Source organism: Alnus glutinosa, chromosome 11, assembly GCF_958979055.1.
Source record: "Alnus glutinosa chromosome 11, dhAlnGlut1.1, whole genome shotgun sequence".
Classification (NCBI taxonomy): Eukaryota; Viridiplantae; Streptophyta; class Magnoliopsida; order Fagales; family Betulaceae; genus Alnus; species Alnus glutinosa.
Genome location: NC_084896.1, coordinates 2424498 through 2496586, shown reverse-complemented (window position 1 = coordinate 2496586; position 72089 = coordinate 2424498). Strand labels below are relative to the sequence as shown.

The window sequence follows — 72089 nt, the reverse complement described above, 5'->3', positions numbered from 1 at the left end:
AAAATACACCGCGTCTTGGTTGACACAGGAAGCTCGGCTGACATCCTTTACAGGTCAGCCTTCGAGCGAATGAAGATCGATCGAAGTAAGGTGATCCCGACGAGATATTCGCTTGTGGGATTCACAGGAGAGCAAGTGCTCCCACTCGGGTCCATTGAGCTTCCGGTCACAGCAGGAATGTACCCGAGGCAGAGGACGGTGATGGTTCGGTTCTTAATAATCAACCGACCATCGGCCTACAACGCCATCCTCGGGAGAACAGCTCTCAATGAATTTAGGGCTGTGACCTCAACCCCTCACCTGAGCATGAAATTCCCCACCGAAGATATAAAGCAAAGGCCGACCGGTTCCATAATCAGATTCTTGCTTTCACTCGAGTTCGAGATCGAACCTAGGTTAATGGATTTAGGTGGGGTTTTGTTTCCCTTAAAGAATTCGTGCTTAACCCTCCGACGCCTTCCCCAAATTTTGCCGGGTTGAATTATACCGACTTTATGGATGTTCCAGAGCAGGCTATCTTGGAGCTACGGGAAATTGGCCGAGACTTGATTCCTGATGTCCCGTACTGGGTTGGTGAAGATGTCGAAATAGCTGATGAGGTGACTGAGCCGGCAGACTTAGGTGCTTCGACTAAGGCCGCTGAAATTGAGGCTCCTGATAGCCAAGTTCCTGAGGAACCGAGTGCAGATAGAACTTAGCACGCCTTTTGTTTCGGTGTTTTCGTTGACCTTTGCTTTTCCATGTTAATAACATTCGGAAAACTTATTTGGAAAACGTATATTGGTGTTGTATATATTTTACTTTATTCTTCCGCATACTCATACTTTTACACTTAGCCAATTTTGGCTAAGTGTAAATTTTTGATTTGAGCCTAAGTTTATCAGGCTGTTTTATTTTATTCTTGAATTTTGATTCAGAATATTGAACTTCGAATTTGAAATCTTTAAATTTGATTTGGATCTAAGACCCTGACCGGTTTGAATCCCCTCAACGTGATTCAAAACTCAGAGCTTGACCGACTTGAATCCCCTCAACGTGATTCAAGCTTCGGCATTGGTCCGGTTTGAATCCCCTCAACGTGATTCAAAACTCGGAGCTTGACCGACTTGAATCCCCTCAACGTGATTCAAGCCTCGGCATTGGTCCGGTTTGAATCCCCTCAACGTGATTCAAAACTCGGAGCTTGACCGGTTTGAATCCCCTCAACGTGATTCAAAACTCGGAGCTTGACCGACTTGAATCCCCTCAACGTGATTCAAGCCTCGGCATTGGTCCGGTTTGAATCCCCTCAACGTGATTCAAAACTCGGAGCTTGACCGACTTGAATCCCCTTAACGTGATTCAAGCCTTGGCATTGGTCCGGTTTGAATCCCCTCAACGTGATTCAAAACTCGGAGCTTGACCGGTTTGAATCCCCTCAACGTGATTCAAAACTCGGAGCTTGACCGACTTGAATCCCCTCAACGTGATTCAAGCCTCAATCTTGCGAATGTTGTATTTGGATATAATATGCTGTCTGAATTTGCATTTTATTGATAAACATTAAGTCTAAAAATAAACAGATTACATATAATATAACCGGAATTACATATAATATTTCCGGAGATGCTCGGCATTCCATGGTCTTTGCAGCTTTTTCCCGTTTGTATCTTCAAGATGGTACGCTCCTTTTGGATTGCTTTTAATAACTCGGAATGGTCCTTCCCAGACCGGCCCCAGCTTCCCTTCTGTGGGGTCCTTGGCTGCCGCAGTAATCCTCCATAGCACCCAATCGCCAGCATTGAACGATCGGGGCTTTACCCTTTTGTTATAATTCTGAGCTGCCTTTTCTTGATAAGCGGCAGTTCTGACTTTCGCATCTGCTCGTTTTTCTTCCAGAAGATCTAGGTGTAGCTTTAATCCTATGTTGTTGAACCCGGGATTATAGTGCTGAATGCGGAAGCTTGGGGAACCAATTTCAACTGGTATCATCGCTTCGACCCCGAAGGCTAGTGAGTAAGGAGTTTCGGAAGTTGCCGAGCTGACTGTCGTCCAGTACGACCACATAACTTCCGGTAAGTACTCTACCCATCCTCCCTTACGCTTCGGGAGTTTTTTCTTCAATATTTTCACCAGAGTTTTGTTTGTCGCTTTGACCTGCCCATTTGACTGGGGATAATATACCGACGAGAAAAAATGTCGAATCTTGAGCTCATCGCACCACTCCTGGAATGGCTTGCAGTTGAATTGTGTTCCATTGTCAGTTATTAGGGCGTAAGGTATCCCAAATCTACATATGATTGCCTTCCAGAGGAAATTTTTAATTGCCCCGGTCGTGATAGTCATTAAAGGCTCTGCTTCTGCCCATTTGGTGAAGTAATCTACTGCAACCACTAGGAATCTGCAATTCCCCTTTCCGGTGGGCATGGGCTCTACAATGTCAACCCCCCATTGGGCAAACGGCCATGGTGAAGAAACCAAGCTAAGTTCTGCTGGTGGTTTGGTTTGTAACCTGGCGAACCTTTGGCACTTGTCACACCTTTGGACCATTTCCATTGACTCTTGATTCATCGTTGGCCAATAGTAGCCCGCTCGTACAGCCTTGTGTGCCAACATTCTACCCCCCGAGTGACTGCCACAGACTCCCTCATGAATTTCCTTTAACACGTACTTGGCCTCAGTCCCCGAGAGGCACTTTAATAATGAGAGTGAATAGCCTCGGCGATATAGAATGTTGTCGACAAGAGTGTATCGTGCTGACTGCATCCGAATTTTCCGAGCCTCCCTTTTGTCATTTGGCAGTTGTCCATTTTTGAGATATTCAATCATGTACCTTGCCCATTCAGGAATTACGTAGGCGTTATCGATCTGCATTACCGATCCGACATCCTCCACGGAAGGTTTGTTCAGAATGATAACCCGGTGTTTTGAAGCTGAAATTATTTCGTCCGTTGCTGATCCCAGCCGAGCTAATGCGTCGGCTCGTCCATTTTCGGCCCTCGAGATTTGCGTAACCACCACTTGCTCGAAGCGATCCCAAAAACCCAACACCTTGGCAAGGTACTTTATCATATTTTCACCTTTGGCCTAAGATCCTCCTTGGATGTGGCCGACAACAACCTGTGAGTCGCTTCGTACTTCGAGGTTTTTTGTTCCCAGATGTTCTGCCAGGCTAAGGCCTGCTATTACTGCTTCTTACTCCTCCTCGTTGTTTCCTGTTGGAAAGTCTAACTTCAATGCCACTGCGATTTCCTCCTTATCCGGTGTTATCAAGGCCACCCCAGCTCCGCTTCAGGATTTCGTGGATGATCCATCCACATAGGCTATCCAGGCTTCTTTCGTAAGCATTTCATGGCTTTCGGGGAGATTGCTGAATTCTGCTATAAAGTCTGCCAGAACTTGGGCTTTGATGGTGGTTCTCGGATAAAACTCCAGGTCAAATTCTCCGAGTTCCACGGCCCAATTTACTAACCTTCCTGAGAGGTCGGGCTTTTGCAATACTTTCTTCAAAGGATACTCTGTGAGTACCCTTATAGCATGTGCCTGGAAGTATGGTCGCAACCTTTGGGCGGAAGTAATAAGGGCAAAAGCTAACTTCTCAATCCGGGGATACCTTTCTTCGGCCCTGTGTAGCGCCCTACTTGTGAAGTATATTGGCTTTTGCAGTCCGGACTCCTCCCGAACCAAGACCGAGCTAACAGCGGATGATGACACTGCTAAGTATAGATAGAGAATTTCCCCCTCTTCTGGTGAGCTTAGGAGCGGTGGGTTGGCTAGGAATTCTTTCAAATGACCGAAAGCCACTTTGCACTCGTCGTTCCAAACAAACGCCTTCCGGAGTATCTTGAAAAAGGGTAAGCATTTATCTGTTGACCGAGAAATGAACCGGTTTAGGGCTGCAATTCTCCCGGTCAATTGCTGCAGTTGCTTTGTTGTACGAGGAGCTTGCATTTCAAGTACAGCTCGGACTTTTTCAGGGTTTGCCTCGATTCCTCTACTCGAGACCATGAATCCCAGAAACTTTCCGGATGAGACGCCGAAAGCACATTTCGCCGGGTTTAACTTCATTTGATATCTCATTAATGTGTCAAAGGTTTCTTCGAGATCGGTCAGATGGTTGGTCGCTTTTCGGCTTTTCACCAACATGTCATCCACATATACTTCTACATTCCTTCCGATTTGGTCACGGAACATTCTGTTGACTAGCCGTTGATAGGTTGCACCGGCATTCTTCAAGCCGAATGGCATCATATTATAGCAATACAACCCCCGGTCAGTGATGAAAGAGGTTTTTTCTTGATCGAGTTCGCTCATGTGTATCTGATTATACCCCGAGAAGGCATCCATAAAGCTTAGGAGCTCATGCCCCGAGGTGGAGTCGATTAGGACATCTATCCGGGGGAGAGGGAAACTATCTTTTGGGCATGCCTTGTTGAGATCGGTGAAGTCCACGCACATTCTCCATTTTCCGCTCGACTTTCTCACCAAGACAACGTTGGCCAACCACTGAGGGTAGTCCACCTCTCGGATAAAACCGGCTTTTAATAGCCTTTCCACTTCCTCATGTATGGCTTGGTTTCTTTCTGGAGCAAAGCATCTTCTTTTTTGCTTAACGGGTCGATGATTAGGATCGACATTTAGCCTATGCGAAATTACCGAAGGATCAATTCCTGGCATATCGTCATGGCACCAGGCCAACACGTCGGTATTATTCCGTAGGAAAGCTACCAAGGATTCTTCGACTTCCGGAGATAACAGGGATCCGACCCTAACTTTTTTCCCGTTACCTCCTATTTCAAATTCTTTCATCTCCTCGGTTGGTTCCCCCTACTGTGATTGCTATTGCTCGCCCTTCTCCCTACAACTCTTCTGTGAAGGGGTCCCTTTCAGTGTTATGTTGTAACACTGACATGCCACTCCTTGTTCTCCCCTTACTTCTCCAACACCTCTCTCGGTTGGGAATTTGATCTTCAAATGTGAAGTGGAAGTGACCGCCTTCAGATCATTAAGTGCTGTTCTTCCAATGATTGCGTTGTAGGCCGAGGGTTTATCGATCAACAAAAACTTAACCATAATAGTTTTTGTGGTCGGATAATCCCCAGCAGTCACGGGGAGTGATGAGTACCAAATATTGTGTATTTGGACCCCTTGATTTGCACTAGTTAGACCTTTAGCCTTGTTATCTTCTAATGTTTTGGTTAGTTTTAGTGTTTTTATGTTTTGTAGGACAATAAGAGAGAAATGATATAATTCAAGCAAAATACAAGGAAATTCGGATGCAGCAGACTACTAGATTTAGACTTATCATAACAGGACCAAACGGTATCCGTTTTGAGAGTTTCTTAGGTCTAAATTGAAGTTCAAGATGTCAGCTTTCCAACGCAACAAGTTTCAGCCAGTTTGGAGATGTATAGAAAAAGATATGGCTGTTTTAATTTTAGTCGTTGGATCATCCCGAAAATCCGGAACCATCTCTCTTAATTTCTTTGCTCCTTGTCTCCCAAATCTGCTGTACAACACGTGAAGAACAAAGCTGGGCAGCAACTTTTCCACTCAAGGGACAGCAGCTCATCATCTCCACCAGACAGCACATGTGATTTTCAAGGGCTGGACAGCAACATCTTCACTTTCTCTAAGGGCTGGACAGCAACATCTTCACTTTCTCTAAGGGCTGGACAGCAACATCTTCACTTTCTCTATGTGCTGGACAGCAGCAACTCAATCACTTGACAGCATGGACAGCAGCAACTCAAGCACTTGACAGCATGGACAGCAGCAACTCTTCTCCCCAAGCAGCAACTTCACTTTCTCTATGTGCTGGACAGCATCTCCATACTGTCCAAGCTGCTGGACAGCACGTGAAGGCAGCAACTCCTCTCCAAGACAGCAACCTGCAGCATGCTATTTCTATATAAAAGGCAGCACCATGCCATAGAGAAGGGAGGAGAATAGAGAGTGGAGAAAAATAGAGTGTGGTAGATTGTTGTAGAGAATAGAGTAGCAATTCTGTGGAAGTTTAATTTCGTGCTTCTTGTAGTTTAAATCAGTAGTTTATTTTCATATACTTTCTCTTTGTAAAGCTTTTTCTTTTATTTCCATGGTTGTTCATCATGTTCTTGTGGTGTTCTTAGTCATGGAAGGCTAGTAACCTCAACTAGGGTTGAGGATGAAACCTTTCCATTGATGACACTCACAATCTTGGTGTACCACTTGCTCATTTAATGATATATCATGTTAGTTGTTCAAGTTCCATTCATTTAAAGCTTTATCTTTTGGAATGAATTGGATTTTTGGTGGATAAAGGACATTTTATGTGTTTCAACCGACTAATACATTGTTTTATCGGTTTGAATGAAGATATCCATTGTGATTGAATGATACATTGGATGTTTGGATTTCAATTGGTACTCTTTGTGATTTGTCAATGTGTTGGATTCATTTAATGGTTCTTGGGGTTATGGTTAAGAGACTTGAATAACACCCTAAGCTTAATGTTCTTTGGATGTTCAAGTGGAAACCAAGAGTGTGAGTTGTAGGATTTGGTTTGGTGGATTCTTTAACCTTAGTTCCTTTTAAATTTGCATATTTCTTTACACTTCTTTTTATTAGTCTATTGTTCTTGAATCAAGCATCAAACCTTTGGAACTAGGTTAAAACAAGGTTAATTAAGCAAGACACTAATATTTGACCATTTCTCTGTGGGATCGACCTCGCACTTGCAATACGCTATATTGCATAACGATTCGTGCACTTGCGAGTATAATTTAAGACACATCAAGTTTTTGATTCTCCTCCCTTCTTTCAAATGACCGAAAGCCACTTTGCACTCGTCGTTCCAAACAAACGCCTTCCGGAGTATCTTGAAAAAGGGTAAGCATTTATCTGTTGACCGAGAAATGAACCGGTTTAGGGCTGCAATTCTCCCGGTCAATTGCTGCAGTTGCTTTGTTGTACGAGGAGCTTGCATTTCAAGTACAGCTCGGACTTTTTCAGGGTTTGCCTCGATTCCTCTACTCGAGACCATGAATCCCAGAAACTTTCCGGATGAGACGCCGAAAGCACATTTCGCCGGGTTTAACTTCATTTGATATCTCATTAATGTGTCAAAGGTTTCTTCGAGATCGGTCAGATGGTTGGTCGCTTTTCGGCTTTTCACCAACATGTCATCCACATATACTTCTACATTCCTTCCGATTTGGTCACGGAACATTCTGTTGACTAGCCGTTGATAGGTTGCACCGGCATTCTTCAAGCCGAATGGCATCATATTATAGCAATACAACCCCCGGTCAGTGATGAAAGAGGTTTTTTCTTGATCGAGTTCGCTCATGTGTATCTGATTATACCCCGAGAAGGCATCCATAAAGCTTAGGAGCTCATGCCCCGAGGTGGAGTCGATTAGGACATCTATCCGGGGGAGAGGGAAACTATCTTTTGGGCATGCCTTGTTGAGATCGGTGAAGTCCACGCACATTCTCCATTTTCCGCTCGACTTTCTCACCAAGACAACGTTGGCCAACCACTGAGGGTAGTCCACCTCTCGGATAAAACCGGCTTTTAATAGCCTTTCCACTTCCTCATGTATGGCTTGGTTTCTTTCTGGAGCAAAGCATCTTCTTTTTTGCTTAACGGGTCGATGATTAGGATCGACATTTAGCCTATGCGAAATTACCGAAGGATCAATTCCTGGCATATCGTCATGGCACCAGGCCAACACGTCGGTATTATTCCGTAGGAAAGCTACCAAGGATTCTTCGACTTCCGGAGATAACAGGGATCCGACCCTAACTTTTTTCCCGTTACCTCCTATTTCAAATTCTTTCATCTCCTCGGTTGGTTCCCCCTGCTGTGATTGCTATTGCTCGCCTTTCTCCCTACAACTCTTCTGTGAAGGGGTCCCTTTCAGTGTTATGTTGTAACACTGACATGCCACTCCTTGTTCTCCCCTTACTTCTCCAACACCTCTCTCGGTTGGGAATTTGATCTTCAAATGTGAAGTGGAAGTGACCGCCTTCAGATCATTAAGTGCTGTTCTTCCAATGATTGCGTTGTAGGCCGAGGGTTTATCGATCAACAAAAACTTAACCATAATAGTTTTTGTGGTCGGATAATCCCCAGCAGTCACGGGGAGTTTAATGGACCCGATCGGCAAGACCTGTTCCCCAGCAAATGCTACCAAAGGGCAGGTAGCCGGGATCACCTTTTCTGGACTGATCTCCATGTTTCGAAAGGCCGACCAATATAGGATATCAGCCGAGCTCCCATTATCGATGAACATTCAATGGATTCGGTGGTTAGCCACCTGCAGCGTGACCACGATCGCGTCGGTATGTGGAAGTGAAACTCCCGCGTAATCTTCATCTGAAAACCCCACCACCATAGATTCCCTCCGATAGGATTTGTGGGGTCTCTCTATAGCCATCACCTCCTGATGTTTCTGATACCGAGTGTATGCCTTCCTATCCGCACTTGTTTCTCCTTCTTCGCCAAAACCTCCGAATATAGTTCGGATGTCGGCGATGACCGGCCCATTCCGTGGTTCATGACCTTGTGCGCCTCTGCTTCTGCTTCTGCCTCGCTGAGGTTCCTCCCTTCTGTCTCAGTGATCCTCATTACGTCTTTGAGGAGAACGCCCTCTATGTCTCTGAGGAGAACGCTCTCTATGTCTCTGAGGAGAACGCTCTCTACGTCCTTGCTCTCGGTCTCTACGCTCTTGAGGCCTCTGATTCTGTCGAGGCAGACCCTTGTTGTCTGCTATAAAACGGAGTAATTTTCCGTTTTTGATAAACTTCTCGATCAGGATTCTGAGATTTCTGCATTCCTCGGTAACATGACCCCGAGCATCATGGTACGCGCAGAACTTGTGTCTGTTTTCTTCCCTTATCTGCTTGTTGTGAAGGGGAAAAGGCCTCTCGTATTGCGGATCCTTCTTGATTTCCATCAATACCTCGTTAATGGGAGCATTCAAGGGAGTCCATTCCTCTATGGAGAACTGGTAATACTTTGCTGCTTTGGTTTCTGTCCGCTTTTCTTCCTTCTGATTCTTTTTTTCCTTCTTTACGGAGTTGTTCGACTCCGCAACCTTCTGCCTCTGGGATTCCCTTAGCGCTGAGAGGGTTTCCTCTTGGTTTACATATTTCTCAATCACGTCTGTCAAGTAGGTCAAATTTTCAGGATGATTGAGAGCAATTTCCGACATCAAGGGCCCTTCCACCCGTAAGCCCTGGTATAGGGCAGCATAGACCATTTCTTCAGTTGGACTATCAACTGTGAGCTTCGCTTGATTGAATCAGGCCACATAGTCTTTCAGAGACTCGCCTTCCTTTTGGCGCATCGCCATCAGTTGCCCAGAGGGCTTCTTCCTCTTGCACCCAGCCAGGAATTGAGTTACGAATTTCCGCTCGAGATCATCAAAACATGTGATGGAATTCGGCGGGAGTTTTCGGAACCAATCCCGAGCTGAACCAGACAGGGTAAGTGGAAAAGCTCGGCATGCCATCTCCTGAGGGGTCCCATGTAGATCCATATGCATCTTATAGTTGTCGAGATGCTCAGTGGGATCTTCAATCCCGGTATAAGCTTGAATGGCCGAAATTTTAAATTTCTCGGGGAGCTGAATTGCCATGACGCCCTCGGTAAATGGGGAAGACCTGTTCAACAGGCTATCCACCCGAGAAGTCTTCCCTTTGTGGTTTTGCTGGATTTCGAGTTGCAGTCGGTTATACTTATCTTCATATTTCTCATCGAGTGTGGCGATGGCTTCGTTAAGTCTTCTTTCTTCATATTGATGATTCACCATACCTTCACCAGGAGGGGGGTTTGCGATTCCTTCAGTTGGCCGAGGTTGGTCTTCTTGTCGAGTTCTTTCTGTGATCCTTCTGCTCTCCCTGTCCGCTTCATTGTGGGTATTGCTTTCTTCTTCTTCATTTCCCTCGGCCACTTCAGGAATTCGTTCGTCCGCTAATCGCCTTAACAGACGAAGGTTCTTTTGAGTTAGGACCTCCATGTCCCTAGACATCTGGGCTATTCGTGCCTCCATCTCAGTTTCATTCTGGTGAGACCCACCTCCCGTCTCGTGGCGAGGGTTATTTGCTCCTGAGGTCGTGGCTCTTGTTCGTACCATTTCAGATAATTTTTGTTTTTGCGTAGTAAACGACGCAAACGTACTAGTCGTTTCCCACAGACGGCGCCAAACTGTTAGAACAGTTTCTGATATGGTAGTTGACGAACCAGAAGAGCCTATCTTCGTTATCCTGCAAATAAGACAAACTACGTCGGGGGGAATCCGACAATCCCACTCCGATGCCTTTGTCAGTTTTTATCTTAAGTGTATATCACCCTTGTATCACAATGAGCAATCTAAATTACCTGTTCAGTAGTGAGGTATTTATACATGTCATGTTGCGAGCGATCTGGTTCTTTCATTGGATCACGTGTCAGGTTTGGAGCACTTGTCAACCGCTCAAATTGTGGGATTAAGGCACACGCTTTACGATCGTGGCCAGGTTGGTCTTCAACCGTCTGGAGATCGTGGAGAGTAGTGCTTCATGACCACTTCTGGAATCAGTTCTCAACCGCCCTCACGATCGTGGCCAAGTCGGTCCTCAACTGCTCTTAGATCGTGGGGACGCCTTCCTAAGTAGTAGCGATCGTGTAGGTAGTGGGTTTTCTTCCCTGGTTGGTACGAGGTCGGTAATTTACCGTCATTGAAATTAACGTGGCACCGGTAAATTATCAACTTTAAGTACGCATTCTCGGAAGTTAGCCGAGAATGATTCTGATGGGCTGTAATTCTGGCCCATTGGGCAGGATCGGGATTATTTCCCAACAACCCCGCTCCGATGCTTAAGTAAGTGTATGGTTCTGAGAATAAATGTGCAGAATAATGCCAAAGAGACTGATTAGCATGTACCTTAGCATCTGAAGAGGTTCTTGTATTTATAGAGGTTGTGGAGCAGTTTCATTAGCTTCACGATTCGTGCACGAGGCGGTTGGAGGAGACGTGGCTCCGGATGAACGAATGTTCCGGGTTCCGTATACCTCGGTGGCATCATTGGGTTCCATGACGTTCATCGTGTCCCTTAGATTCCGGGTGCTGCCGAGATGCATGCACTCCATGACGTGCATCGTGTCCCTTAGATTCCGTGTACTGCCGAGATGCATGCAGATGCGGATACCAACTATCATTTGGGTCGCCAACTCAGGCCAGTTGCGACAGATTGGGCCCAAGTGGTCTCAATGGGCCCGGGTAGATTATGCTCTTTTTGATATTTGGGCCTGGTCGGGTGGACCAAAGTGGGCCTACTTCCCGGGTTGGGCCCAACGCCCGAGAAGGTCAATATTTGTCCCAACATTCACATTGGCATGCATTATTTTAAGCATACTTGTTTCAAACTTATTGAGGACATTGAGCCTTTTTGTTTAATGACCCTCGAGCATAGGATGTGGACAAGGATCTTGTCAATTTCAAATGAAATAGACATTATATATATTTCAAATGAAATATATTTTTCTCATTCATTTTTCAAGGCTTAACATTTTTCTATCGAATAAATCCCATTTGAAACATAAAATTAAGTGGGTTCTCTCCTTCGAATATGAAGATCGTTCTAATTGTCTAATGCTCATCTGAATTCATCAGAAAACCAATGATCGATATGTAGCCATAAAATGTATCTATATTGTTTGTACTGCATTATTATAAGGAATGGAACATATCTAATAACCCATATCTATGACATTATGCATGTAGATTTTTGGCAATGGGTCATACATACATTTAGCTTGAGGACAAATGGGTAATAACAATTTTGAATGGCTTTAATCCTTCCTTATCTCATAGGAGCCAATAACCTTTTTGTTATCACCTTTTTTCCCTCATAAACTACCAGGAATTGTTAATATGTCTCTATGAACTGACACCCCTCACTAGAAAAGAGCATCGAAGTACCAAAGCATCGGGTTGCATTTGGGGTGGTCCGCGGGCCATATACCTGATGCTCTGGTATATCAGGTTGCAACGGGTTACATATGGTACCCGATGCTCTGGTACTTCAATACTCTTTTCTGGTGAGGGTGCCAGTTTATGGGGGCATATTGATAATGCTTGGTAGTTCATGGGAGGAAAATGTAATTACCCCAATAACCTTTGAATGCATCCTACCACATATACAATGTGACAAGCATACATATGAAGTTGTGATGGCCCATGACATGACCATTCTCTTCAATGTCTAGTGTCCAAACCTCATCCACAAGGCTAGAAGCTCTTGTTTATTGGGCTTTCGCTTTCATTATCTAGTGTGGAACTAACTATCTATGGAGCGGCCGACCACTTCTAAATAATTTTATAGGTGATTGATCACTCCAAAATAGTTGATGGGGTTGATTGACTACCCTTAAAACTATTTTGACGAGGGTCAATCCCCTTCAAAATAGTAGATGGAGTGACTGGGTCAACCATAGTTGAAATTGTGAATAATTAAGGAGGATTAGACTACCCAAATTTTTTGAGTGGTCGGATGGATTGTGATGTGTCAATCATGGGAATAGGGTCTATGTTGTCACAAGAAGGACAACCCGTTGAGTTCTTCAGTGAGAAATTGAATGAAGCATGGTACAAGTGGACTACTTATGAGCTAGAATCCTATGTTGTTATTTGGGGTTTGAAGCATTGGGGACATTATTTGATCCAACGGGAGTTTGTTCTGTATAGCGACCATCAAGCTTTGAAATTTGTCAATACCCAAAGCCACTTGAACCAAATGCACGCTCGGTGGATAGCTTTTACGCAAAAGTGTACCTTTGTGCTCAAGCACAACTCGAGGCAATAGAACAACGTGGCAGACACTTTGAGTAGACAAGCAGCTTTACTCGTGACGTTACTGTCCGAGATCATAAGCTTTGAACACTTAAAGGATTTGTATGCCCAAGTCCATCAACTCGGACCGAGACATCAAGTTCCTCAGTCACTTCTAGATAACCTTGTGGTAGAGGTTTGACATGTCACTCTAGTACAATAGCACATGCCACCCGCAAACCGACAGTTAGACAAAAGTGACCAACCGGACCCTCGATAACATGCTATGATGTGTCTTAGGAGACAAGTTGAATGGTGGGATCTTAATCTTCCCCAGGTGGAGTTTGCATTCAATTATATGAGCAACATGTCTATGGGCAAATCACCATTCGAGGTTGTCCACACCAAACCTCCTAAGCATGGTTTGGACTTGGTTCCACTCCCGAGGCTCCCAGTTTTAAGCTTAGCAGCTAAGAATATGGCAGAACGAGTACAACAAATACAAGAAGATGTACGCCTAAATTTAGAACAAGCAAATAATAAGTATAAGGTAGTGGCATATAAAAAGCAGCGAGTGAAGACTTTCCAAGAAGGCGATTTAGTTGTGGCACATTTGTGGAAGAGCCGTTCCCCCACATGAACCTACGGCAAGTTGAAAAGTTGTAAGTATGGACCGTTTTGAATGACAAGGAAGATAAATGACAACGCCTATATTGTGGAACTCCCCAACGACATGTTAATTTCGAACACCTTCAACGCAGCTGACCTGTTCGAATACCATCTAGATGACCCGTTATATCGGTATAATAACTCATTGACGAGTTTTTCTGAAGTGGAGGAGACAGATGTAGGACTGTCTGTTGGGCCCAAGTAATCATTAGACCCCGACGGACCCAAAGTGCCGACCGCCCCAGGCAGAAATACCACTGGGTTTTTTTTTTTATGTGCTGGTTGCCAACATGTTTAATGACTGAGAAAGGAAAAAATAGACTATTGACAAATTGTGATTTGCAAGATATTATGCATAATAACCTGTCCTAAATTTCCTAATTTCTCTTCTAGAAGATTCAAATGTTTAAATTTCATTTGTTGTCAAGTATTACTTAGTTATTATATTTTTCCTAATATAATTTAAATCCAAGATAATTAATGACAATTTAAATTGCCACATTAAAAAAAAAATGCATTTAAAAGTTCAAGAGTAAGAATTAACTATTTCTTTATTTTCCGATTGCCAAGAAGGAACAAAAGAAACTTCCTGTTCATTCTTCTAGAATTTCTAATCTCTATTTCACATTTCTTTATATCTGATCAATATAATGGCTCTGTCGATTGGTTGCATGATTTGAATCCGTTTTGGAGTCAATTTGCCAACGGAAATTCTCCATAGGATTTGCTTTTTCTCGTAGTGGGGGAGAAGGGTGGGGTGACTATATTCAACACGACATGCACGTTATCTCCACTGGATTCTACAGACTTCGTTAATTAGTTTTGGTCTCTCCGCAAATTATCAAACAACTTTTTGAATTGCTTTAATCATTAGGTTCGTTTGACTAAATTTGTTCAAAAGTGTTTTCTTTTAAAAAAAAATGATCTATGATATGATATAAAAATAGACATAATTTTAAATATTTTATATTTTATTAAAACTTTTTTTTTGTTAAAAAAAAAAAAAAAAATTATCCTAAAAATCGTTGTCAAAATAGCATTTTCACTATGATGTTTTTAGGTTGCTTGAACAAGTGCTGATTGTGAAATTTAACCAAAATTTACCTGCTAAATCTTTTCCTATTTCCTTTTTTATTTATTCAAATAAGGGAAAATGGCAAAGAATTGCAAGGGTCGACATTGACTCATTGCCACTCTTATGAATAGAGAGTTAAGTAAATGGTAGTTTGTTGTTGTTGGGTGGTGAGAGTGTCAGTTCATGAGAATATATTGACAACGGCTGGCAGTTCATGAGAAAAAAGATAATTAAATTAACCATTTATTTTATTTTTTAACTTTTTAAAATTTTTAAATTGAAATTAAGTGTAAATTTGAAATTTTATAAAAGTTTCAAGGGTATAGAGGTCATTTCACCCTTTTTGCCGTTTGATTTAACACCAAACCCTAATGGAAGGGGGACATTGCAAAAATTTAGATATTCAATAGTTTAAATTTAGAGTTTTTGAACTTTGGGGGGTTGGTTAAAAACAAGTGGAAGTTCGGAGAGGTTTTATGAAGTTTTCCCTAATTTTTTTTTTTTTTTCAACAAGACAAAAATAGTAAATACTCCTATAAAGGAAGAACTATTTTTAAAAATAAAAAATAAAAAATTATTTTTATTTTTTTTCCTTTCAAAAATACTATTTTTTTAAAAAAAAGAAAAAAATTCCAACCATTGGTTTTTTCAATTTATAGTTTTATTTTTTTTAGAATTTTTTACGTTTATTTTATTAAGAGAATTTTTCGTTATTGGGGGGATTGTGATAATTTTTGGTGATTTGAAGGGGACGTTATTCTAATTAAAAGTTTCGAAGGAATACTATCAATTGAGTGGTAATTTAAGGGAGGTATGTAGACTTTCCTTTTCTTTTCCTTTTTTTCCTTTTTTCTTTTTTATTAATATTATTAAAAAAAAAAGCTTGTACTTCTCAAATGTTAAAAGGACATTTCTCAATTTTAAAGACTGGTTTGTGAGAATTTTCTTTTTGAGTAATGCTACGCACATTTCCATATTTTCACACCGATTTCGGCATTTTCACATCCCTTAGGTTGCTTTTAAAATAATGACCATTATATTTGAGATGGATCTTATTGTATTTAAATCTAATGGTGATTTTAAAAAGATATAAGGGAGTATGAAAATGGGTGTAAGGGGATGATTTTAAAACCACTACCATTAAATATGAGATTAATCTTTTTAGATCTTAGTTTGGTTGCATCTAGAGGACTGTAACCACAACACGTGCATATATATATATATGATAAACAAATTCACATTGGCATGCATTATTATAAGCATACTTGTTTCAAACTTAATGAGGACATTGAGCCTTTTTGCTTAATGACACTAGGGCATAGGTTGTGGACAAGGATCTTGTCAATTTCAAATGAAATAGACATTATATATATTTCAAATGAAATATATATTTTTCTCATTCATTTTTCAAGGCTTAACATTTTTCTATCGAATAAATCCCATTTGAAACATAAAATTAAGTGGGTTTTCTCCTTCGAATATGAAGATCGTTCTAATTGTCTAATGCTCATCTGAATTCATCAGAAAACCAAAGATCGATATGTAGCCATAAAATGTATCTATATCGTTTGTACTGCATTATTATAAGGAATGTAACATATCTAATAGAGAAATGCTACACAAGAGCCCTTTGTCCGTCTTTCATCAGCCCCTTTCCCACGTGGCAGTCCCATTTTATTTTATTTATTCAAAAAAAATTTGAAACCAAAATCACTGGTCGTCGAGAACAAAAACCATTTCCCCCCCTTTTTCTTTCCCACAAAAATCTCCGCCCATTTCGACTAGAAATCCGACGCCCTTGCCAACACCGACGCCGCTCGCTCTCCCTCGGAGTCTCTCGAAACCAGTAGTTTCGACACCCAGCTCTCGCTCTCTCTCTCGAACCCAGCACAGACCGGCCGCCCAGATATGACGCCGAAGTCGCTCTCTCTATCGAACCCAGCAGACCGGCCCACCGATCGGCGCCCAGATCGACTCCCAGCTCTCTCACAGACCGGCACCGGATCTCCGACGTTGCCCAGATCGACCGGGTTTCTCGACAACCCACTCGTCTAGCTCTCTCGAACCCAGCACAGACCGGCCGTCCCAGCTCTCACTCTCGAACCCAGCACAGAGCGTCGCCTACGAGCACTACGGATCTTGATCTTCAACTTGGTCCAACGAGGAGCGCCAGAGCGGACCACGAGCACCGCCGATCTCTGGTTAGTCTCTCTCTCTCTCTCTCTCTCTCTCTCTCCGACTCTCTCTCTCTTTCACTTGAATCCAGCAGACCAACGCAGATCTCCGACGAGGAGTGCCAGAGCCGGCCCTTTTCTGGACTGCAGATCTATGGTCAGTGCTATTCGATCCCCCTCCCTGTGCGGCGCCTCCTTCTCTCCCAGTGTCTACAAAATCTAAGGTTTTTCTTCTCAATCTCTCATCGTTTGATTTTTCTGGACTGGCTGGGTCTGAATCTGGCTTTGGGTTTTTGTATGCGTATACTGTCAAGTATTTGCTTTCTCTTAGGGTTTTGTGCAATGCTTGATTAGTTGAAATTCTTGTTGTTCTCTATGTTTTTTTTTTCTTGGCCTTGTTGCTTTGGTTGGAATATCACTCTTTTTTTCTTTTTTTTTTTTTCTTTTGTGATTACTATAAATAAATCGGTGGTCGGAAAAAAAAAAAGATTACTTCACATTAATCGGTTTGTTTAACTTTGATAAAATTCATGGCACTTTCAGCACCCTTTCGATGCTGAATATGAATTTTCCTACTTGGATTTATTGTCTGTACATATTTATTGATGTCTTTTCTTTTACCTGATTGTTTGAACCTAAGATCCATTATAATTACCCACTAAAAACTGCGATTGTGCTTTATGACATAGCATTCCTTGACTTTTATGATAAGCCTTCTTTATTGGTTATGTTGGTTAATGTTTCATTTTCGGGGAGTGATCATTACACTCACACTATACAACAATGGCACAACACCAAGGCACAATGGAGTGGGGTCCATGTGTGGGCTCTACTCCATTGTGCCTTGGTGTTGTGTCATTATTGTGTAGTATGAGTGTTTTAATCATTTCTCTCCATTTTCAATCTTACTTCTCACCTCGTTGCTTCTTTTATTTCACTATCTTAGAGTATACATATCACAATATCATGAATAATGCTTCAATTCCTCTTAGAAGTACTTGAAGAAAGATATCGTTGATTTGCTTGCGAATGGACTCGATATCAATGCTTATGGACGGGTAATCTAATAATCTTTGTATTTTTTGGATTTTCGTTTGGTTTCATTTAGTGGATTAGATCTTGAGTTGATTGTTTTTGTTGGAATCTTATTCGCTGTCATTTGTTTGGTTCTTCAAGATGCTCGCTGAGTGTTTGACAAAATGTCTGAAACAAATATGCATGCTTTGTCTTGGTCCATTTCGTCACTGTTGAGAATGGGTGTTTGGGGAGTGTCACTTTTGCTTTTTGATTTAGTGGGGTTCGCATTTTGATCAAGATTCTTATGCTCAGACATGACAAACTATTAAGATTAGGCTTGCGTTGTTCTCTCTAAACATAAACAACCATTTGGATTGAAAGAATAATTCTTCAAACTAGTATAGAGCAAACAAAAGGGGCTCAAATTACTATCAATCTGTTTCGTTGCTCTGCTGATGTAGCAAGTTAGAAGACACAACTTGAATTTTTCTGCAAAAACGTTAGGTTATTAAGGAGATCTTATTTACTTCTTGTAAGTGTTAGATTATTAAGCATTACTTGTAAAGTTGATATTCCCTTGTTTTTTATTGCTTAACGTGATCTTATATGTTTTATGTGATATTATTGCTTTATTGCTGACACTGGGTGCCTAAGTTGAATCTCCAAAATTGTCCAAGTGAGCGTATGGATTCTAGGCATCTCGCAAGCTTGCTTATATCTCTTTGGTAATCCATGGTGGCATAATCAAGGTTCAGAACCAGCAGGCATTGCAGCTTTTGAAGGAGGAGAAAACTGAAAACATGAAGTAAAAGGCCTGCATCGTCATTCATTTTATTCAGGTAAAATTTTCAATGGCAAAAGCGAAACATGAAGTGTGATGTCATGAATTACTTGAGGTTTCAAATATGACAGTTAATTTTTTTTATTATTATTATTTTTTGATTCAGTATCATGCTTACTTATTGATGCAACAAGGATGCAAGGAAGAGTTTGTTGAAGGAGAGAAAAGGACCTAGTTGTGACTGTGATGTCCGCAATGGGAGAGGAGCAGATTTGTGCTATGAAGGACATTGGCCTTAAGTAGTTTATTTATATAAATTATTGAAGGACTATTGTTGCAATTTTAGCTGAAGATTTATGTGAGCCTATATAGCTTGTTTTTCTTAAGACTGGGTATATTGGGTGGTTGATGTGGATTTGGAACAAAGTTCTATTACCTTTTTCTCTTATGGTATGTTTGATTTTTAAGGACTTTTGTGTTCATTATCTACACTGCTTTGATTTATTTCTGGATCGATGGTTGTATGTGAAAGAAAAAAGTTATGGAAAGTGCTTACTTGCCGAAAAATGTACACTGTAAGAGGTCTCATGAAATGTGTTGATATGCTCAATTTGAGGGATTTGAGAAAGTGGACTATCTCTTTACCTTTCTTTTCCACTTCTCTTCTCTAAAATGCAGCCATGAAAGTGAAATGTTGTCTTGAATGAAGCACCAGTGCTTAAAGTGTTCCCTTCATTGGGGCGTTTGAAAGATGTTAATCCATAATTTATAAAAATTTAGCTGATATGTCACAGGATAATCTGAAAGGGAATGTTTGGCATAAGTTTTTTGGAACCATTTAACTTGGACCATAATTGAATCAATTTTGTGGTTTACACTTTACAGCCCAAAAGCATTAAGCTCTTTTCAATTTCACAGTTTTGCCTCAAAGGAAAAAATCATCTCATCAAAAGAACATGACATAAAAGCTCTGGTCTTGATTGGCAACACATTTTAGTAAAGCATTAACATACAATTTCAAACATAAAATACTTACAAATTACTTTAACCTTTACGTCATAACACAATAAAAAGCGTAAGATAAACTCTAAAAAGTTTTACCAAAAAAATCCTCTATTTCTTCTACAAATTAGTGCACAAAGGTAAGAGACATTACACTACATATTTTCTTTACACTTTTACACAGGTAAAACACTAAAAGTCCAACTCCGTTACACATCCACTTCCATCACACAACAAATTAACTCTATTACTTGAGTATCAACTTTCAAGTATTACATAACTTCCAAAACAGAAAATCAACTTCAATGAAGGTACATATTTTGTTCTTTTGTCATCATCCTCAAAAGGTTACAATTCAAGATAATGCCACAGCAAACTTCAAATGTTTCTCCTTTGCTTTATATAATTTTTTAGTTCTCCAACTTATTCATTCTTCTCATAATCACTAGTAATAACTCTAATCCAGATGCCATGGCTATCCCATTGATTGAAGCACTCCACTAGCATCCTGCGCGCAAGCAACAGACATGCAATGAGACAATTTTTAAATTTTTAATAGCTTCTTAGATGAGTATAATATTACTATTGTTTGTTATACTCATCTTCGTGATATTAGACCAGGCCATTGCACGAATCAAAGAGAAAATGAGCTGCATATATCCTTTCTTTAGAACGAATTGCCCAATATTTTTTTGGGTTAGGTTATGAGTCCCAAAAGCAATTATGGTTCATGTTTAAAGGAATCAATAGATAATTAGCCTAATGGGTAAAAGAAGACGATAAAAAATTGATTGAGGGAACTTCAGAAAAAACTAAACTAAGATACAGAAAATAATTTTTACATCAAAGTCCCACCATTTCATTAATAGATGCCACAATTTGGATGATCAAATAACAGATGACCCCTTTAAACATATACATGAATCGATAAGTAAATTACCATCATCATCTTGTCCAACACAACCAAGCCATCAAATTTAGATTCAAAATATACCAAAAACAACACAAGCAACCGCAAACCCAAAATGAACCACCACGACAAGCTGAAAATGAACAAAAAAGACTTCACTTGATACTTTAATCCAATGTCAAGAGAGCTAATACATACCAAAACTGAAAAGAAAGCCAATAAAAGCCCAGAAACCCAATTGAGGATAGAACCGCTCAGGCACACCTCACATGCAAAGCGCATAAAGGGTAAAGAGACAAAGAACCAGAACCAAAGATTCAACCTTTAATTACGTCAAGACAAGCTAAAAATGAACCAAGAAGACCAAGTTTTCTTTGTAAGTTATATCAATTCAATGTCAAGAAAGCAAACATATACCAGAACTAAACAGAATACCCAATAGAAACCCAGAAATCCAATTGAGGACACAAATCCAAAAAAATCTCACGTACCCATGTACCAAAACACATAGACTTCCAATTAAAAAAATATTGCTCCGGAGAACACAAAAATCCAATGATTGTTTTGTCGAAAGCAAATATTTCACAGTATACGCATACAAAACCCAAAGTCAGATTTAGACCCAGCCAGTTGAGAACAATCAAACCCAGATTCCAGAAAAATCAAACTCTAAAGAATGAGATGAGAGATTGAGAAGCAAAAGTTGAGATTTTGTTGACAAAGAGAAGGAGGCTTCGCACAGGGAGGGGATCGAATAGCACTGACCGTAGATCTGTAGTCCAATAAAAGGCCGGCTTTGGCGTTCCTCATCGGAGATCTGCGGTGGTCTACTGGATCCGAGTGAAAGAGAGAGAGAGTCGGAGAGAGAGAGAGAGAGAGAGAGAGACCGGAGATCGGCAGTGCTCGTGGTCTGCTTTGGCGCTCCTCGTCGGACCTGGTCGGAGATCGAGAACCGCGGTGCTCGTGGGCGACGCTCAGTCTGCTGGGTCCAAGAGAGAAAGTAGGGCGATGGACGGTGTCGGTCGGTGGGCGCCGGTCATTGGGGGGCAGTCGGTCGGTGGGCAGGGGTCGATCAGTCGATGGGGGAGGGGACGCTGGAGAGGGGAAGATTTGGGAAATGGGGGGAAATTTTGGAAATGAATGTAAAATGACGCCCACCCGTGTTTTCAACTTTTTTTTTAAAAAAAAAAAAAGGAAAAAAAATGCCACGTGGGAAAGGGGTTGATGAAAGACGGACAAAGGACCCAACGAGGTATGGACACTGTTTTCATAGTAATTGACAGATTTTCCAAAATGGCACACTTCATCCCTTGCATGAAGGCCTTTGATGCATCCCATATAGCCCATTTCTTCTTTAGAGAAGTTTTCCAACTGCATGGCGAACCCAAGTCCATCAACTCGGACCGAGACATCAAGTTCCTCAGTCACTTCTGGATAACCTTATGGTAGAGGTTTGACATGTCACTCAAGTACAACAGCACATGCCGCCCGCAAACCGACAGTTAGACAAAAGTGACCAACCGGAACCTCGATAACATGCTATGATGTGTCTCAGGAGACAAGTTGAATGGTGGGATCTTAATCTTCCCCAGGTGGAGTTTGCATTCAATTGTATGAGCAACATGTCTACGGGCAAATCACCATTTGAAGTTGTCTACACCAAATCTCCTAAGCATGCTTTGGACTTGGTTCCGCTCCCGAAGCTCCCAAGTTTAAGCTTAGCAGCCGAGAATATGGCAGAATGAATGCAACAAATACAGGAAGATGTACGCTTGAATTTAGAACAAGCAAATGATAAGTACAAGGCAATGACAGTTAATTAAAAGCGGCGAGTGAAGACTTTCCAAGAAGGGGATTTAGTCATGGCACATTTGTGCAAGAACCATTTCCCCACCTGAACCTATGGCAAATTGAAGAGTCGTAAGTAAGGACCGTTTCGAATCACAAGGAAGATAAATGACAACGCCTATGTTGTGGAACTCCCCAACGACATGTTAATTTCTAACACCTTCAATGTAGTTGATATGTTTGAATACCATCCAGATGACCCGTTATATGGGGATAATAACTCGATGACGAGTTTTTCTGAAGTGGATGAGACTAATGTAGGACAGTCCGTTGGACCCAAGTAATCAACAGACCCCGATGGACCCAAAGTGCCGACGGCCCCTAGCAAAAATTATAATACCCCAAAAAAATTTAGAATATTTTTAGCATCGTTAATAGAATTTTTTTTAATACTGGGTATTTTTTTTATTCTTGTATGATTTTTTTTTTTTTTTAGATATATATATATATATATATATATATATATATATATATATATATATATATATATATATATATCTATATACACACAAATTTTTTAAATTCTCGTGGACGACATCGTTTATTTAAGGAAACACTTATTTTTTTTAGCCACTCACATGTCTTCCACCTTTCATTGCTCCCACGACAGATTTCATTTTTCACATAAACATTGCTAAAATGAACTGATTTCACCTTCTAAGCGTCTAAAGCTTTTTTATCCAAAACATGAGCGTTGCCACATTTCAATTCTTCTTCTACGCTTCAGAAGCCTCCCTGCCACATTACAAAGAAACATCGCCACGTTACAGTTTAGGCTCAACACGTTGAGCTCATGCCCAAGTCCTTCAGCCTTTACACCCCCCTTATTTCCCCTATTTAACCCAACGTCTCTCCATGTTTCATCACGCACGCCGATAAATTCTTCAGATTTTTCTCAGAAGGTTTCACTTAAGGTTAAGAGGTATTCACTTTAAGCTTTCCTTTTTCTTTCTGTACGTTTTTATTGGTCTTTTCCTTTTTTTTTTGAGATAAAAGGAGAATATCATTGATCAAGCAAAGGAATATTCTTTTTAAAGAGTACATTCCAGATCAGAGGTGGGCAAACCCCCATCCAAACTTCGTCTAAACACTGGGAACTTGCTAAATTTGCCAAGCAAATTGCTGCTTCATTAGTTTGTTTACTAACAAGGTGAATATCAGCTTTAGGCAGGCCTTGGATCCTAAGATTGGCATCCTCAATCAAATGCCCGAAACTGCTATCACACGGCCCGCTCCTCGTCAAGGCAGCCACCACCTCCCTCTTATCACCCTCCAGGTGCACGTGGGATGCACCCAAATCTCCACCCAGCTTGACAGCAAACCAAGCCCCCAAAGCAGGAGCCAGAGAAGGATTCAACAGGGAGGGAAAAAATTTTGTCTAAGCTGCAACAAACTCACCTCTGTCATTCCTGGACAGCACCCCAATGCCTGTCCTCTTTACTGCATGGTTAACAGAAGCTGCCCAGTTGATCTTAACAGAGCCAGGAGGAGGGGGCAGCCAAGACATTGGCTGGCCAGGGGGAGGAGCCAGAGTCCTGTCGGTATGGGAGACAGCGGAGGTGTACTCCCTCACCATTCTTTGGGCTTCAAAAACAAGGCTCTCTGGGGGGAAAACTCCCTCTCAAAAACGTAGGCATTCCTTCTCAACCATATCAGCCGGAGCACCACCAGAGCCAAAAGCAACTCCTCCCCATCAAGTTTTCTCAACAGATATTGAATCAGTCCCTTACCATCAACTTGCCCGAGGGTCATCTTCTGGATTTTCTTCCCACAGCCTTGCCACACTGCCATAGAAGAATTGCACTCCCAAAGGATGTGAAGAACATCCTCCATATCTTGCGCACAAATGGGACAGCCCGGCTCTGGAACTACCTTCTTAATGAAGAGGTTCAGTTTTGTTGGGAGGTCATTACCCACTTTCCACAAAAAAATTTTATTGGTCTTGTCCTTTTTCTTCCTATTACACACACAAAGGGTCATAAACCCATTTCCATATTTTTTATCTTCTTTCCTTTCTTTTTCTTCTTCCTTCTCTTTTATTCTTTTGTTCTATTCTTCTACCCATACGAGGAACCAGAGAGACTAGTGTTGAGTGAGAGACCAGAGGGAATGGGGAGACGCCCAGTCCGGTGGGCTAGACACGGCCGGGCCCAGAAGCCATGGCCCCGCGCCGGCGACGCCACCAGAGAGCACTTTTTCGGCAACTTCTGGGTCCCCAAAGAAGAGGAAAATCTGTCCCCTGTGAGTGTTAATTTCTTGGTTTTTTGATTTTCAGATTATGGGTTGAATGGGTCTTTGAGAAATCTTTGAGTCTTGATCTTGTTTCAGTTTGGGTTGATTTGTTATGAAAATTTTGCCTTTAAGAAGGATTTTTCGGTAGAGAAGAGAAAAGAAAATTGAAATTTCTGAACTTTTTCTAAAGAAAAACCTTAGGGGTGTAGAAGAAATCACTAGGTAGACTTTCGGGTAAGAGTTCTCTTGAGATTTAATTTTGGGGGTTATTTTTCTGGAGGATTTCTTTGTAGAAAACTGAATAGGTGTAAAATCTTTTGAGAATTGCTGGGTTGTTTTTCAGGTAGAGGAACCGAATGGGATTGAGAATTTCTGAGTTTTGTTGTGGGATGTTGTAGTTTTGATTGTGTTGTTGGGATGTTTTGATGTGATGAATTATCTAGTCAGTTTAGAGTGGTTTTGGGGGCTGTTTGGAGATAGCCAGTTTGTGTTTTATCTTGGGCATTCTTGTATTTTTTCTGATTAACCAAACAGGTACACTATGGATTGGGTTGAATTATTTAGAAATTTTTTTGCTGAATGCTAAAGGAATGCTGTGATTATTGGGCTGGTTTCTTGTTGTGGCCATATGAGTATCGATTATGTAATTTAATATATGATTTTTAATCTGGATTTTTGCTAAAATATTGAGACCTACTCTAAATCTCTTATTTGGTATATAAGATAGGTTGAATCTCTTTTATATGAATATTGGGTTGTTTTTGAACAAAGTATTGTTATTCGTGCATGTGTGAATTGAGGCTATGTCTTGCTGAGTTTCAGTATTTTTGTTAATTGAAATTCTTCTTGAAAGTTCCTGTGAATAAATTACTGTTAGAATTAGGCTTATATCCAAATTGCATCCATTTAAATTCTTTCGAGTAATTCTGTACAGAACCATTATTTCTGTTTTAGGGAATTGTAATTTGGCTACTGACTTAGGATATAAACACTGAAATTGTTATCCCTGTGCTGTCTAAATTAGGAACATGAACTAATCCTTTGGTTACCACAATCTAAGATAGATTTATGTGCACAATTTTCATGGATGTATTGCACTATGAAAACTGGAACATCTTGGAAAGATTCAGGTCATTCAAAGAGGCAATAATGGAGACTAGGAAATTTCCTTGTAAAATCACATGAGTTTCTGTTGAAATATTGTAGTTGCTAGAATTTTTTATTTACCTCTACTTGAATAAGTGATGACCCATATGATTATAGAAATTTTAAAATTACATTGCAGAAACATGTCTTTATTTTAAATATTTCTAATATATATATTATATATATCCTCTAAATCTATTTTTTTTTTTTTTTTGTGATCCAATTTAGGAAGGAGGTTCTAATTTCAAACAAAAAGCACAGGTAAGGGGGAAAACTCAACTTTAAAAACCCCAACCAATTTTTATTAAAAACATTTTTCAAAGAAAATGTCGGAGATTTTCAAAAGATTCTCACTTTCACTTTAGTATTATTTGCTCCTTTATAATGAATTCCTTATGAAATATGATTGAACACCTTTAAGATTAACTTTGTATATGATGAGATTATGATTCTTCTATTTTGATGTATATTTTGTGTTCACCACACAAGTTTTATCCCACGGCTTCAAGCCACGTTGGTAATCCGAATATTTTATGATGAGGTGGGTAGTGGGGTAACCACACCAAAAGTGTGGTGCTATTGGCCGAGGGGTCCTCACCTAGGGAGCTTCCCAACCCGGCGGCTCTCCCCTGTGACGACAGGATGAGCGTATGGGTCCTACGAGACCGGTCCTTTGAACGAGCCCAACATGCGCCGCTCATGGTTAAAATGCGGTGGTTAGACCAGTGGTTGATAAAACTTTCACACTGCAATAAATGAATGCTTATACACTTATTTGAATTGTTTCAATATATTGTCTATTTATAACCTAAAAATGTCAAACTGTGATTTTTTATGCTGCCATGAGCTATGTTGTGTCCCTTACTGAGTTGTCGCATTCACCCCCTTACCCCCAAAAATATTACAGATGGGTCTTCATATCATAGTGCTTCTAGGAGGAGTGCTCCTCGGGGTAATTACTTATGATGATCCTGAGTACTGGCCGGCAGGAGTGGACCAATGGGTTCACGAGAGTTTCGAGATATAGACACTAGTGGCCAGGAATCTCTTTTTGTGATGTAGATATGGTTAACTTAAAGACACTCAGGGCTGGACATCGTTAAAAGGAGGGAGAGGACCCCTAATGTTTCGAGCCATGTATCTAGCCACTTTTGTAACTATACTAGCGTCTCTATTCTGTATTCCTTGGCCCCCACTAATGTATTAACTATAGTATGAACTCTAATATATGAATGATATATATATATATATATATATATATATATATATATATATATATATATATATATATATATATATATATATATATATATATATATATATATTAATCTATGCCTTGTCTTCATTGCTATATTTAACTGTTTTGTGGATGATCTTTAATTATTGAGAAATGCTAGGTGTACCAACACTTTTACAAACTGATGTGGCATCATGCATAAGATGAAAATATCCTTCAGATTAAAAAAAAAACCTACAGCCACGAAAATGCCCATTGCCGGAAAAAAAAAAAATCCAGCTCGCCGGACAGCCGGTCCTCCAGCGACACCGGAAAACTCTCGACCCCGAAGTCCCCGACCACCAGCCGCCAGCACGCCCCAGAGCCCCGACGGAATTGGAAACTCCTGTCCAGCCAAAACCTTGACCCCCCGACGACCGGCGAGATCTGAATAGAGACGGAGATAGAGACCCCCTGACGGCCGGATTTGGATCTCTGTTTTCTCTTGCTCTCCGTCTTCGTGCATCATTTGAGAGATCCGACCGGATCTCTCAAACCCACGCCATTGTGCATGGGTTTCCGGCCGGGAACCTTGCCGGTGTACGTGGGTTTCTGGCAGGAAATTCTTGGGTTAGGGTGGGTCGGGGTGCGAGGGTTTCCGACTTCTTGGGAGCTCGCCGGCGTGTGGGACTGGGTTTATCTGGAGAAGGGTATTTTTGTCTTTTTGTTTTGAATAACTTTACCATTAAACTTACGTGGAGCCTCATATGAAATGTCACGTCAATTTGTAAAAGTTTTAGTACACCTAGCATTCCTCTTAATTATTTCTTGTCAATGAAATCTTTGTGTATTTTCTTAAGTTCGCGTTTCCCCTTATAACCCAAAACGGGAGCGTGACAAAAATACCGCCGGGTTATTTTTTGATGTGTTGATTGCTAACATGTTTAATGACCAAAAAATGAAAGAATAGACTATTGTCAGATTGTGATTTGAAAGATATTATACATAATAACCTGTCCTAAATTTCATGATTCCTCTTTCAGAAGATTCCAATGTTTAGATTTGCTTTGTCATCAAGTATTACTTTAGTTATTATATTTTTCTTAATATGGCTTAATTTCCTTTGGCACCAAGTATTTTCATATTTTGCTTCTTTGTTTTATTTCCATTCTTAGGAGGATCTTATTACCTTTCGTAGCCTTAGGGTTTTACTACAAGTTTAGAACAGTTGTATTGGAATAAACAGTTTATCTCATTAATATTATTATCAATTTTCTCTATCAACGTGTGTTGATTTTGTACGTGCATTGCGAACAATGTTTTTTTTTTTTTTTTTTTCACGTTTATCACTTCTTACTGCGTTAGAAAAGAAACGAATTGAAGTTTAGGTATATTTTGAATTTTCATTGCTTGAGTTTTCAGTGCAACGATATAATTGGCTCAAATTAGATAAGAGGTTTGAAGCTTGGTAAAAAATATTGGAGCTCTAGAAAAGAGACGAAACTTTATAGTATCTATCTATATCTACAATTGGTTGAAACCCGCTCAGAAACTTTTGTATGCTTTTTGCCTCTAATGGGGCAAAATACTTTGTGTTGCGAAAATTCTCCATAGTTCTGTTTGGTTAATAAGAAATTAAGTGCTGGAAAATTGGAATGTAAGTAGAAAATTTTCTAACAAAAATAAGGTTGTCGAGGGATAGGTGGGATTAGTTTGTGTTCTTCAACTTGCAAAATTGCCCGTCCTGCTTTTAGACCAGAAAGCATGAAGTTATGTTTAACATGTATGATATGTTGGTCTCTTTCAAGATGAACACTTGCCATTTCTTTTATATATATATATATATATATATATATATATATATATATATATATATGTTTAACGTTTATAATGGTATATTTTGGAAAACTGATTGACTTTATGAGGACCAATTTGCTGGAATTATTGGATTGTGCCATGTTGTATTTCAATTGGGTGTTTAGTCAGAGCTTTGATTAATAGTTGTGTAATTATTGAAAAAATTTATCGTTGATAATAGTAGAAATTTACATATATGATATAGTTGTGAATATACTTTTGTAGAAACTCACATCATTGCAGTTATGTATATCGCATAATTAGAGATATGGTTCAAAATCTTCAATAAGATTGGTTCTAAGATATGAGTGAACGAGGACAACATTTAGTGACATATAGGCTATGTAGCATATATATCAACGTGCATACAAATCAAACAAAAAGATTGGTTCTACAACATTTCTTTCCTTTGATATAGGAGACATTTCATCGGGCTTCCAGTGTTGAAATAGTTACGCTATTATTTGAGCAATTTCCTGCACTGTCAATTGTTGGATTTGTGTCCATCATGTTCCAGCCTGTGGTAAACGCTGGTTGCTTGGGTTTAGGTAGAGGTGCATGTTCATTTCTAATCATTGAGACTACATCAGGCATGGTAGGTCGATCAGTCGGGCTTTCTTGGACACAAAGAAGGCCAATGTTAATGAATCTCAACGGAAGAGAACTAGAAGAAGGATACCCAATTGTTGAATTTATCAACTCCAAACTCTGATCATCTACCCACAACTCCCAAGCCTAGTATCATTTCAAATAAATGTAAGTTTTACTAAAAACTAAGAGCATTTCAATTTATAAGACTAAGGTAAAACATAAAGAAATTGAGAGGATATAAAAGATACTCACATATCTAAGAAGATTGAGTGAACTACGGTTATAGAAGCTAGTATTCTTCTTGCCACTTATAATCTCTAGGAGCAGTACTCCAAAGCTAAACACATCAGACTTTATCGAGTATAAACCCTCTATAGCATATTCCGGAGACATGTATCCACTGGATTCCAAAATTTAGTACACTATTTTGTTAGTAGCTTGCTAAAAGAATTTAACCGGCAATTGCAAATATCATATGTAAACAAGTTGCATACTTACTAAGTTCCAACAATTCGATTTGTGTTTGCTTTTGTGTCATTACCTCCAACTATTCGGGCCATGCCAAAATCTGATATTTTTGGATTCATTTCACTATCCAAAAGAATGTTACTCGGTTTTAGATCTCTATGTATGATTCGTAACCTTGAATATTGATGAAGATAAAGAAGCCCTTGAGCGATCCCTTCAATAATGTGTACACGTGTCTCCCAAGCTAACATCTTGTTCTTGATTGGATCTGTTTAAATAGTACAACGAGGAAATTAGTCCTTAAGAACCTAGAAACATATGAGATTAAAATAAAAATACATGTCTATAAACATGCACTCACCAAAAAGGTAGACGTCCAAACTTTGATTGGGCATGTACTCATATATTAATATTTTTTCATCTCGCTCGATACAACAACCTAAGATTCTGACAAGATTTCTATGCTGAAGTTTTGCAATTAGTATTATCTCATTTCTGAACTCCTCATTTCCCTGTCCAGACCTTTTTGAAAGCATCTTCACTGCAACTTCCTGCCCTCTAAGTAATTTCCCCTATGAAGGAGAACCATAAGCTCTTTAAACTTTCATAAAGATTTACCACTAATGCCAGTTTTCTTGATAGTATTTAAAGCACATTCATCAGAAAAATGTTACGTACCTTGTAAACAGGTCCATAACCTCCTTCTCCAAGCTTATTTACAGCTGAAAAATTATTAGTTGCAATTGATACGCTCTCATAACTGAATAGAGGTAACTCAAAATCCTTCTCTTTTTTCTTCATATTACTGTTGGTATTCATTTCTTCATTGATTGCATCGAGCCCCGTATTGAAATCAAATAATAGTAAATTATTGCTTGGAGCCTTCTCTCCTGTTTAATAAGAATTAGTCATTATACATGAAAATCCAATGAGGTGACATCATTAGGTTCACCAAATAGGGCCAGCTTTAACTTATAACAAATTATGCGGTCGCCTAAGGCCCCTAATTAATGAATATGGATAAAGATTTTTTTATAAAAAAAAAAATATTCAAAGGCTTAATAATCAATATTCTTTAATTAAAGCCCCTAATTATAGTAATAAGTAATTAAAAAGGCACTAATATCATTAAATTTTCCTAAAAACTTAATTCTCTAACATTCAAAATTCTTGAAATAAGTCTTAAACAATTGATAGCATTAATTCATTAAATGAGATAATCAAATAATATTAAAGACATTCTTAAATAAAACCAATTCTCCAACTTAAAACATTCTATTAAATTTCTTGGGAATAGTGGAGAGAATAAAAATAATAGTAATATTTAATTACGTCGTGGATAAAGACTTTTTAGGCGTTGTAGTGAGCATTGAGCAGCTTTAACATTCAATGCTAATCATTTCAAAAAAAAAAAAAAAATGCTAATAATATATAATTTATTTCAAACGTTAAAAAGATAGAAATTATGGTACATGTACAAGTCCAACGTTCAAAATAAAATGGGAAAAAAAAAATTAAATGCTAAGAAGATAGAAAGTTTTTTTAAAATATTTTAGTTAATTATAAACTCCTTTCTTTATAAATTTCCATTTTTTTTTCTCTCCATTTCCCAATTCAAGTCTTATTCAAATTTGAATTATTCTCTTCTTCTACAATTTCATTAATTATTTTCCAACAAGTCACTATTAAAGCCTTTCAAGGCACTAAAATCATTCCGTAGGACCATAGCTAATCAGTGATCAAAAGAAACAAAAGGGGGGGGGGGGGGGGGGGGGGGGGGGGGGGGGGCGGGGAAGAATCCTCACTTAAATAAATAAAATACAATTTTCAAATAAAAATATAATATTAATATTATTTTTTTAAAAAAAAAAAAAAAAACCTCACTTAAATTTATTGTCTTAAGCTTCAAAATGTATCGAGCTACCCTATCACCAAAGATCAACCACTAAGCAATGCCAGTTTCCAAAGGTAACTAAGTTTATTTAGTCATTTCTGCAAATAAGTAGTAATAGTATAGCAGTTCATTCCCATTCCAGTGAAATGACAAAATAACTGCAAATCAAACTCCTTCACAGAGACATTATGAAATTTTTTGGAGCTAGGACCCCCACAAATAGGAGCCTGAAACCCTATCTTCACCAACTAATGATGCTAACAGCTAGCTTTCATTGTTGGGCCATTAGAAAAGTGTGTTAATTAAGTGACGTTCCTAAGAACAAGGACTTGTCACAATTTTATTGTCTTAGATTAAAGTAGACTTTCTTGTAATTTTTTGAAAGTGATTTCCATGTGAGGTAATTAGAACGTCGTTTACACTTACCTACGGGTTTCAGCTTTCCTTTGATTGAAAAACAAATGAAGAGACATAAGATAAGCCCTGTTGTTGGAACTAGCACAGCTACCCATACTTTCCATTTTTTGCCTGATTATGATGACAAGAATCACTATTAGCTCAACCATATATAACAGAGAATGAAATATTAGTACGTTCATAACGGAAGAAGACATAAATTTGTGTAGATTTTTCACCTTTGGTACTTTGACGCTCATTTGCAGCAAGTCTGAGATACATAATCTCCCCACCATCTGAGAGTTGCTGTAAGTTCAAAAGAGCTCCTTCCCATATCACACAGTACCCGCTGCTATTATAAGCATAAGCTGTGCACGAACAGCTATTCATGCAAGCCTCTTCACAATTCCTAGCACTCGCTGCCGAATATGCTTTCGAATTAACGGGCAATCTCGGGAATGTTATCTTCCTGAACCAATCTTTTTTGCCATTAGCATACGTATTGTTTTCACATTGCAAAGGGGATTTCCTCACACAGCCACCTGACCAATCATTTAAACTGGTGTAGTTCTTCGAAAATGGTTCAAAACCTTTTAGACATTCACAGGGGCTCGAGATATTATCACGATACACGCCAAATGCACCACACAAACCATAGACATTAGATTGGGCCGCCGGTTGAGACCAAAATGATTTCCATTCCAAAGGGCCAGACAGCCATGCCAATAGCTGGATTTTTCCTGTAGACTCCATCACAAATTTAGAACGGTAAGAAGGATCAAAAAGATAATAAGTAAAATATGTTTCAGTTTCATTTGACACAAAACTGTAGTTGAAGACCAGAACATTCGATGTCAACTCAGGAACATTGGCAAAGGTTTGAGTTTTGTCATTCCAAACTCCAGTACTCCAATAGATTTGGGATCTGTTCCACTCTAAGAAATATTGATTGCTTCCATTTGGGTCTAGCCTAAACGAGAACACACCAGGTGCTGGATCTTCTTTATTTTTCCATGAGATGAACTGCTTTGCTTTTCCAGTAACCTTATCAATCCCAAGCTTTGCACCTGACAGCCATGTATCGGTTGGATGGTCGAAACTTTCCCAAAATATAGTAGACGGGTTCGACCTATCTCTCAAAACAAAATTCCCATCATCACCAAGTATTGCTTCAGTTAAATTTGACCCGCGAAATGTCAAATTTGTCGACCAAAATGGGATGTTGGAGGAATTCCCAAATAGGAGTAGATTGCCATCTTCTGAGAGGTTAAGTCTTAAGGAAGATCGGTCAGACAAGGGGTTTTCTCTATTTGCTACCCAAACAGGGTTCTTCTCATCAAAATTTTTATACCATATGCCCAGGTAGTTTTTTAATGAACTGCCTGGTGAGAAGAAACCGAGCTCAAACTTGCTACCATTAGATAATAAGGCGTCGTTCCCTGAAAGAGACTGACCTGCCGAAAGGGTATCACCAGCTACGGAGAAGCATGCTGTGCAATAAGAGAGGATTAGAAGCAGAACAAATAAGAGCCATGGCTTACTCGTCATGCTACCCATCCCTCTCTATAACTTGCAATGTCGCAGTGAGTAGTTACAGAAAACTTGTACCTTTTTTTTTTCTTTTTTTTTTTTCCTGAGCAATACAGGAAGGGGAAGGAGCAACAAACAAGAAGAAAGAAAAGAATACAGAGGGTTGTTCCAGGAGGCTACCCATAAGAATTGTAGGCAGCCATTTTGGACAAAAATGGGCTCTCTGATTGGCTTTGTTAAAGTTGGGTGCCATGAAGTCATCAAGTTGTGGCCCGCATTCAAAGGATTTCCTTGTTGGTCTTGTTCTAGGAGAGACCTTGACCGACTTATTCACACCATACAATAGTCTCTTGTTAAATGATAAGGGAGAAGATGAGTGAGACACTTGTCTCATTGTGAGTGGTTGGGAGAAGATGGTGTAATCTTCTCCTAGCCAATCCGGTGGTGACATGTGGCAGGATAAGATTTTCTTATTTTTAAAATCCTCAACTTATTTAAAGTATAACAGGACCCCCACTTTAATAAAATCCTATCATTTGATAATTAATATGTAACCTCATATTTAAATTAACTACATTTTATCCATAAAATTAGTTATTTATTATTCTTAGTCTTTATAGAAGTAACTATCTATGGAGCGGCCATCCACTTCTAAATAATTTTATAGGTGATTAATCACTCCAAAATAGTTGAAGGGGTTGATCGACTACTCTTAAAACTGTTTTGAAGATGGTTGATCACCCTCAAAATAGTAGATGGAATGGGCGGGTCAGCCATAGTTGAAATTGTGAATAATGAAGGGGGATTAGACTACCCAAATTTTTTAAGTGGTCGGATGGATTGTGATGTGTCAATCATGGGAATAGGGTCTGTGTTGTCACAAGAAGGACGGCCCGTTGAGTTCTTCGGTGAGAAACTGAATGAAGCTCGGCAAAAGTTGACTACTTATGAGTCGGAGTTCTATGTTGTTATTTGGGGATTAATGCATTAGGGACATTATTTGATCCAGTGGGAGTTTGTTATGTATAGCGACCATCAAGCTTTGAAATTTTTCAATGCCCAAAGCAACTTGAACCAAATCCACGCTCGGTGGATAGCTTTCAAGTCAAAGTTTACCTTTGTGCTCAAGCACAAGTCGGGGCAATAGAACAAAGTGGCGGGCGCTTTGAGCAGACAAGCAGCTTTACTCGTGACGTTACTGATAGGTCTTGAATGTTGCACACATTCAAGCCCCTTAATTTGCTATAGTACTTAAACCCTTAGCCTCATTGTAATCTAACATTTTGTATGATTTTAGTGTTTTTAATAGTTTCAGGTTGTTAAAGCAAAAAGACCAAAAAAGCCCTCATAATTGAGCTTAAAACGGATGAAAGAGTTCTGCCAAAATCGAAGTCGATCGATCGACCAATTTAGTCGCTCGAGCGACATGTAGATCGATCAACAAATTCTGTCGATTGAGCGACAAAGCGGTGCCGAAATGCAAACCTCCAAGTAGCAATTCTGAAAATGGATTAAGTGCATGGAAGCATGTCATAGGCAGACCTGCACGACATGCATGTTATCTCCACTGGATTCTGCAGACTTCGTTAATTAGTTTTGGTCTCTCTGCAAATTATCAAACAACTTTTTGAATTGCTCTAATCATTAGGTTCCCGTTTGACAAAATTTGTTCACTTCTTTTTCTTTTTCTTTCTTTTTTCTTTTTTTTTTTCTTGTTAAAAAATAAAAAATAAAAAACTATCCTAAAAATCGTTATCAAAATAGCATTTTCACTATGCTGTTTTCAGGTGCTTGAACAAGTGCTGGTTGTGAAACTTTAACCAAAATTTAACTGCTAAATCTTTTCCTATTTTTTTTATTTTTTATTTTTAATTTATTCCAATAAGGGAAAATGGGGAAGAATTGCGGGGGTCGACATTGACTCATTGCCACTCTTATGAATTGAGTTAAGAAAATAAGAAGAGATGAGAAAGATTTCAAATAAAGTGAGAAGTGGCCCATCTAATGACAAGATGTTTAGAAATTAGCACTTGTAAAAGACTTCAAAAAAGCTGTCCAAACAGGAATGGAGAGCAGCAGATCCTGAATGTCGGCCGGATATCACTGGCACAAACAAAAAAAAAAAAAAAAAAAAAAAAAAAAAAGTTAAAAAAAAAACGGAAAATTCTTGATAGCAATGACAGAAGAGAATCACCTTCTAAAATTAAAAAAGGGGCAACCAAAAGAAACAGGCCGGAAGGAAACTGTTGTTAATTCATTCTTGAGTTAGTAGGTGCGGCTCCTGAAAATGTTAATAATGTATCAACTAATCAACGTACAGGGCTCTTCATGTATGACATATTTGCAAATGAGATTAATGTGATTTTTCACTTGTTTGCCTTGTGTTCTTTCCTTACGGGAAACCATTTTACAATTTTTTTTTTTATTTTTTTTTTTGTCTATTCCTTTCTTTTTTGGATTGTGTTGATCTTAGTTTCTTGATATATGGGTTTTAGAATTATCAAATGAGTAAGGCAAATGATATTTGTATATATTTTGTACACACTCACATTTAGTGTGAAATCCATGCATATGAGATGGCTTTCACGTGCATGGATCTCATCCGTATGCATGGGTCCTACATCAAATGTGAATGTATGTGCAAAAAAGTGTATAAAAAACACATTACAATGAGTATTGATAAGACATGCACATTCGCATTTTTTTTTTTATGGTTGTTTCTAAATGAGGGAGTAGATCTAGATAGGCTTGTTCTAATATGTTATCTTTTAGCTTTTAAAACCGCCTTGAGCAGCCTATTTTCTACTCTTTATATTTATTTAACCGCTGTTTTTGTTTGGTTTGGGCATACTGTTGAGGAGCCAACCCTTTTTCATTAATAGAATGGTCCACTTCTTTTTTTTGGATTGGAAGTGGGAAAAATCTTCCCATGCATGTAACCTTTTTACTTATTCAATTAAAAAAAAAAAAAAAAAGGGTTGAGAGATGGAGCGAGATTATCGGGGAATGGGTAGAGGATTTTCAAGAAAAGCTTGTCAGAGCACTAGCAGCAAATTCCCAACCATTTTCCCTATATTTAGGGAACAAAACTACTTTTTGCTTCCGTATAAAAAAATATCTCACAATAGATTCCCTTACATTTTTCTATATCAATTAAATATTATATTTTTACTCTTATTTTATTCTTTTTTTCTCTTTCCTACTTTTTTTCTCTTCCCTATATCAATTAATTATAGTTTTTTTATATTAAAATAATACGTAGGGAAAGAATAGTAGACATGTATACATAGGGAATTACTATTCATTCCCAACCCTCTCATCTAAATATAGGGTATCTGCTGTGGGAGGTTTTTTGATATTTTTCATGAAATTTTCCCTAAATATAGGGAAGAGAATCATTATAAGGTAACTGTTACTAGTGCTCTCAAAGGGAGCAGGCGTGAATCAAGGAGATGCAGGATTTGAAGTGGAGGGGACAGTTTTGGGGCTGAATCACGTCAACTGGAGAAAGGTCGAGAAGGAGATAAAAGTGGAAGGTTCTACAATACGTGAGAAACGGGTAGAAATGTCAATTAATGGTCCTAGATGGGGTGGAAATCTTGAAGATGGGCTGTTTGGTAGCTGTTTCCAAAACAGCAAAACTTGTTTTTGTATTGTTGATCCGGATAAGAGAGAAGATGAGTGGGACACTTGTCCCGTTGTGAGTGGTTGGGAGAAGATGGGGTAATCTTCTCCTAGCTAATCCGGTGGTGACATGTGGGAGGATAAGATTTTCTTATTTTTAAAACCTCAAACTTATTTAAATTATATCAGGACCCCCACTTTAATAAAATCCTATCATTTGACAATTAATATGTAACCTCATATTTAAATTAACTACATTTTATCCATAAAATTAGTTATTTATTATTCTTGGTCTTTACAGAAGTAACTATCTATGGAGCGGCCGGCCACTTCTATATAATTTTATAGGTGATTGATCACTCTGAAATAATTGAAGGGGTTGATCGACTACACTTAAAACTGCTTTGTAAATGGTTGATCACCCTCAAAATAGCAGATGGAGTGGCCGGGTCAGCCATAGTTAAAATTGTGGATAATTAGGGGGGATCAGACTATCCAAATTTTTTGAGTGGTCGGATGGATTGTGATGTGTCAATCATGGGAATAGGGTCTATGTTGTCACAAGAAGGATGGCCCATTGAGTTCTTCAGTGAGAAACTGAATGAAGCTCGGCAGAAGTGGACTACTTATGAGTTGAAATTGATCTATGTTGTTATCTGGGGTTTGAAGCATTAGGGACATTATTTGATCTAGCGGGAGTTTGTTTTGTACAGTGACCATCAAGCTTTGAAATTTGTCAATGCCCAAAGGAACTTGAACCAAATCCACGCTCGGTGGATAGTTTTTATGTCAAAGTTTACATTTGTGCTCAAGCACAAGTCGGGGCAATAGAATAAAGTGGCACACGCTTTGAGCAAATGAGCAACTTTACTCGTGACGTTACTAATAGGTTTTGATTGTTGCATATTCAAGCCCCTTAATTTGTTATTGGTAAACCCTTAGCCTCATTGTAATCTAACATTTTGCATGGTTTTAGTGTTTTTAATAGTTTCAAGTTGTTAAAGCAAAAAGACGAAAAAGCCCTCAAAATTGAGCTTAAAACGGATGAAGGAGTTCTGCCAAAATCGAAGTCGATCGATCGACCAATTTAGTTGCTCAAGCGACATGTAGATTGATCGACAAATTCTGTCGATCGAGCAACAAAGCGTCACCGAAATGTAAACCTGGACGTAGCAGTTCTAAAAATGGATTAAATGTGTGGAAGCATGTCAGAGGCATAGACTCTACACTTGGGCGACACTATTTTCATCATGAGGATGCTTTCCTCTCTAGGAAGGAAAGGTCCTCTATAAAAAGAGGATCGAACGCCCACTTTGCTCCGGCTTCTCCTAGTTGGGTGTTTTAGACTTTAGGTTAGTTTTTGGACATTAGGTTAGTTATTCTAAGCCTTATGTTAAGTAACCAGGCATCTTGCCTCATTAAGCAGTGAGGGTTCGGGTCAAAAGACAAGAAGTTTGGGATGGTTAATGTAGTTTTGAGAGCTAATTTAGCTTCGTAGCCTTTTTCACTTAAGTTTGTAAACCTTTAAGGGTGTTTTTACCCATAATGCCTTAAAATCATCTGGTTTTGGAGTTATTGGTCTAAAACTCGTTACATGGGTCAATTAGAAAACTTAAGGAAGCTGGGCATTGCTTAGTCCGCACGAAGTTAAAAAAAAAAAAAAAAAAAAAAAAAAAAAAATCCTGTTTTGTAGAGGTTCTGTATTTTGTGAAGTTCCTGTTATTGTAAATATATATATATATAAATATATAAATAATAATAATAATAATAATAATTTTGGTGTTAGGTTTCAGTTTTATTAAGCGATTACAAGTTTTTGTGGTTTGTTGAGTTCCACGTCTCTGTGTCTCTGTGTCTCGATCTCTCACAGCTGGATGGGTGTGCGTGTGTGGCGAGTTGAAGGAGAAATGGGGAGAGATGGGTTGCTGTGCGAGATGGAGAAGGAAGAGAAGAGAAAGAAGAAAGAAGAGAAGAAACTAGAAAGGGAAAGGAGGAGAGTAACGTGCGGTCAAAAGGGAAAGGAGAGATAGAGAGAAGATGGGGTATGACACATGGCGCAATATGAGTGGTTGAAAGAAGATGAAGTAATTTTCTCTTAGATATTCAGGTGGCAACATGTGGTAGGATAGGATTCTCTTTATTTTTAAACCCCAACTTTTATTAATTATATTAGGACCCCCACTTTATACTATTTCTATCATTTATAAGTTGTTATTTAACCCATCATTTTTAATTTTCATTAAAACTTACACTTATGATTAATTATTTCTATAACTAGGACTCATTACTACTATTATTATTATTTCCTAAAAACCCATTATTAGTATTTTATTATCCCAATTTTTATTATTTTATCTTAAACTCGTTTTATTTTGATAATATAAATATCATCACTTAAAATTTAATTATTATTCTCATCTTATTTAATAAATATAATTTATTAATTGTTAAACTCCATATTTATTTTCTTGGTCTTTACAATTATAATCTAACATTTTATCTTATTTTAGTGTTTATCTTATTTTTAGGTCCTAAAGAAAAATACAAGCAAAATCTTTAAAGTGTGGCCTAAAATTGCATTTAGGGGAACCGAAAATGGAACTGAAGAAGAAGGTTTTTTTTTTTTTTTTTTTTTTTTTTTTAAGTACAATAGGAGAAAACAAACAACTTAAGGAACTAGAAAAGGAAAAGATGAATCCGTTCCAAAACAGGGAGGAAAGGTTCCAGAAACTAATAGACTAGAAGAGTTGGGAATGCAGCTAGAAGCAAATCTAGTTGCAGCCCAGTAAGCCACATGGTGGGCACAGAAGTTTGCACTTCGGTTAACAGAGCTAGCGAACCAGCAAGTGGAAGATGGAATGGTGGAAAGAAAATCAGAGATGACAGAAGAAATACGCCAATCTTGTGTAATTAATGAATTGTTGATGGCAAAATTAACTGTGAGAGAATCCCTTTCAAAAATAACATGAGACAAACCCAATACAAATCATGACATTTTGATATTTTTCAACTTGTGCGGCTGAACTTTAGATGATGTGCTGTACATTGGAAATTGAAGTCATCGTTACATTTTGTTTGGCTGGAAATTCAACAAGTTGGATGGTGCATTTAATTGGCAGACCCTTGTTCCTCTTGGGCAGCACGGACGCAGTATGGTGCTTTCTTCAAGCTATGGAAATCTATTTGTCTACATAAAGGATCCTATCCTATCCTACCCACATACTCACGTAGCTCTTAGGGTTTTTTTTTTTTTTTTTTTTTTTTTTTTTTTTGGTAGATAGTTTTAGTTTTAAGAAGCTTTTCACTTACAACTTAATTACATTTTTCTTTGGGATTTTTATTTTGGGCATTGAATATGGATCGTGCTCCACTCTAGCTTAGGTAGACGATCCGTGCTAGTTGAAGATGAGTTACACTTATTTTTAATGATGGTATTTTCTTGACACTTTGTTGTTTGCTTGACAACCACACACAAGTAATATCATGCCTAGAATGAATGTCTCATGTTAATATGACAGCCATTGGTACAAGGTTAGTGGTGAAATCAATTTCCTTTAGCTTAATTCTAATTTATTTTCTAGCATTTAATTTTTGTTGTTAGTTTATAAATTAAAAATCACAAAAACATCATTTTCTAGGGATAAATTAGGATTAATTTTATTAAAACTTGATAGACGCAACCAATACAACTCATGTGGATCGACACCCTCAATATAGACAGTATCCTATAGTGACTCGTGCTATTGCGAGTAGTATTATTATTGAAGTACAAAACGGTGCCAAAAAAATTTTGTGATCGAGTTAACTTTTTTGTGATAGAGCGATCGAGTTCTGCATTGACTTAACTCCTGGAGCTGCACCAATATCAAGAGCACCATACCGAATGGCACCAGCAGAACTGAAGGAGCTAAAAGAGCAACTGCAAGAGTTATTGGACAAAGGATTCATTCGACCGAGCGTATCACCGTGGGGAGCACTAGTTCTTTTTGTGAAGAAGAAGGATGGGACGATGCGAATGTGTATTGACTATCAAGAGCTCAATAAGATTACCATCAAGAACAAATACCGGCTACCACGCATTGGCGTTTTGTTTGACCAGCTACAAGGTGCTGAAATATTTTCAAAAATCAACATTTGTTCAGGGTATAATCAGCTGAAGATAAGGAAGGAAGATGTACCAAAGATAGCGTTCCGCATACACTACAGCCACTAGGAGTTCTTGTTGATGTCGTTCGGGTTAGAAAATGCACTAGCAACCTTCATGGACATGATGAATCGAGTCTTCAAATAATTTTTGGATCAGTTTGTGGAAGTATTTATTGACGATATTCAAATCTACTCCAAAAGCCAAGAAGAACACGAAGAACACTTGAGAATTGTGCTACAAAAGCTTAGAGACGAACAACTCTATGCTAAATTCTCCAAGTGCGAATTTTGGCTGGAAAAGATTTCTTTCCTCAGACACGTAATCTCAAAAGAAGGCATCACGGTGGATCCCAAGAAGATTGAAGCGGTGGCGAATCGGGAAAGACCTACCAATGTTCATGAAATACGAAGTTTCCTTGGGTTAGCAGGCTACTATCGGTGATTCGTGGAAGGATTCTCAAAACTGTCAAGACCACTAACTACCCTGAAAAAGAAGAAAGCTCATTTTGAATGGACCGACGAATGTGAAGGTAGCTTCCAAGAGCTAAAACGAAGACTAGTGACTGCTCCAATTTTGACGCCCTTCTGAATCCAGCAGATTTGTCATTTACAGCGACGCTTCAAGAAAGGGGCTTGGCTGTGTCCTTATGCAAAATGGTAAGGTAATAGCCTATGCCTTTTGACAACTCAATAATCACGAGTTAAACTATTCCATTCATGATTTGGAGCTCGCTATAGTAGTTTTTGCATTGAAGATTTGGAGGCACTATCTTTACGGGGAAAAGTGTGAAATTTACACATATCACAAGAGTCTCAAATACCTATTCACCCAAAAAGAATTAAATTTGAGACAAAGGCGTTGGTTGTAATTAATCGAAGACTACAATTGCGTAATCAACTATCACCTCGGGAAGGCCAATGTAGTCGCATACGCATTAAGCAGAAAATCTAGAGGAGAAGTAGCAAGTCTGAAGACTTTTCCACATGAACTCCAGACAGATCTTGAGAAGTTCGAGTTAGAAATTGTTCTGGGAGAAGTTCAAGCATTAATGGCAAGATTGGAGATTCAACCCACGCTCCTGGAGAAGATTCGTATGGCACAGGAAAAAGATGACAAAACGATCCGTCTAAAGGGAAAGATTAATAAAGGTATGGGATTTTATATCACTTCCGATGTGCTGCTCAGGTATCAAAATAGAATTTGTATTCCAAATGATAAGGAAATAAAGAAACTGATATTGGAAGAAGCTCATTTCTCTCCATACTCAATACATCATGGAGGAACGAAGATTAAATGTGACCTTAAGAAGTATTTCTGGTGGAATGGAATGAAGCGGGACATCGCCGAATTTGTGGAACGGTGTTCTACCTGTCAGCAAGTCAAGGCGGAGCATCAAAGGCCTATAGGACCTTTACAACCTTTAGAAATACCAGTTTGGAAGTGGGAAGTAATAACCATGGACTTTCTTATTGGGTTACCACAAACCTGGATTGGGCACGACGCAATATGGGTAGTTGTGGACCAATAAACCAAGACTGCTCACTTCATACCTATTGAGGTGAGGTACTCACTGGAGAAGCTGACAAATCCCTACGTGAAGGAGATAGTTAGACTACCTGAGGTACCTGAATCAATAATATCAGACCGAGACCTGCGTTTCATGTCCAGATTCTGAAAAAGTCTACAAGCAGCTATGGGGACCAAATTGCACTTCAGTCGTGCCTTCCATCCTCAAACAGACGGGCAATAAGAGAGGACTATTCAAACTCTAGAAGACATGTTGTGGGCCTTTGTCTTAGATTTCAGTGGGAGCTGGGTACGTTACCTTCCATTAGTGGAGTTCACATACAACAACAGTCACCAAGCAAGTATTGGAATGGCTCCATATGAAGCGTTGTATGGGAAGAAATGTCGTTCCCCACTCTATAGGGACGAACTAGGAGAGAGAAGAATTTTAGGACTAGATATCGTGCAAGATACACTGGACAAAGTTACATTGATCCGACGAAGACTGCCAGCCACTCAAGATCGACAGAAAAGCTATGCCGATATGCGTCGAAGAAGCTTGGAGTTTGCAAAATGCGACAATGTATTTTTTAAAATAGCACCAATGAAAGGAATTACCAGATTTGGCAAAAATGGAAAGTTGAACCCTAGCTTTATCGGGCCATTTGAAATTTTAGAAAGAATAGGTCTTGTGGCTTGTCGATTAGCTTTACCACCAAACCTTGCTGGAGTACATGATGTTTTCCATGTCTCCATGAAAAAGAAATACATCTCGGACTCGTCGCATGTGATCACGTACGAACCATTACAATTATAAGAAAATCTGACTTATGAAGAAATTCTAGTGAAGCTGTTAGATCGAAAAGTCCAAGAGCTGCGCACCAAAAGAATTCCATTAGTGAAAGTCTTATGGAGAAATCACGAGATACAAGAAGTATCATGGGAACTAGAAGATGAAATACGTAAGAAATATCCGTCTCTTTTTGAAGGAAATTAGATTCTCAGGTACAATTGGCTAAACCCATAGTTTTAAATATTTAAATAAATATATATATATTTTTGTGATTAGTTTAGACAAATTTTGAAGACAAAATTTTTATAAGGGGGAAGAATATAACACCCCAGAAAAATTTAGAAATATTTCTACCATCATTAATAGATTTTTTTTAATATTGGGTATTTTTTTTTTATTCTTGTATGATTTTTTTTTTCTTTTAGATTTGTAATATATATATATATATATATACAAATTTTTTAAATTCTCGTGGACGACATCGATTATTTAAGGAAACAATTTTTTTTTTTTTAATCACTAACATGTCTTCCACCTTTCACTTCTCCCACAACATATTTCATTTTTTTTCACCTACACATTGCAGAAATGAACTGATTTCACCTTCTATGCATCTAATGTGTTTGTTTCAAATATTATTCTGAATAATATTCTATTTTTTTCAAAAATAAATCACATTTTACTCAATTTTTTCAAATTTTATCTCATAAAGTCAAACATTGTAATTCGCGTAGTGAATTCGAATAATATTCGGATTCAACATCCAAACAGACCAATAAAAATTTTATAAAAATTAAAAACTAAAAAAAAACTAAAATTTTATTTTTTAAAAAATATTACGATCGATCGAATGACGTACTGCTTCTTTCCAGCATCGTCGTTGGGCACGATGCACGCCTGCAACTTGGTGAACTCGTCATCGCCTCTCCAAACGCAAACATAGCTAATTTCATATCCTTTGATGTATATAATATTAATCTTTCGAAGTTTATGAATGATTCCAATCTAAATTTTATTTTATTACAAACGACGAGCAAGTCTATCATCGTTGTGGAAGATCTCGATCGATTCCAGACGTAGAAATGGACGGTGACTGGAGGGGTGTCAGGAAGATTGGGTCGCGGTTGGGAAATAACGTCACCCCAAACACCCATCTTTTTTAAAAATAAAAATAAAAATAAAATAAGAAATAAAATTTTAGTTTATTTATTTTTTGAATTTTTTGAATTTTTTTTTTTGAATTTTTTTTGAAATATTTTAATTGAAAAATGACACGTAACAGAGTTATTATGGGGATATTTCGCCAAAATGAGAATTTTTCAAAGGTTTTGGTAGTTTGAAGGATCAGAATGCAAGCTTTAGTAGTTTGGGGGGCCATCCGAAGAAATGGTAGTAGTTTGGGGGGCTAAATTATATTTTTCCCTTAACTTAAATAAGATTTACTTTAATGTTAATATATATATATATAAGCATTTTTCTCACTTTTTGAGATATAAATTATTAATTATGTTTTTATATTTAAGACTTTTAATATTCTTTTCAGCATTCAATTCATATTGATGTTGGGGCATATTAGATACATAATTCCTATGTTCTACTATCAATTTAATTGAAATTGACATTGTCACATTGGAGAAAGTTATGCATGTTGAACTTTTACGAATGTGAAAATGGAAAAGTAAACAAATGGATATTCAAGAATTTATACTTGTTGAAAAATGTACGATTTTGGAGGCCTTAATTATTAACTTTCATGGAAAGTACTATATTCTTTATGAACGTGAATTGTACACATTACAAGAAAAAGAATGACTACTGATGTGCAAATTTTAATACTCGCAAGGGCACGAATCGTTTGCAATATAGTGTATGTGCAAGTGCGAGATCGTTTCCACATGGAATTGTGTTGCGAAAATACAATAAAATAAAATAAAACAAAACAAAATGTATTAAGGTTTTAGAATCCACACCACCAAATTCTCATGTTTGTTCATACATATCCAAAGTTCTCACTGTACAAATCCTATGTATGTTCTACTATGCTTCAAAAATTAATTAAATCATTCAATGAATCCTTTCTTTGCACAAATCACAAAAGATATCCGGTTTAAACCAAATCATCAAATGTATCCGTAGAACGTAACACAATGAATATCCAATGTTTTGATAAATGAAAAATCCAAGCAATCAATTAAATAAGACTATCTCAAATCATCACATGTATCCAAAAATCACAATAGATATCCAAGAAATCATCTCAATAATTGAAAAGTAGTAAAACATTGAAAATATTAAACTAATTAAAATCGGATAGTATAAACTCTCATGAAAATATTGTTGCTCTTCAAATGTGAGGCTTCATCCTCAACCTTAGTTGAAAAGAATTAGCTACTCATCACTAAGAAGAAAATATTCAATTTTATTAAGAACATAAAAATAAAAACTTGCAAAGAATAGAAGCCAAAGAAACCAGCTGCTGCTATGTACAATGTTGGGATATTTTTAAGTGGTGCCTAGCTGGGGGTATTTATAGCAGAAGATTAGGTTAAACCTAACTTTTACAAAATGATACCTCTACCCCTCTAAACCCTAATAGGAGAAAAGAACACTAGGGTCTAGGGCCATATTTTCAAAATGACACATCTATACCTCAAAAACCCTAATACGAGAAAAGAATGCTTGAGTTTGGAGTGTTTACAGCCGCCAGAAACAAGGAAATTTGCGGTCTTATATTGCGGGACATTTATGACATAACAGACATTCTAATTAGGAAAATTATATTTCACAATGATTTGTATAATTTTGAATTAGCTTTCCAATGCTATTAGTTTCACTTCAATCTGATATTTGAGCTAAAAGTTATAGTCAAAATACTATAACTTGTGCAGAACTTGAAATTTAATCCAATCCGATTTTGACTTCCAAAATTTGCATTTTTTTTTTCACTTTAAAACTACCGTTCTCTCTCCATGATCTGCAAAATACTAAAATATAAAAACTAACCAAAAACATTAAAAAATAACAAAGCTAAATGTTTAGCAAATGTGAATTAAGGGGTCCAAATATACAATATTTAGCATTCATCAGCTACATGTACGTCTAGAGTCAATAAATCCTCATTTTCAAGGCCTCAATATTGTAAAATTATTATTTTGCCATAATTGAAAGCCTTCATTAGTGATGTAGCGCAAGCGGATAGACGTGATTGAGAAGCTAGATTCTCAAAGTACAAATTCAACAAACACGTTGAAAGAGATAAACTGAATTCTTATTGATAATCGAAAGCTATCTCCTCCATTACAATGATTCTCAATTTATAGCAAAAACCTAATGACTGTAAAAGGAAATAAAATATCCCAAGGTGGGAAATAAACGAAATAAAGAAATAATGGGTGTCAACAAATATTCCCAAATCAAAGGAGATACTTGGTGACAAAGGAAAGCCATTTTAGGTAAAATACGATATTGAAATCAAATCTACATTAAAAGGGAAAATAACTGAATAGGCAAGAATCCGTCAATCAAGTCAGCAAATCGGCCAGTTAATTGTCTTGGCATTTTACTGACTCAGACTTCCCGTTTTGGCAACAAGCTCCTGATATTACTGAGGCTTCTCCTGGCTTCTCCTCCGATTGTCCTACATCAATATCCTCCACTTCAAGAAAACTCGCCCTCGAGTTTATATCACCATATAACGGGTCATCGAGATGGTAGGCAAATAAGTCAGCGACATTGAAAGTGTTCAAAATTGACTTATCCTCAGGAAGTTTCACAACATAAGCATTGTCATTTATTTTTCTCTTGTCCCGAAAAGGTCCATACTTGCGGCTCTTCAACTTGCAATAGGTCCCAGCTAGAAACAGATTCTTGCGTAGATGGGTCATGACTAAATCGCCTTCTCGGAAAACCTTCACCCTCTTTGCATTAACTGCGTCTTTGTACTTCTTGTTGGCTTGTTCTAGATTCAGGCGCACCTCCTCATGAATTTGTCACACTTAGTCAACCATATGCTCGGCTGCTACGCTCAGCCCCGAGAGCTTCAGAAGGGGAACCAAGTCCAGGGCATGTTTCGGGGGTTTGGTGTAGACAACCTCGAATGGTGATCTGCCCATAGACCTGTTAGTCATGCTGTTGAAGGCAAATTCCACCTGAGGTATATTGGCATCCCACTGCTTTGGATTGTCTCGGGAAACACACCTGACCATGTTCCCGAGTGTACGGTTGGTCACCACGGTCTGTCCTTCAGTCTGCGGGTGACATGTGTTGCTATAGTTGAGGGACATGTCGAACCTTCTCCACAAAGTTCTCCAAAAGTGACTGAGGAACTTTACGTCTTGATCAGACATAATAGTCTTGGGTACACCATGCAACCAAACCACTTTTTTAAAGAAGAGATGGATTACGTAGGTAGCATCCAAGGTCTTCCTGTAGAGGATAAAATGTGCCATTTTGGAGAACCGATCTACCACTACAAAAATTGAGACCATACCTCATTGCGTCCTCGGAAGTCCGAGCACGAAGTCCATACTCAGGTCTTCCCAAATGGCCTTGGGCACTGGTAGAGGGGTGTATAGCCCAATATTTTGCTTGCCGCCCTTCTCGGTCTGACACACAGGACACTTCTGCACGAACTTGCCTACATCACGTCTGATCTGGAGCCAATAATACCGGTCGGCAACCAATGAAATAGTTTTGTCTCGACCTGCATGACCACCGAGTCCTCCTCCATGTAGATCCTGCAATATCTGTTCTCGTAGGGAGGTTCAGGGAATACAAAGTTGATTCCCTCGGAACAAATAACCCTCATGAATATGAAAGTCGACTATTGGCTGCTTAGACATACACTTCTCCCAGATTTCTTTATAATCCTCGTCCATTGTATATAGAGCCCGCAAATGATCAAGGCTGATGACCTCGGACTACAATTTTACGAGTAAAGCTGCTTTTCGGCTCAAGGCATCCACTACCTTGTTTTGTTTACCCGACTTGTGCTTCAGTACAAAAGTGAACTTCTGCATAAAGGCGATCCACTAGGTGTGCTTCCGGTTCAAAGTGTTCTGTGTATTGATGAACTTTAAAGCTTGGTGATCACTGTACAGAACAAATTCCCGATGTATCACGACATAGAATTCTAATTCATAGGTGGTCCACTTCTGCCAAGCCTTATTTAACTTCTCACTAAAAAAATTCGACAGGCCGGCCTTCCTGTGACAACACTGCCCTGATCCCTACGAGGGAGGCATCACAATCTACCTCAAATAGTCTGTCAAAGTCAAGCAATCCTAGGATTGGTGCTGACGATAGTCGTTCTTTGATCACGGCAAAACTAGCCTCTTGCTCAGCTCCCCATCAAAATTGCCCCTTCTTCATGCATTCGGTAAGTGGAGCTACCAAGCTGCTGAAATTCCATATGAACCTTCGGTAAAAAGTGGCTAGGCCTTGAAAGCTTCGGACGTGTCCAACCGTAGTGGGGGTCGGCCACTCTCGGATGACTCAGACCTTCTCCTCATCGACATGAATGCCCTCTTCACGGACAATAAAACTGAGGAATAGCAGCTTGTCCGTTAGAAACGTACACTTCTTTAGGTTGACATATAACTTGTTGGCCCGCAACACAAGCAAGACCTCTCGCAACTACTCCAAGTGCTCATCTGTACCTTGGCTATAAATTAAGATGTCATCGAAATAAACCACTACAAACTTACCGATGAAAGGCTTCGACACTTGATTCATTACGCGCAAGAAAGTACTCGGTGCATTGGACAGCCCAAACGGCATCACCAACCATTCGTACAAGTCCTCCTTCGTCTTGAAGGCTGTCTTCCATTCATCCTCGGGTCGGATCCGAATCTAGTGGTAGCCGCTGCGAAGGTCAAGTTTGGAAAAGACCTTTGCCCCGGCTAGCATGTCCAGCATGTCATTGAGTCTCGAAATAGGGAATCGGTACTTCACCATGATTTTGTTGATGGCCCGGCTATCAACACACATCCTCCAACTCCCATCCTTCTTTAGTATTAGTAAGGCCGGCACGGCACAAGGACTCAGACTCTCCTTGATTAATCCCTTGCGGATCAGATCTTCCACTTGGCCTTGAAGGATCTTGTTTTCCTCAAGACTCATCCGATAGTGTGGTAGGTTAGAGAGGCTGGCTCTCGGCAACTAGTTGATCTGATGCTGAATATCCCACATGACAGGCAACCCGGTTGGTAACTCGACTGGCACGATATCTCTGAAGTACTCCTCCAACATCTGTTGTATGATCCTCGGGATGACGGCATTTGAAGCCGACTCCACCCCTTTGACCACCAAGGCGAGCATCGTCTCGACAGTTTTCGCTTCCTCCATAAATTGTACTTCCCCGAGGGTGAGAAAAGACATTCCTCCCATCACCGTAACCCTTTGAAGCGAGTTATTAGTCCCAGTTGGTACTAATATGATCTTCTTCCCATGAAAACCAAAAGAGGTAGGTATTGTCCCGACCCTTATATGTGGAGTCTACATCGTACTGCCACGGCCGCCCCAACAATACATGGTGAGCGTCCATCTCTACCACATCGCATGTAACCTCATCTCGGTATGACTGCCCAATTGAAAAAGGAACTCGTCAAGTATCAGTTACCTTTGTCTTAGCTCCCTTCTTGATCCAGCTGATCTTATAGGGGTTCAGATGCTTCTCGGTCTTTGCAGTGCGCCTACTAGACCCCTTCAAACAATATTCTCACAACTTCCACTGTCTATTATCAAATTGCACACTTTCTGGTTAATGGTACAACGGGTCTTGAAAATGTTGTGCCGCTGCGTCGGCTCCTCCAGCTTGGGTGTTAATAGTACCCTATGGACAATGCAGTTCACGAATTCTCCCTCATCACCATCGGCAAATTCTCCCCCAGTGTATTCTTCGAGATTCTCTTCTTCCACCTCCCTGGATTCTTCATGTGGGACCCCATCCTCGCCTAACGATATCTCTTCGAAGGTACGATGCCTTCGTCAAGGTCCAGGACCACGATCACTTTCGGGATGGCCATGAGCCTCTTCGTGGTCGCGATTTCGGTTGTGTTCACGGTTCCTGTTGCCATCAACTCTAAGTCCAGCAATTACCTGTTGTAATGCTTGAAGTGAGCGTTCCATAAGATGAAATTGTTGTGATTGAGCGTCAACGGCCGTTCGAAAGGCCTGCACTCCCCGTTCTTCGGTGTCGAAATGGTTGCTGTTGTTTCCGTCGTTTTCCATCAGACTGGGGTAGTCAAGGCTCTGATGCCAATTGGCGTAGTGCAAGCGGGTAGCCGTGATTGAGAAGCTGTGTTCTTAAAGCACAAATTAAACAAACACGTTGAAAGAGATAAACTAAGTTCTTATTGATGGTAAAAAACTGTCTCCTCCATTACAATGGTTCTCAATTTATAGCAAAACCCTAATGACTGTAAAAGGAAATAAATATCGCAAGGTGGAAAATAAGCAAAATAAGGAAATAATGGGTGTCAACAAATATTCCCTAATCAAAGGAGATACTTGGTGACAAAGAAAACCCATTTTAGGGAAAATACGATACTAAATCAAATCTACACTAATAGGGAAAATAACTAAATAGGCAAGAATTCGTCAATCATGTCGGCAAATTGTCCAGTTACTCGTCTCGGCAATTTATCGACTCAGACTTCTCGTTTGGGCAGCATGCTCCTAATATTACCAAGGCTTCTCCTAGATTCTCCTCTGATTATCCTACATCAATTAGAGATTATTTATTTACCTTTTTACCATATTATAATTGTAATTATAATTTTTTGATTAAAATATATATATAGAATTGGAGATCGAATACTTATAGATGGGGATCGCACCCATGCAATACCCCATCTCCATCTGGTTAGAACGTTTACACTTACCTATGTGTCTAAGCTTTCCTCTGGTTGAAAAACAAATGAAGAGGCATAAGATAATCCCTATTGAAGGGACCAACACACAGGTACCCATACTTTCCATTTTTTGCCTGATCATGATGACAAGAATCACTATTAGCTCAACCATAACAAAAGAATGAATTATTAGTCTAAAATGAAAGATGACATAAATTTAATTGTGTATATTGTCCAGTCTCGCCGGCATCTGAGAGTTGCTGTAAGCCTGTAACTTGAAAATGAGAAATGCTAGAACATCTCCTGGTGTTTTCCTAGAATGGCATAGATGTAATTAAAAAATTACATTTATATCCTTTTGGATGGCATATATGCAATTTTTTAATCAACAAAATTATATCTATACCATTGTAGGAGAACACTAAGAGATGCTCTAGCATTGCTCCTTAAAAATAGCTCATTCCCATATCATACAGTACCCACTCCTATTATAAGCATAAGCTGTGCAAGAGCAATTATTCATGCAAGCTGTTTCAAAATTAATCTAGCACTCGCTGCCCAATTATATGCTTTCGAATTAACAGGCAATCTCATGTTTGGTATTTTCTGTTGAAAATTATTTCATGAAAATCCAAGTTTATCTCTAATTTGAATATTTAAATTTTCCTCTATTTCTTTTTATTATTCTTTGTCCCACATTGAAAAGTTATGAGTATTTTTTGTGCTTTATAAGCATTTATCAAGCTCTTATACTAAATAAGATTTTGAGTATACATGTGCTAGTTGTGCCAGTTGCGTCACCCCAGTGCGAAGCACTGGTCGTCGCACGCACGCACGCGTGTCGCTTAGTCGCTTTAGACGCACTTAGCACCGTCGCACACGAGATTATTAATTACGTGTGTATTTTTTCTGATGTGTACAACTGCTTTTCTAACAGTAATATTTTTTAAATACGTAACTGTTTTCTAAACTGTCAAAAACTATATTTTCTAACTGTATTTTCAACAGTTAGAAACTGTATTAAAACTGCTATAAACTGATTATGGGTTTTCAGATAAAAACTATATTGTTCCAATAGATTTCGTACTTCTTTTTCTTATCTTCTTTTTTATCTTCTCTGCTGTTACAGAATTTCGATATTCAGAGTAGTGTTCAGAATTTGCAATCTGCACACTACATTCGGGCAGTATTATATCCTGAGGACAAAAATTGTTGTATTCCCTTTTGCACAACTTATTGTTTAAGTGGGAGTCAATATTTGTCTAAAAGACAGATTTACATTCGCCTTACTGTCCAGTGTTCTTTCTATACAGTTTTTTATTTTTCTTCTTTAGTTCCATATCTTTATATTTTCCAACATTTTCATGAACCAATCTTTTGTCCCATTACCATACGTACTATTCTCATATTGCAAAGGAGATTTCCTCGCACAGCCACCCGACCAATCATTTAGTCTGGTGTAGTTTAGCGAAAATGGTTCAAAACCTTTTCGACATTCACAGGGGCTCGAGGAATTCCCACGATACACGCTAAATCCACCACACAAAGCATAGACATCAGATTGGTCCCTCGGTATAGACCAAATGAATTCCATACCAAATTAAAGGGTCAGACAGCCACATCCATAGCTACAGTTTTCCTGTAGACGACATCACTAATTTAGAGCGGTAAGATAGATTACGAAGATAATGAATAAAATATATTCCCTTTTCATTAAACACAATACTGAAGTTGTAGATAGAATTTAAGCTCATCCCAGGAATTAAGCTGAAAGAATTTCCATTCCAAACTCCATAACACCAATAGATTTGGGATGTGTTCCACTGTAAGCAAATTTGATAGCTTCCATTTTGGTCTAACCCCACCGAGAACACACCAGGTGCTAGATCTTCTGAATTTTTCCATGAAACGAGTTGCTGTTGTTTTCGAGTAACATTATCGATCCAAATCTTTGCACCTAGGAGCCATGTATCGGTCGGGTGGTCGAAACTCTCCCACAATATAGAAGATGTATTCGACCTATCTCTTAAAACAAAATTCCCATCTTCCCCAAGTACTGCTTCAGTTGAGTGGGGAAATGTCAAATTTGTCAACAAACATTCGATGCCAGAGGAACCTCCAAACAGGAGTAGATTGCCATCTTCTGAGAGGTCAAGTCTTGACAAAGACAGGTCAGACAAAGGGTTTTCTCTATTTGCTATCCAAACAATATTGTCCTTCTGACCAAATTTTATATCATATGCCCAGGTAGATTTTTAATGAACTGCCTGGTTTGAAGAAACCGAGCTCAAAAGTGCCACCTTGAGATACTATGTTCCCGCTGTTTGAAAGAGAAAGAGAGTGACCTGGTGAAAGGGTATCACCAGATATGGAGAAGCATGCCCTGCCATAAGAGAGGATTAGAAGCAAAACAAATAAGAGCCATGGCTTACTCGTCATGCTACCCATCCCTCTATAACTTGCATCACCGCAGTTAGTAATTAGAAGAGAATGGTAGAAGAAGAATGATGATAGATATTGTAATGTCCAGTACATTATTTAATAATTAAAGTATAAATTTGAGTAAATAATTAATTGAACTTAATTAGGTGCATTTAAAATGTAAGAGAATGTTTTTAAAGACCAAAGTTTATAAAATGGGTTTATTAAGATTAAATAAAAATAAGTCTATTTAGTGTGGTAAAATAAAACAAAGTGTTTTATTTTTAATCTATGGACTCGTAAATGGTAACCAAGAAAATAAAATATAGGAGAATATTTTTGAAATCCATAATAGTTAGAAAAGAAACACAAATAATAAAATAATAGGTAAATAAAATAAGTAAGACTTAACTAAATAAAAGAGGAATTAAAATAGGAGAAAATGATCAAGCAAAAAGACAAAAGAGTAAAGAAAAGCCCAAGATTAAAAGGGTGGTCCACGTTAAAGGAGAGAAATCCATGTGGTGAGTTAAACAAAATTGCAAAACTAAAATATGTAAGTGAAGGAAGTGCAGGTCATGCCACCCTCGGAAGAGAAAAAAAAAAAAAAGAATGAGAAAAAGTTAAAAGAAGATTATAAAAGAAAAAAAAAAAAAAAAAAAAAAAAAAAAAAAAAAAAAAAAAAATATGGCCTGATGGCCATTTAAAGCAAAAGGCCAATTGGCCTTTCTAAAATACACAGAGGCGTGCGCCTCTTTTATTAAAAGGGGCAGAAACTCATTTGTTTTCGGAAGATCAGTTTTTTGAGGTTTTTCACTCTTCTTTTTGGTTTTTCTTTGATCTATAAAGATCTAACCGTCCAAATTCAAATCTGTCTTCGGTAACGTGATCCATGAATCCCGATCTACGTTTTCACCAATCGTTTTGAAGTAAAACACTAAACTTGTGTTCTTTAGATTTTGGGTTAAAATCTTAAATGTGAGTTTAATTTAGTGTTTTCTTTAGGTAATAGGTTACTTGAAATTTGCTTGAGGCTAACCAAACCATGGGTTTTGGTTTGGTGGAATTTTGGTGAGTTTTCCTAACCCTAACTTTTGGGTATTTAATTTTAATTAAGTTTTTATGTTATTAACCCTTAATAAAAACTATTGGGTTAATAATATTGTGTTTGGGTAGTGTTTTATAAATTATGATTTAAAGTTTAAAAATTCTAATTTGATAGGTTAAATTAATTTGAGAGTTTTAAGTGATTAAAATTTAGATAGTTAAATTATGTAAATATGTTAGTAATAGTTAAATTATGTAAATATGTTAGTAATTGATGTAAAAAGATTTATGAACATAATATTAAAGTTAATGATATTAGGAAAATGTTAGTGAGAAATAATCTAGAGATTAGTGAATATAATTTTAGGACTAATATTATTATTTTAGGTGTTAGTGAAAATAATGTATGTGTTAGTGGAATTAATTACGGGTTAGTAATTAATATTATAGGTAAGTATTTAAATGATGATTTTAATATCTAACCCTTAGTGAATACTTTGGGTTAGTGTTAATTGAGTTTAGCTGGTGTTTAGGATTATGGGTAAATATTTGGGAACCCTAGAAATATTATGGGTTTTTCATGGGTTAACTCTTGAGCAATTTAAGAGTTAAATGTGAGTCCAATATTAGAAGTTGTCAATAATGTGCAATGTATTGTTTTTACAGTAATGCATTGCATGGTGGTGTCTAGGAGACCTAGTGCTTAATATCCGCCCAGCCAAGGTGAGTATTCTACTCACTGAGAAGTGTTATTTTCATATATGATGAATTGTAAAATATATATTGTTTTACAAACTTGAACCAACTATATGTTGATTATGAACTGTTTTGGATGATTTGAATACTTTTGAGTATATTGAAATTATGATGATGTTTTGAAGTATGATATGTGGAGTAAATGAATGGAGTCACTGTATGTTATGGTTGGGAGTTTTGAAAACTGTGATTGCAATGGAATATTAATATGATTTTAGAGTGAGTATAAAATGGGAGATTTGAGTTATGCAAATCGTTTAAAAAAATGACATGTTGAACTGTTTATATTTTTATAAAGAAAGCATATGTTATAAGCATGATTCATGAAATGAAATTTATTGATTGAAGGCATGAGACATAAGCATATGAACGCTAAACGTGCATCGAAGTGAGGTTCACAGCCCACGGGAAATTATACATGGGTTAGATTCCCATGAGGTGCCTACTTGGGTTAGATTCCCTTGAGGTATTCACGAGGTACTTACTTGGGTTAGATTCCCTTGAGGTCCTCGACCATGGGTTAGATTCCCATGAGGTGCCTACTTGGGTTAGATTCCCTTGAGGTACTAGTACTTACTTGAGTTCGATTCCCTTGAAGTACTCACGAGGTGCTTACTTGGGTTAGATTCCCTTGAGGTCCTCGACCATGGGTTAGATTCCCATGAGGTGCCTACTTGGGTTAGATTCCCTTGAGGTACTAGTGCTTACTTGGGTTAAATTCCCTTAAAGCACTATACTTGGGTTCGATTCCCAAGGCATAAAACCATTAGCATGAGCATGTATAGCATTGTTTTTGTGAGTAATGTTTTTATACTATGAGTAGTTTTACTAGACGTATTAGTATGCATAAGAGTCTCAATGGAAAAGAGCTTATGTATATTTCTATCAGATGGTTGCATGATTTAAATGCCATTGTTTTCTATAATAGAACTTCTACGTATAATCTTAGTTGCCTAGTATGTTTAAATGTTTTCTAGTAGTCGGTGTCCGCTATAACAGCTATGGGGGTTTTCAAACAAAAGCTTATAAAATTGGTGGCTGTTATAGTGTACGCATGACTAAAAATGAAAAGTTGGTTCTTTGCGAAAACTCAGTGAATAGTATACCTCTGAGGTCTTAGTGTATTTATTTATGCTAAGGCGGTGGGCTCATAATTCCACCTGTACGGATGCGGCAACCCCCGCAACCGTACAGACATTGATGCTTTGGTTGCAGGTTCTGCGGATATAGATAATGACTCGCCCACCTAGCTAGATGATATGATTGGAGTACATCGTGACAGTCATAAGTCACAGACTCATGGGTAGTCTGCATTTGGGTATTTTATTTATGGCTCGTGTCATACGTGACATATGTATTTGTTGAGCCTGTATTTTAGTATGTAATTAGTGTAATATGTTTTATAAGCTTTAATCAGTTAGACATGTAAATGGCTCTTGTTGTCGATAACAGTTATATATTAGATGTATTTCCGCTATTGATATGTGTTCCGCTGCACATGGATATTTATATTTCGCTGTGTTAGATGTAACTCTGAATATCAGGTACATGTTATGGAACGTGTACCTATGTTGGCTGAGCGGCAAATAGTCGTGCCACTGTGAAGATCCGTTTGTACGTTTTCAAAAAAAAAAAAAAAAAAAAAAAAAAAAGCGGGTCGTCACATATATGAATGGGTTAACAAGAAAAGTTGGAGTACGTACGTAGTCTTCTTGTGACGAAGTTCACTTCCAGACTATTCCTTTATAGCTTTTGGAAAACGCTGAACGCTCTTGTGTCATGTTCCTATGTAACTATATATGTTGAACTCGCTTCAGCACAGTGGTGGAGACAGCCAAACAGGGGGCTGCGGGGGATCCTGGCCCCCAAGCCCTCCATGGCACGAAGAACAAGAAAACATGAGTTACTGAGTCGGCCCCAAAATGTGGAAAAGAAAAAACTACCCCAGCCCCTGGAAAAACTACACGGACTTTTTAGGCCAAAATCCAAGTTACCCCTAAAAACTTAAAAAAAAATAAAAAATAAAAAATAAAATAAAATAAAATTGAGAAATTTAAGATCAATCAATATTATTTAGTACTTTCGTACGATTGTCATACAATTGGTTGGGGTGACGTGACAATAAAAATTAATTTTTTTAAAAACAAAAAATTAAAAGTTGATTTTTACTAACACGTCATCCCAGCTATATGACCATCACATAAAAATTTACTGAATAACATTACTCTTAAGTTTCTTGCAACATAATTTTTTTAAAAGATTATAAATTTATTAAGGCCAATCTAAAAGTTCATAAATTAGCCACCAAAATTTCAAAAAATAAAAAAAATCCATATATACTACGGTCTCTCAAAACATTATAGACCCATTTTCATACTTTTTTGGCCTACCTAGCGCGCTATTACTATTCTTCAGAACATCCTTTTCTCTTAGATAGTTCAGCTCTTTCATTTCATTTTAGTTTTCTCTTTTCGCTAATTCAACACAACTTCTCTACCAAGATACTCAGTGGATCGAGAAGGAAAGAAAGGGAAGTCCGCTATAGATTTCACTCCTTAGAAAATAGATTTGAGTGGAGGAGGGAGCAAGGATCTGTTTCGTCCTTCTCTCCCTTTCCCTTTGTACTCCCCGCTCTTAATTCTGTTTTTTTTTTTTTTTTGTTCGTAGGTGTTTTCCGACTAGATCAGCAATTTTGCCCACTTCGCTATGCATTTGTCCATCTACCTCCGTGTTGTGCCGTTTATCTCCTCTCTGGCCACTGCTATTGTTTGTTGATTGTGTTTTTGTTTTGAATAAAAGTTTTCTTTTCTTTAGATCTGCCATCATGGGCGATCTATGGGATGAACATTAATTAGGTGTAAATGGTTATCTCTCACAGCCTGGATAGTTCAGTGTATGTTAGGAGTTATCTCTCACGGCCAATTTAAATAATTTTTTTAGGTTATTTAGCTGCTATATATTGTCTTAGATCTAGTCTGCTCGGATCAAATCTGTTTTTTAACTATTTTTGTACATGGGTTAACAGAAGATAAAAGTCATAAATATCACTTTATTGTAAGAATTTTATTTATATTTATGACTATGTAACCTCATAACATGTGACTATGATTTTGCAATAAAATAAAAATGAAAATCATATACTTAGAGCTTTCGTTAAAAAATAAAAATAAAAAAGGTTATCTTTTCGTTCCCCACCATGTTTCTTATGTTTGCACGGAAAAGTTTTTTCATCTTTGTACTTTTTCGCTTAACTTGTGCAAAGGTATACCGTACTTCTATCAACTTGAAGGGAAGAATAAGTTATATCAATAGCATTAAATAAAATATATTTTTTTAAAAAAAGGGTATAATATTATTTTATTAATTCGAACTAAAAAACCACTATAATAAACTCTGTTGTGCTTGTGCAACCAATTTAACGCTCAAAGTCACATCTGTGTGACAATCTTACTATCCAAATAATACTGAAGCAGCACCGTTTGATTAGAAATTTACCTATTTGCAGACAATAAAAGTACAAAAAGAAAGACTTGATCGTCAAGCCAAGACTTTATTTTATTTCCTTATTAGAATTAAGACTTTATTTCCTTTACTTATTAGGAATAGATTTGCTTTATTTATTTCTTTTCCTTTTAGAATAAGTTTTACTTTTACTACTAGAATAAGGTTTACTTTTGCTATTAGGATTATGATTATTTTCTCAACAAGTATTTCTCTTCTATAATAGGCTTGCTTATTATGTAAAACTCATAATTAATTGAATTGTTATAAAATTAGAGAATTCTCTCTAAAATATTCTGCGGAGTTTTATCTTTCTTTTAGCATGCGGGCTTGTTTTATCTTTTTGGGTTGAGGACGAAGACGCTTCTCCTTGCAGAATCAAAGACGCTGCTCTTTGATTAGTTACCTTAGTCTTCCGCTACGTCAAAGCACCTCCATTTAGATAAAAAATTTAGCTATTCACTTTCATTATTCTCTTTAAATATTCTTTCTTTATTCTTTTTTCTCCAACAATTATTGTAGTAGTTAGCTATTTCCGTACGATGCTCTTTCTTCTTCTTCTTTTTTATTTTTTTTATTTTTTTTATTATTATTAATTTTTGTTACAAAGTTAGCCAAAATAATTTTAAAAAAATCTTATACCCTCTCAAGTGCATACTTCTTGACGTGACATTAAAAATTACCGTTGGATCCAAAATTCAATTGTAATCAATCCAAGATGATAAATGACGATTTTTACTGTCACATTAAAAAAATATGCATTTAAAAGTGCAACGGTAAGAATTAACTATTTCTTTATTTTTCGATTGCCAGGAAGGAACAAAAGAAACTTCATGTTCATTCTTCTAGATTTTTTTATCTCTATTTCACATAGTTCTTTATATTTGATATAATCGCTCTGTCGATTGACTGCATGATTTGAATCCATTTTGGAGTCAATTTGCCAACCGAAATTCTCCATAGGATCTGCTTTTTCTCGCAGTGGAGGAAAAGGGTGGGGTGACTATATTCAACACGACATGCATGTTAATTAGTTTTGGTCTCGATATGCAAATTATCAAACAACTTTTTGAATTGCTTTAATTAAGTTACTCATTAGGTTCGTTTGACAAAATTTGTTCAAGAGTGTTTTTTTTTTATTATTATTGTTATTATTTTGATCTGTGATATGATATAAAAATAGAAATAATTTTAAATATTTTAGATTTTATTAGTACTTCCCTTTTTTTGTTACCAAAAAAAAAAAAAAAAACTATCCTAAAAATCGTGGTCAAAATAGCATTTTCACTATGCTGTTTTCAGATTGCCTATTGCCTGAACAAGTGCTGGTTGTAAAACTTTAACCATTCAAAAAAAAAAAAAAAAAAAAAACTTTAACCAAAATTTAACTATTAAATCTTTTTTATTATTTATTTATTCCAATAAGAGAAAATGGGAAAGAATTGCGAGGGTCATTAACTCATTGCCATGCCACTCTTATGAATAGAGTTAAGAAAATAAGAAAGGGACGAGAGATTTGGTGGTTGCACTATATAGCATTTTTCATTCTTATTATTAGATGTCTTTTCACCTATTTTAGGATTTTCAGGGAAAGAAATTATATATTATTTTGAAGATTCAAATTATATCTAAAGAATCAGCATTGTAATAAATTCTTATTATATTTCAATATTTAATCATATTAATTCCTCGTTTTTGTCGCCACAAAGCTGGGCAAATTTTCTACAATGGCAAAATTTTCTTTTAGCTTGAAATGTTCAGCGCCTTTGATTCACGCGCTTGAGAGGCGGATGGGACTCCTAAATTCTTACTTCACATCATCCAACCTGTCCCACGATCAGAGAGAGAAGGTTGAAAAAATAAAGGATTTGATTCATACACAACACCATTACAACAACCACACAACAACCCCTCACATTAGGGTGGGCCCCAGTGTATGGGGTCCACCCTCATGTGAGGAGTTGTTGTGTGGTTGTTATGTTGGTGTTGTAAATTTAACATTTTCCAAAAATAAATGTTATTTTGTTACCTCCTGACCATTGAATACTTTTACCTTCCGCATCTGGCCATTGATTACTTTTACGGCATGTATGTGTAGTTAAAATCACAACATACAAGCCGGATCCATCGGGGAATGGGTAGAGGATTTTCAAGGAAAGCTTGTCAAAGGGAGCGGGCGTGAATCAAGGAGATGTAGGATTTGAAGTGGAGGGGACGGTTTTGGGGCTGAATCACGTCAACTGGAGAACGAAAGGCCGAGAAGGAGATAAAAGGGGACGTTTCTACAATACGTGAGAAATGGGTAGAGATGTCAATGGCCGTCCTAGATGGGGTGGAAATCTTGAAGATGGGTTGTTTGAGTAGGTGAGAGAAATTAAATGTAGACTCATAAAAATTGAAGGTCTATGATTAAAGGGTGCAGGCATAATTAAAGATCACGAGAGAAAGGTCTGGCAACCAAGAAATGTCTTCTCTCACCATGACTGCTAAATGGCTGAGTAGGTGAGAGAAATTAAATGTAGAATGATAAGAATTGGAGGTCAATGATTAAAATGTCCAATCCAACGGCTGAAATTGAAATGCTTAAAAGGCTAGAGTTTGACAGGTTAAAGAAGTAATGGGAAAGCATTTGGAAGGCGCAAAAGTGGAGCAATTAAGATAGCGACACAAGGAAAACTTGTTGGAGGCATTAAATGAGATTGAAGTAAAACCAACCACCGGGCTGATAATATGGTTGAATGGGTCCTTGTGTTTAATTTTTTTCCTGGGCTATTAAATGTATGGTCCTAAATGAAGTTGGAATTATGCATGTAATGTAAAGTCATGTTGAATAAATACATGGGCCATCATCTTACATTATTTTCTATCATATTTCGTAGAACTTAGTCGTGGACGAGGACTGAGAGCCATTTCATGTACGTATACATAGTGTACGAAGAGAATACTTGGAAGAAGAAATGCTAACCACATCACAAGTGAAACACCACATAAATGACTTACCTCTCATCCCTGAGAGTCATTTCATGTACGTATACATAGTGTACGAAGAGAATACTTGGAAGAAGCTGAAATGCTAACCACATTACAAGTGAAACACCACATATATAAATGACTTACCTCTCATCCCTCCAACTCAGGGCGGAGTCAAGATTCCTGAGTTGGGGGGGGGGGGGGGGGGGGGGGGGGGGTTTGTGAAGTTTTTCTTAATTTTTTTTTTTAATAAAACAAAAATACTTCTATAAATGAAAAACTAAAATCAAAATTTTTATTTTTTGCCTTTAAAAAATACAATTTTTTTTTTTTTTTAAAAAAAAAAATCAATTTATAGTTTTATTTGTTTTTTAGAACTTTTTACTTTTATATTATTAAGGGTAATTTCATTATCGGGGGACTGTGATAATTTTTGCTAATTTGAAGGGGACATTATTCTAATTGAAAGTTTGAAGGGAACATTGTCAATTGGGTGGTAATTTGAGGAAGGTATGTAGACTTTTATTATTATTATTATTATTAAAAAAAAAGCTTGTACTTGACAAATGTTAAAAGGACATTTGTCAATTTTAAAGACTGGTATGCGAGAATTTTCTTTTAGAGTAATGTTACACACATTTCTATGGGTGAAAACTCGGAGCCAATTAACCAGGATTGTAATAGCCGATGGTTACCCAGTTATCCAGACCAGAAAATCGCAAATTTGCCAAATCAACGATCACAGGGCCGGATTAGGACCCCGGGTGCGATGTCGGTGAGCACGTACACATCTTCTTGGGGATGGATGTTGGAACGGCGGAGGTGGCTACGGTTGGTAGAGATCGGAACGTCTTCTTGATGACCTGGCTACGGTTGGGGGAGATCGACTGGTGGTCGATGGAGAATCAGACGGAGGTGGAGAGGGGAATGGCGGTGTAGAGGTTGACACATGTTGGAGAGGCCGATCGCTGGTTGTGATGGTAAACTGTAGACGAGACTGATTCAATGAAGACTCCTGCTTGTCTCAGAGTCCAAGCATGTCGGCGGAAAGAAGGAAAACTGGGAAAGCCGAAAAGAATCAAGAATAATGTGTAAAAGTAAAACCTAAGGTTCATTTAGGAATTTTTATTTTTTAAATTTTTTAAATTTTAATAGATATTTTTTTAAATTTTATATATACCCAGTTACCGGTTGGTTCTCGGTTACCAGTTATTTCCAACCGGCTTTGGGTACCCGGTTATCGGTTATTTCCACTTTTCCACACCCATATCCACATCCCTTAGGTGGCTTTTAAAACAATGGCCATTAGATTTGAGATGGATCTTTATTGTATTTAAATCCAAATGTGGTTTTAAAAACTATATAAGGGAGTGTGAAAATGGGTGTGAGGAAGTGATTTTAAAACCACTACCTTTAGATTTGAGATGAATCTTTTTAGATCTTAGTTGGTTGCATCTAGAGGACTGTAACCACAACACCTTCAAATTGGCATGCATTATTTTAAGCATACTTTTTTCAAACTTATCAAGGACATTGAGCCTTTTTGCTTAAAGCTTAATGACCCTAGGGCGTAGATTGTGGACAAGGATCTTGTCAATTTCAAATGAAATAGATATTATACATTGCATGATTAGGATTTAAAGTTTGTGCATTTAAAGTGTAGATAACTTTACATCATTTAATTTTTTTTAAAAGACGTGCCAACATTAACATAGCTACCCATATTAAATGATTATATCACATCTATTCACCTTCTAACATTATAGCACATGATCATGTGATTGCTCCTATATTGTGTAAAATATTGAACATTAACTAGTTAAAACACCACAAAAGAATTCAAACAAAACCCAAACAAGCAACACCAAACTAAAATACCCAAAATCAAGCCTCAACCTCAATCGGCCATCAACCACCACCGAGAATAAACACCCATAAAAAAAAAATCAACCACCAATTGAAATTCCAAATTGCCCAATCAATCAAAACTCAAAACTATAGAAATCCCATTAATCTAAACATAACCTAATGAAATCACCAAAAATTACCTATCAAAAATGATTTTGAGCTTTTTGCCTCATTGACTACGGCTCTCTCTCTCTCTCTCCTCAGTCGGACAGTGCTTGACGTAGCAACAAGGTGGTGCCTCGACCTTCAACCTCCATAAACCCAAACTCTTTCTCTCTCTCTCTCTCTCTCAGGTTCTCTCTCTGATTTTATCTCCCAAGTCTCTTTCTGATCTCTCTCTCGATTTCTCTCCCTCTTGCGCTCGGCCTGATCGTCTCTCTCTTGTTGTGAGAACGGACGGTGGAAGCTACAGAATAGCCTATAATACCCCAAATTAGTAATTCGAGTAAAGTGAGCCTTAATTTAAGTTTTAGGATGCTATGATTTGGAATTGGATTGAGATTTTGGTATTTTAAGATTTGATGTCTTGGCCGAATGTTCAAGATGGGAGGATCGAATGATTGAATAGTCATGGCTGAACGTTCAAAGTGGAAAGTCAAACATTCGATAACATAAGTTCTCACATGTATTTTAAAAATGTATGTGAGAATCACATACTTTAAGGACAAATGTCAATTTAATAGATTGAGTTAGAAGAATTTTTTCTAATTCAATTTTAAGGAAAACTTTGTCGGGCTGTGATGACTCAATTTTCTCATTCGTTTTCAAGGCTTAGCATTTTTCTATCGAATAAATCCCATTTTGAAACATAAAATTAAGTCGGTTTTCTCATTCGAATATGAAGATCGTTCTAATTGTCTAATGCTCATCTGAATTCATTAGAAAACCAAGGATCGATATGTAGCCATAAAATGTATCGATATCGTTTGTACTCCATTATTATAAGGAATGGAACGTATCTAATAACCCATATCTATGACACTATGCATGTAGATTTTTTGCAACAGGTCATACGTACATTCAGCTTGAGGACAAATGGGTAATACAATTTCAAATGGCTTTAATCCTTCCATATCTCATAGGAGCCAATAACCTTGGGGTAATTACTTTATTCACCCATAAACTACCAATCATTGTCAATATGCCCCCATGAACTAACACCCCTCACCAGAAAAGAGCATCAAAGTACCAGAGCATCGAGTTGCATTTGGGGTGGTTCGCGAGCCATATACCCGATGCTCTAGTACATCGGGTTGTATATGGTACTCGATGCTCTGGTACTTCTATGCTCTTTTATGGTGAGGGTATCAAGTCATAGGGGTATTGTGATGTCCCGAAAATTATTTGATAATTTTGGGAGTAAAATTTATTGGGATAGACAACTAAAATTAATTAGACTACTAGAAAGTATAATGGGACGTGCAGAGAATATTTTATGGACCAAAGAAATAAGTTGTACAATGAGAAAATATGTGAGAATGAAGGAGAAATGGAATAAATACGGAAAAAGGGATTAAATAAATATAATTAATATGGCGCGTCCGGACAGCTCAATAGGCTCGTCCGGAAGATACCTTATCACCACGTGGCGGACGCCTCATTCCACGCGCGTCCGGACGCCTGCTTTAAAGTGTCAAGATGGTTCGCAACGAGCGGTGCACGGTCTTCTTAAACGACGCGCGTCCAAAAGGTTTGAGATGCCCGTACGGACGGGGTCGGAATTAAAATGTGCAGTACGCCCATTTCTTTCTGTTTCTTCGAGTTTCTTCATTATTTCCCTACGATTTTCCACTTAAAAACCGTGATATCTTGAAATCCAGCCGTCCAATCTTAGATCTGACTTCGATAACGTAATCCTCGAAGCCCGATCTACGTTTTAACCGAACATTTTGAGGTAAATAGTTAAACTCGCATCCTTTAGAGGTTTTTGTTAAATCTTGTAGAAATGAGTTTAACTTGGCATTTTCTATAGGTTTGGTGTGGTTTGGAGTTGCCAGGAGCATCCCGAGCATTTGGTCACTGCTTGGTGAATTTTTGGTAAGTTTTCCATAGACATTAGTTTTTGGTGTTTTGTTAAAATGCTATGTTATTGTGATTAACCCTAAGTCATGCTTATGGGTTATCAATGTTAGGTTTAATAAAATACTTAGGAACGTTAGAGCTTTATGGGTAAATTAGTAAAATGGCTTTTGAGCGATTCAAAATGCCACTAGGTGTGATCATTAGTTGGAATGCTAACTAATGCAATGTACTGTGTTTTAGCAGCGCGTTGCGGTTGAGCTTAGAGTCGTTTGGATGTTTGGGAGCACAAGCGATTTGAGGTGGGTCACTACCAAAAAAAAGGGAATTATTGACGGTTTTTTTATAGACGGTTTTTTGAACCGTCTATAAAAAAAAAATTCTGGACGTTTTTTTGGTTAAACCGTCGGGAAAAAAAATATACAGACGGTTTACTAAAACCGTCCTTAAAAATACGGACGGTTTTGAGAAAACCGTCCGGAATTAGAAAATTCTAGACGGTTTTTTTAAAACCGTCTATAAATAGTATAGACGGTTTCAAAAAACCATCTGGAATTTACTAATTCCGGACGGTTTTTTTAAACCGTCTATAAATAGTATAGACGGTTTAAAAAAACCGTCTGGAATTTTCTAATTCCAGACGGTTTTCTCAAAACCGTCGGAAACCTAGATCTAAATAGGGAAAAAACGCAGCTCATCTACGTTTTCCAGAGCTGCGTTTTCCAGAACTCTCTCCCTCTCAGAGTCTCTCACACCCGGCCGCCGCCAGCACTATCTCCGGTGCTATCTCCCTCCGTCGGCGTTCTCTCCCTCTGCCGGCGCTCTCTGCCTCCGTCAGCTCTCTCTCTCGCTAGCTCAGCTAGCTTGTATGTCGATCCATCCGGCCTCTCCCTCTGGAAGTCAAACCCGGCCTGCCTAGCTAGCTTCCTCATTTTCTCCGGCGGTTTAAAGGTTGGTTTTTTTCCAGCTTCCTCTTTACTTTTCAACAAAAATTGATGTAATTTTCCTTTGATTTCTGTTGAATCGATTGGGTCCTCTTTGGTTCAAACCGATTAGGTTATGGTTCTAGGTTGTGAATGGCCGATTGGCCCTTTGATGCTCAAGTTTGGTAATTTAGGCGTAGATGCACAATCTACATTATCATGCAGCTTTCTTGTAGTAATGACTCGTATATAGACGCTATAGTACACAATACACATAATCACAGCCCAAAAAACAAAAGAGGATCAGTAACTTTTACCCATATTTACATTTTTTGGCCGTCTGAGCTATTTATATGTTGGATTAATTGATGTCTGGTCAAATAGGCACAATTTGAAAAAAACAAAAAATAATAATTAATTGCACATGCATTCGCTGAAACCCAGTTTTCAGAAACTTTCAATAATAGTAGAATAGGCTACTGGTAAGGTAGAGATGACTCGATTATCAGCTTGGCATTTTGTGCTAACCACCAGAGCAGTTAGTTAGCTTAATCTACGACTTGAAGCAACCTACAAGCTCAGATGCGTAGACCAGAAATAAGAATTCTTCAAAAAGTTATCCACTTTGTTATTAAAATCTCTAAGTTGATTTTTTTATGTTTGCTTTAATTTTGGTAATGATATTTGTGGTGTTTGGCTTTAAAATTGATAACTTTGTCCCATACTTTATACTTGCCATGGCCTTTGTGGACGGCCTGATCAGCCTAATGCTTCATGACACTTCTAAAGTTGGTTGGAAGAAATTTCTTCAATCTAGTATATTAAATTGGCATGCCCTTAGAGCATATGATTCTCACGTATATTTTTAAAATGTCTAAAATGCTCTTTGAACATATATCACATGTTCTATTAATCTTGTTAAAAATGTATGTAAAAATCCTTTGCTCCAAACACAAATGTCAAGTTTCAAGTAATGCTAGTCTTTACACTTATTTATCACACTCATTTCACATCGGCTTATGCAACTTCTCTTATCAGCCACTTAAAAATAAATATATGCTTGATCCTAGTAAATGACTTGTCTTTCTTTTTCTTTCTTCTTCTTCTTCTTCTTCTTCTTTTGTTGGCTCTCGATCTCTTTGAAACCACAAACTCACATTTACACAAAACGTAAATTGAACACTAGAGTACTAAACTGAATACATATTATAGATGTGAAAAGTCATCTTAAACATCTAGACAAAACATTGTTCATTACATTTTACAAAAGTGCCACATATATAATTTTTTATGGTTGACATCCATAAAACTCAGCCAACTACCTACTGACATTAAGGATAATGTCCAGTGCGACTATATCTGTAAAAGTTCAATAATTTTATAGGTGGAAATGATGAGTCTAAGTCCTAGCTAGTAACCCTAAAAACAAGATTCATATTACAAAAGGTAAATTAATATAAATTTGTTATATTAAATTTATGAATACAAAAGTGTCTAAGATGTGGTCTCTCGGCCCAATTAAATATAGAGAACATGGTTTTGGGATCCCCATTTTTTCCTTTCAAATTATTGGTTCAAGCTTAATTAGCTTCTGTTAAAGTATGATTAAGATGGCTAAATTTATCTTTTTTCAACCATAAACATAACAAGGTAATAAAATTCCCTTTTAACTTTATTCATTATCAATCATGGAAATATTTCTGCATATAGGTTACAATCTGCAAACTTATTCATCATTGCCAACATCCTAAAACATCAACTTCAGGCCTTGGCATATTCTCATGGTCTTTTTTTGAATTAAGAATCCCAATGTAAAGGATTTTCTATCCTTATTAAGTATTTTTCTTGCTTTTGTGTATCTTTTTGGTTTGTATGATGATGGATGAATGAATGTTCAGAAAATTATAGATGGAATGTTTTTGATGTTTATAGAAATATACTGATAGAAAGGCTGTTTGTTGTACCACCATATAAATCCATGAGGTACAAATTACAATTATTGGACCATATTGGACTTGTCATACCACAAAGACCACCAATGATTGTATCCATATCTTTTCAGTTTTCAATATCTTTTTCTTCTTCACATGGTGTAGTTAGAAAGATGGACAAGAGTTGGATGAAGTTGCCGCGAAGTTCGCGAGAGTATATTCGCGGGGTTATGGAATTTGTGAAATTTGCACGTGAACATGAGAGTAGAAAAGGGGTCATTGTGTGCCCCTGTAAGAAGTGTTTGTTGGGCAAATCATTGTCCAGTGAAGTCGTATTTGCTCATTTAACATCAGGTGCTGGGATTATTGAGGGTTACACTGAGTGGATAATGCATGGGGAATCACTTGTCCCTCCTGTTCAGAGCGAGACAATACATGAAGCTCCCAGGAGGCTTCAAGTGGATAGCATTCCACTACATGGGGGGTCCAGTGGGATGCAAGACATGCTTAATGATGTTTTCGCGATGCATGATGTCTGTGTAGAAGCCGGTGGGTCTCAAGTGCGAGTTGAAATCGAAGCCGAAGCTGAGCCCGTGGATGTTGAAATTGAAGACTCTAACAGGGTGTTGAATAAGTTAGAAGAATTGTTAAAGGATGCCGATACGCCACTCCATGGAAATACAAAACATAGCAAATTGGGAGCTATTGTGCGCCTATTTAGTATTAAGTGTATGGGCGGTTGGAGCAATACATCGTTCTCCATGTTGCTTGAATTCATTAATGAACTGATGCATCCAGATGCAAGTTTGCTGCCTAAAGACACATACGAGGCAAAAAAATACTTGAAGGATTTGGGCCTTGAGTATGAGAAGATATCGGCTTGTCGCAATGGTTGTATGTTGTTTTGGAAGGAAAATGAAAAATTAGACAAATGTACATTCTGCAATGAGTCCAGGTGGAAGGATAACTTAATTAATGAAGATGGGTCGACAAAATGTTCAAAAAAAAAGCCGGTCAAAGTGTTGCGTTGGTTTCCTCTAATACCAAGGCTGCAGAGGTTGTTTATGTCACATCATACATCGCCACATATGAAGTGGCACGCTCAAGGCCGTACAAAAGACGGTGTGTTGAGGCATCCGGCCGATGGAGAAGCATGGAAGGCATTCGATTCACGTTACCCAGTATTCGCATCAGACCCGCGAAATGTTCGGCTAGGTTTAGCGTCAGATGGCTTCAATCCTTTTGGGAACATGTCCTCTAGTCACAGTACTTGGCCAGTAATGTTAGTACCTTACAATTTACCTCCTTGGATGTGTATGAAGCAGCTGTATTTTATGTTAACCTCGATTATCCCTGGTCCGAGTGCACCAGGACAGAATATAGATGTGTACCTAGCTCCCCTTGTAAGTGAGTTGAAAAAATTATGGGAAGTAGGGGTACAAACTTTTGATGTAACCTCGAGAAAATATTTTACAATGCGTTCGGCCTTGATGTGGACGATAAATGACTTCCCAGCATATGGTGATTTGTCAGGTTGGAGTACCCATGGATGAAAAGCATGTCCTTGTTGTATGAATGAAACGCAGTCAACGTGGCTAACTTATGGCAAAAAGTTCTGCTTTATGGGACATAGGCGATGGTTGCCTCTGGATCATCCATGGAGAAGAAATAAGAGACGATTCAATGGTGCGCAGGAAATGGGTAGTCCTCCCAATGTGCCGAATGGCGATGAGATCATCCGACAATTAGAATGTGTTGTCAATCGGGCAAGGACCCGACAGAAGCTACCGGTTGGGGAAGTTGATTGGAAGAGGCGTAGTATATTATACGATTTGCCGTATTGGAAAGATCAGTTACTACGCCATAACATTGATGTGATGCATACAGAAAAAAAATATCGTTGATAACATACTTGGCACGCTATTGAAAATGAGTGGTAAAACCAAAGACAACCACCAAGCACGTCAAGACTTGCGTAAGATGAAATTGAGACCAGAACTTCATCCATTTACCGCGGAAAACGGCAAAACACTTTTGCCCGCAGCTTGTTTCACAATGACAAAAAAAGAGAAGACTGACTTTCTGCAAGTGTTACATGATGTTAGAGTGCCAGATGGATATTCTTCAAATGTGTCATGTGGTGTGAAGCTCAAGGAATGTACTGTTGGGGGTTTGAAGAGTCATGACAATCACATAATCATGCAACAACTCATGCCAATTGCACTTCGAGGAACCTTATCGGATGATGTTGTGAGGCCTTTAATCGAGCTATGTGGGTTCTTTAGGGATATTTGTTCAAAAACACTGCGGGTGGAAGATCTGGATCGTCTTGAAAATCAAATTCCTATAATATTGTGCAAATTGGAACGAATATTCCCTCCGGATTTTTTTACATCCATGGTGCACGTAAGCATACATTTAGTACGTGAATGCAAACTAGGTGGACCGGTACACTAAAGGTGGATGTATCCCGTTGAGAGGTAATGTTAAAATTTTGTTAAATTAAGGTTTGTTCTTATATGGCAGTCTCATGGTCTAACTTTAATGTAGGTGCCTTGGTAGATATAAACGTATTGTTCGTAATAAGGGCGCACCCGAAAGGTCTATTGCAGAGGGTTACATTGTAGACGAATTGTTGACATTTTGCTCTCGGTATTTAGTCAACGCGCCAACGGTTCACAATAAGACCCCAAGATACCAAGATGAATCAAGAGGGGCGACCAATTGGTTAAAACTTGACAGTTGCACGTTGGGGCAAGTACACCGATATATTTTATTCAACTCTGATGATTTTCTCCAATTTCGCACGTGAGTCAGATTATTGCTAGATATTGTTAGTTGCTAAATACAGTGAAAAGTAATCAACATCATCTGTTGTTGACGTATAGGATGCACATGGAGTCGTTAATGGAACAAAACAATAGGGAACGTACCTCTCATCAACCTTTGCTGAAGCAACAGCGAGACCAATTCTGTAGCTGGTACAAGTCATACGTAAGAAAATTGTTGGTTCGAATAATTATTTACCTATAACAACATCATGAAACTTTGATTTTTAAATAAGGATCTAAATCACAGGTTGATAAGTTGACCGAGGCGGAGAGAA

The 72089-nt window shown here is 38.0% G+C and overlaps 3 protein-coding genes and 1 long non-coding RNA gene across 4 annotated transcripts in view; 2 read left to right on the top strand and 2 right to left on the bottom strand.

The window, feature by feature from the left end:
- LOC133882022 (uncharacterized) overlaps positions 1 to 698 on the top strand; it is a 1529-nt gene extending 831 nt beyond the window's left edge. The window contains exons 1-2 of the mRNA XM_062321105.1: positions 1 to 409; positions 508 to 698. The exon at positions 1 to 409 is cut by the window's left edge and continues 831 nt beyond it. Coding sequence (XP_062177089.1) covers positions 1 to 409; positions 508 to 698 — 600 coding nt within the window. The remainder of the gene's footprint in view (positions 410 to 507) is intronic.
- Positions 699 to 28965: 28267 nt separating this feature from the next.
- Positions 28966 to 33895, bottom strand: LOC133881649 (receptor-like serine/threonine-protein kinase SD1-8). The gene is made up of 7 exons (XM_062320626.1): positions 32294 to 33895; positions 32085 to 32186; positions 30443 to 30654; positions 30126 to 30336; positions 29795 to 30032; positions 29549 to 29696; positions 28966 to 29440 (listed from the first exon to the last, which is right to left on the bottom strand). The coding sequence occupies exons 1-7, from the start codon at positions 33609 to 33611 to the stop codon at positions 29132 to 29134; spliced, it is 2538 nt and encodes an 845-aa protein (XP_062176610.1). The 5' UTR covers positions 33612 to 33895; the 3' UTR covers positions 28966 to 29131.
- A 16746-nt stretch (positions 33896 to 50641) lies between these two features.
- Positions 50642 to 53955, bottom strand: LOC133882018 (G-type lectin S-receptor-like serine/threonine-protein kinase At2g19130). The gene is made up of 3 exons (XM_062321101.1): positions 53818 to 53955; positions 53384 to 53726; positions 50642 to 50958 (listed from the first exon to the last, which is right to left on the bottom strand). The coding sequence occupies exons 1-3, from the start codon at positions 53953 to 53955 to the stop codon at positions 50642 to 50644; spliced, it is 798 nt and encodes a 265-aa protein (XP_062177085.1).
- Positions 53956 to 54710: 755 nt separating this feature from the next.
- On the top strand, positions 54711 to 57240 carry LOC133882485 (uncharacterized). Its single transcript, XR_009902673.1, has 4 exons — positions 54711 to 54857; positions 54934 to 54999; positions 55642 to 55698; positions 56926 to 57240. It is a non-coding gene; the product is annotated as an uncharacterized LOC133882485 (long non-coding RNA).
- Positions 57241 to 72089: the final 14849 nt, after the last annotated feature.

What these genes read in the sequence shown, in the direction of transcription:
- LOC133882018 (XM_062321101.1), bottom strand. Translation starts at nt 53,955, where the DNA reads ATGGGTAGCATGACGAGTAAGCCATGGCTCTTATTTGTTTTGCTTCTA. An exon ending in TTTCAAACAGCGGGAACATA is followed by an intron (nt 53,727 to 53,817) that starts GTATCTCAAGGT and finishes AAATTTGGTCAG; the next exon opens with AAGGACAATATTGTTTGGAT. An exon ending in TTCAGAAGATCTAGCACCTG is followed by an intron (nt 50,959 to 53,383) that starts GTGTGTTCTCGG and finishes TTGTGCTTTAAG; the next exon opens with AACACAGCTTCTCAATCACG.
- LOC133881649 (XM_062320626.1), bottom strand. Translation starts at nt 33,611, where the DNA reads ATGGGTAGCATGACGAGTAAGCCATGGCTCTTATTTGTTCTGCTTCTA. An exon ending in TTTGGACGTCTACCTTTTTG is followed by an intron (nt 30,033 to 30,125) that starts GTGAGTGCATGT and finishes CTATTTAAACAG; the next exon opens with ATCCAATCAAGAACAAGATG. An exon ending in CACTCAATCTTCTTAGATAT is followed by an intron (nt 29,441 to 29,548) that starts GTGAGTATCTTT and finishes AAATGATACTAG; the next exon opens with GCTTGGGAGTTGTGGGTAGA.